Genomic DNA, 72,089 nt, shown 5'->3' with positions numbered 1-72,089 from the left:
GTCTACTGAGTTCTGTAGGTATAAAGCTTTCAAGAATCCTGTGGGCTCTGAACAGGAATTGCAGGGACTCATTCTATTCATCCAAGGGTTCTACAGATCTTCCCAAAGCAATCCCTTCTTAGCCAGGCATAATATTTCTAGCCTGGAAAGCTGAGATGGGAAGATTATGAGTTCAAGGACAGCCCAGCCTACCAGAGACTATATTTTGAGAGTCTCACTATGTAGCCCTGGCTATCCTGGAGCTTGCTCTGTAGACCACAGGCTATCCTAGAATTAAGAGATCCACTTGCCTTTGCATTCCAAGTGCTCGGATTAAAGGTATGCGCCACTACGCCCCCCAAAGATTCTGCCTCTAAAAAGAAAAAGGCAGTAGTGATACACACTTTTGTTTGTTTAGATAGTCTTATTATATAGCTCTGGCTGTCCTGGAATTTGATATATAGATAGACCAGACCGGTCTTGAGCTCAGGGATCTGCCTGCCTCCCTCTCTCCGAGTGACTGGATGTTCCACCATGCCCCCAAAGATTCTGTCTTTAAAAATAAACAAAAAAGGTGGTAGGTGCACACCTTTAGGTCCAGCACTTGGGAGGCAGAGGCAGGCAGATCTCTTGAGTTCCAGCACAGCCAGGGCTACACAGGAAACCTGTAGAGTTAAAGGCAGCCTGGGTTCCATGGGAAGGCTCTGTCTCAGAACAAAACCAACAAACCAATGAGTTCAACCTGGAAATGGGTAGGGCCTTGGACCATTATGACTAGGGCAGTTTGGGTACAGACATGTTCACAAAGGGAATGCCTCAAGAAGGTGAAGGTCAGTAGAGGCTTCTACAAGCCAAGCAGTATCAAAGGCTGCCAGCACAGTGCCAGGAAGGAGAGGAGCAGCAGGGAGCACGTCCTCACAAAGTACAGACTGGCGGCTCTAGCATGGTCATTACCAGAACTGAGGGGATTGGTCCAGGCTGGCCTTCAACTCCCTATGTATATGTCTCCAAGAATCACCTTGAAATCCTGAAATCTTAGCCCACTTGCCTTCACTTTTATTGTGTTTGTAGTTAAATTTTATTTTTTCTGGGTACATCAAGTCAGCATACCCTTAAGCTGTAGATCTGTCTTCAGCTTTAGACACAGGGTTTTCCAAGTTGCTCAGGCTGGCCTTCAATTTGCCATCCTCCTGCCAAGGCCTCCCAAGAGCTGTGACTACAGGCATAAGCTACCATGTTCAACAACATTCCAGAACTATATCTTTCTTTTCATTTTTATTTTTCTTTTCCCTTTTAAAAACATCTGTTGGGAGCTGGGTGTGGTGACACTCACCTTTAATCCCAGCATTTGGGAGGCAGAGGCAGGCAGATCTCTGTGAGTTTTGGGCCAGCCTGGTTTACAAAGTGAGTTCCAGGACAGCCAAGGCTACAGAGAGAAAGCCTGTCTCAAAAAACCAAAGAGGGAAAAAAAAATCTCAGTCCTTGGAGAGGGAGAGACAGGCATATTTCTGAGTTCAAGGCCAGTCTGGTCTATCTATTTATGAAATTCCAGGACAGATAGAGCTATATAGTGAGACTGTCTAAACAAACAAACAAACAAACAAATAAATAAAAGTGTTTCTAGGCTGATGAGGCTAGATTAAGTCCTGGCCTCTTTTGGGTTTTGCAACAGTCTTTTATTTATTTTGAGATGTATTCATTTGATGTGTGTGAAATGATTTGCCTGCATGTATGTATGTGTTCCTGGTGCCTCAGGAAGACAGAAGACAGTGGTGCCCTGGGGCTGGTTTTATAGATGGTTGTGAGTCACCACGTGGGTACTGGGAATTAAACTTGGGTCCTCTGTAAGAGCAAGTGCCTCCTGTCCATTTCTCAAGCTGTTTTATTTTATTTCATTTTGAGATAATCTCTCTCTGTCTCTGTCTCTCTCTCTCTCTTTCTCAGTGGGTTTCTCTGTAGTTTTGTAGCCTGTCCTGGAACTTCATCTGTAGACCAGGCTTGCCTCGAACTCACAGAGATCCATCCACCTGCCTCTGGGGTTAAAGTCATGTACCACCACTGCCTGGCAAGGTAAGCCTCCTTATGTAGCCCTGGCTGTCCAGGGTCTCCTAGGCTAGGCTGGTTTCAAATTCACAAAGATCAACCTGCCTCTGCTTCCAAAGTGGGATTAAAGGTGCAAGCCACCATGCCCAACCAGCTCTATTTTAATTACATTTTAGTATATGTGTCTGTTCCATACTCTAGTTTGCATGCATACACCTGACCACAGTGGTGCAAGCATGACAGTCAGATGACAAACTGTGGGAATCACTTGTCTCCTTCCCCCATGTAGTTCCCATGAATTGTACTCAGGTCATCAGGCTTGGTGGTTGGTGCTTTCCTCCATGAGCCATTTCACCCAACCACAACATGGTTTTCTGTAGTCCAGGTTTGCCCTGAAGACCCTAGTCCTTCTGCCTCCGCTTCCCAAGTGCTAGGATCACAAGCATAAATCACCACTCCCAGCTTGCTCAAAAAAAAAAAAAAAAAAAAAAAAAAAAATTATTAGAGTGTGTGTGCTCCAGCACGTGCACACAGGTCAAAGGACAACTTTGTGGAGTCAATTCTCCTACTTTTATGTGGGTTCTGGAGATTGGATTCAGGCCCTTGGACTTTTGAGGCAAGCACCTTACCTAGTGAGCCATTCTGCCTCTTCCCCTACCCGCTGCACAGCTTGCTTTCTATTTAACAATGCCTTCTGGGTGTAATTTTTCCTTCTTCCATGCCACAAAAAAAAAAAGCAGCCAGGCTTTACCCCTAGGTCGTCATTAGCATTTGCAAACTCTGTTTTGCATAGAAGGACATCACACATTTCCACTGAGCTGACTGCCATGCAAAATGCCTCTCTCCTCTGGCTTCCAAGCACATTCCTCTCTGGCAGTGTCCACTGAGGGTATCCAGCTGCTTCTACTGATGTCTCTCCCTGAAGATTCAAGCTCTCTGCTGGGTGTGGCCTGTCACTCAACACTTGGGAGGCAGAGTTAGGATTGCTGCAAGTGTAAGGCCAACCTGGTCTACACAGCCCATTCCCAGGCCAGCCAAGGTGGCACTGTGAAACTGTCTGTGAAACTACAGAAGCTGGAATCTTCACTTTGACTAGCAGCATCACTAGCATCTATGTAGTGTGTGTGTGTGTGTGTGTGTGTGTGTGTGTGTGTGTGTTTCTCACTAAGTGTCCCTGGCTGGCCTGGACTACCTTATCCAGACAAGGCTGGCTTTGAACATCCTTTGCCTCCTGAGAGCCACCATGCCTGGCCCAGCTTCCATATTTTTACCAAAGGTTGTCCAAGGTAATCTAGGTTTTGTTTCTTATCACACTTCTCAAAGTTCTTCCCAGCCCCCTCTCACCTGCCCCGTTTCAAAGCTGTGCTTGTAGGTGTATGTCAAGACAGGGTTTTGCTGCATGACCCTGGCTGTCCTGGAACTCATTTTGTAGACCAGGCTGATCTCGAACTCCAAACTCACAGATTCCCCCTGCCTCTGCCTCCCAAGTGCCAGGATCAAAGGAGTGCCCTACCACAACCCAGCAGCAGCTTTTTTTTTTGTTTTGTTTTGTTTTGAGAGACAAGTTCTCACTATGTAGCTCTGGCTGTCCTGGAACTCACTCTTTAGCTCAAGCTGGCCTCAGACAAACATTTGCCTGCCTCTGCCTTCCAAGCACCAGAATTAAAGGCATTTACCACTATGTCCAGCTCAAAGGTGGTGGCTTTAAGCAACTCAGCCCCATGACTTTACACTCATTCCTTGTTCCTCTGCCCACGTGCATGACGAAACACCCACAGCCAGTTCACCATCTGAGCTCAGCAGGAGCCCTTGGGTACACTTCCCTGACTGGCCCCCATGACCTGCACCCCTTTTAATACACCATGCTCAGTGCCCCTACCTACCAATGGAGTGGACTAGTTAGCTAGCAAGCCCCACGTTGAGACCTGTTGTCCCCAAGCCACTCAACCAGTCAGATGTTCTGGGCATTGACACCAGCACACAAAACCAAAAGCTGGTTAAGTGAGGGAAGTAGGCCAGGCCAGAGGTCATGTTGGACACTGGGCCTGGCTCCAGATGATGTCACAGGGTTCCGGAGGTGACTCTTTTAATTCCATCCCATCTAAAGCAACAGGTCTGATCTGTATATCAGTCATTGGATGTGGGCCTCCTCCTCAGTGCTGGGTTTATAGTTGTGTACCACTGTACCATGTATGTATATATATGATGTATATATATGTACCATGTATGTATATATATGATGTATTTTTTGAGACAGGGTCTCTCATGTAGCCCAGGTTGGCCCCAAACTTGCTATGTAGTCAAGGATGAGTCTGAACTTCTGATCCTCTTGCCTTCCTTTCCCAAGTTCTAGAATTATAGGCAGTCCTGTCACCATGTCTGATTTATGTGATTGCGGGGACTGACCCAAGGCTTTGTGCATGCATACACCCCTGTTCCTTGCTTCATAACAAATTACCCCCTCCCCAAGCAGGCCTGGTAGCATAGTCCTGTAATCAGCTTCTTGGGAGGCTGAGGCAGTATGACTTGAAGTTAAAGTCTTACATGGGCTACAGAGTGAATTCAAGGCCAACCTGGGCAACTTGTTGAGACTTGAACAGAAAGAGGGCTGGGGCTACGGTTCAGCATGCAAGAGGCTTTCAATTTCCAGTGACACCCAAACCCTAAACAAACAAACAAAAACTCCCCGAAATTGGCCCTAGATCTCAGTGGCTAAAAACACATTGCCACAGTGTCTGCTGTCAGGTGGCCAGTGACAGCTCAGAGTCTCAAGGCTCTGCCATGACGGAGAGTTCTCTTCCAACCTTGCTCATGTGACTACTGACAGGCCCTCGGGGATCTACTTCCAAGTTCACTCCCGTGGCTACTGGTCAGCTTTTGTTCCATGGCATCCTGCATAGGTTGCCTAAGTGTCCTCATGACATGGCAGCTGGCGACTGAGGATGGAGACCACACCCAGAAATGGTTTTGTTTTTGGAGATTGTGTCTTACTCGGCCAAGGCTGGCTCAGAACTTACTGCACAGCTGAGGATGCTGTTGCCTTTGGATTACTGATTTCCCTGACTACTTCCTGAGGACTGGGATCACAGGCCTCCACCACCAGGCTAAATTTCTAGGGTTCTTCATTGTTTTACTTTGCCAATGGCATCCTGTCACTTCTGCCATATGGAGGTCACTGAATACAAGCCAAGTAAAGGAGGGGGTCCTTTAAGGCTGTTATCTACACCAGGGAGGCGGCTCATCGGGGACATTTTTGAGTCACATGTTATTGGAAGTTAACTGTCCCAAAGCCTATGTGGTAAACATGCAGCTGAGCCTTTGACCTGCACGGCTTCACTCAATCCTCATGGTGACCTTATGGCAGTGGTTACTAATGCCACACTGCAGACATGGCAGCAAGCTCCAAGCGGCTACATGGCTTGCTCATGGCCATGACTCTGTGGTTCTCAATCTATGTTCCAAGACTCCCTACAGAGTCACATACCAGATATCCCATATGCCAGATATTTACATTTCGATTCATATCAGCAGCAAAATTATAGCTATGAAGTAGAGATGATCGAATTTTATGGTTGGAGGTAACCAAGACAAGAGGAACTGTATTAAAGTGTCATAGCATTGGGGAGGCTGGGGACCAGTGGACCATGGCAGAGGAGGAGAGATGTGAACAAGCCTGTGTGTTTCTGCATCCTCTTCTGTAAGGCATGTAGATCCCCTTCAGCATACCTCGGCAAGAATCAGGGTTGTGCAGATGAGGAGTTGAATTGGGGCCTGCTGGAGGGCTGGAAAACACAGCATTTCCTGGCTGGGAACACAGCATGGGGTGCATGCCCAAGGGGAAACTTAAAATGTTTGTAAGGGTAAAAAAATCTTTCCTAGAAGACAGAATAGAGGAAGCAGGCTCTAGAAACAAACCTAAGTGTTGACAAATGCGAGCAAGAGCATTTTGCTTCTTGTATAGGGGGCTGTGTGAAGGTACCAGGTCCTAGTACCAAAATCTGTGGGCTGTTTCAAGTTACCTACTGCTATATAACAAACTGTCTCACATCTTAGTGGCCTAAAACAGCATTTGGCACAGATTTCTGAAGGTAGGTTGGGTGGTTACTCTGCTGGTTCTAAGCATGCTGTTAGCTGTTGGTTCAACTGACCTGGAGCATCTGAGGTCTTCTCACTCTGTCTCTACAATTCTTCAGTGGTCTAGCCTGATGCTTTGTTTTGTTTTTAAGTCTAGGCTGTTCTCAAACTTATTGAGTTGTTGAGGATAACACTACTGTCCTTCTAATCCTCTGGCCTCTACTGTGGAAGTGCCAGGATTAGGGGCATGGGCTTCTACCACACCTGGTCATAGCCTGTGCTCCCCATTTCTTTTTCCGTGTGTGTGTGTGTGCGCGCGCGCGTGCGTGCGTGCATGCACACCATGCGTATGTACATGGAGGACATTGCTCCTTCACTCATTCATTGAGGCAAGTTCTCAAAACAAACCCAGAACTCACCAATATGGCTAGTCTTGCTCCCCAGCTTGCTCTGGGGATCCTGGCCCTGCCTGCTGAGACTGGAGCCACAGGCCACTCAGCAAGCCTGTGGGCTGGGGAGACTCTCAACTCTGGTCCTCAGGTGTCTGTGTAACAAGTGCTTTGCCATCTTCCAAGACTGTGTGTCTTTACTGGGAGTCATGTTCCAACAAAAGCAGAAGATGCAGATGGCACCCGAACACGGGGAATTTGACATATTATAAAAGGGTATGGACATAAGGAGGTTGTTGTTTTATTGAGACAGGGTCTCACTGTGTATCTGGCTCACTCGAAACTCACTCTGTAGACCAGGCTGACCTGGAAGTTACAGAGATCCACTCGCCTCTGCCTCCTGAGTGCTGGGATTAAAGGTGTGTGCCATGCCCTGCACAAGGACATTCTCTTTTTAAGTCACAGTAACTTACTTTGGAGACCTAAAAAAGATAAAGATGGGTTATGAAGGGCGTCAAAGGTAGCTAAGTGGTGGAGTGCTTGTCTAGGATGTGAAGTTAGCTGCCTGTTTGGTACTAGTAATGGGTATGGGCTCCAGTAAGAAGGGACTATAACACTCCACTGTAGGATACAGGGATAAATGATGGCCAGTCTGTGCAAAAAGGGTCACGAAATTTGATGCAGTCAGAAAGAGAAACTGCTAAGACTTAAGATATTGGAAAACCCAGTTAAAAGGACCAGATAGTTTATGCTGCAAAGGGACAGAAAGGAATTGTGCACATACGCTGCTGAAGGACAGGTTTCTGTACTCCAAACAGGACTCGTGAATGAGTCTTAAAATTTACTTAGGGGCTCATGCTCCACATTAAAAACAAAACAAAACAAAACAACAAAAATCCAATTATGCCAGGGGCTGAGGAAGACAGTTTAGTCTGTGAAGGGCTTGCCTTACAAGCAAGAGTCCCAGAGTTCATCTGAGAACCCACACTACAGGGCCAGGCATTGATGGCACTTCATTATAATCCCAGGGCTGGGGAGGAGGAGACAGAAGGAGCTTGCTGGACAGCCAGTGTAGCCTAACTGGTGAGCTCAAGGTTCAGTGAGAGACCCTTTCTCAAAGGAGGTAGATGACATTCGGGAGGGTGACACCTGTAGCTGTTCTCTACAGATAAACACACTCACATATACACACAAACACATGCTCATACTCACACACTCTCATCAACAGGCAGGCACACACATGCATCAATAAGCAGATAAAGAAGAAATAAAGCTGGGCCTGGTGCCACATACTTATACTAGTTACCCTAGAACTTGAGAGTCCGAGGTTGGAGAAGTGTAAGTTCAAGGCCAGCCTGAACTACATGGTAAGCTCGAGATCAGCCAGAGGTGCATAGTGAAACTGTCTCAAATGAGTGAATAAAAGCACAGTATATACAAGCTATCTTTCTTGACCTTTTTATATTCACTTATATAACATTTACATGTGTGTTAGATAGGAAAATATTAATATATATGTACACACACACACACTATTTTTTTTTGGAGATGGTTTCTCTGTGGCTTTGGAGCCTGTCCTAGAACTAGCTCTTGTAGACCAGGCTGGCCTCGAACTCACAGAAATCCACCTGTCTCTGCTTCTTAAGGGCTGGGACTAAAGGCATGCACCAACACTGCCTGGACACACACACACACACACACACACACACACACACACACACGCACGCACGCACGCACGCACGCACGCACGCACGCACGCACGCACGCACGCACTTTTCAAGACAGGGTTTCTCTGTGTATCCCTGGCTGCCCTGGAACTTGGTCTGTAGACCAGGCTGGCCTTGAATTCAGAGACTCACCTATCTCTGTCTCCCAAGTGCTGGGATTAAAGGTGTACACCATCACCACCTGGCTGTAAACAGGTCTCTTACTAAAGTTGTGGTCAAAGTCTAAAAGCCACTGATATAATGCGTACTGGGGTAGAGGTAGCTACTGTATGTACTAATAAAAATGTGTGGCTGGGCTTGGTGGCACACACATACAATCCTAGCACTTGGGAGCTGGAAGCAGGATGAACACGAGTTCAATGTTACCCTCAAACAACATAGGAAGTAGTACACAACCGGGACTACAGAAATCTATCTCAAAAACAAAACCAGCTGAGCATAGTGGTGTACCCTTTAATCCTAGCAATTAGGAGGCAGAGGCAGTCCAGCTTTCGGGAACTGACATCCTCTTTCTGGCCTCCTAGGGCACCTACACACACACACACACACACACACACACACACACACACACACACAAACAAATCTTAAAAAAAAAAAAAAAGAAGAGAATAAAAAAAAAAATTGGCAACTCTGTGATCTCTTCAGCTCTGATCCATTCTAAGAGGTTTCAAACAGAGGGAAATGTGAACAATAAGGTTTCCTTCCTAGACACTGAAGTCCCTAATTGGAACCCCGTAAAAAGGAACAAACAGGGTGGATGTGAGCTAGGAAGGCTTGTGACAGAGCTGGCTTATCTTCCAGTTGGCACTGCCCTATCTCAGAGGGCAAGCTTCAAGTTACAGAGACCCAGATCACCTGATACTGCATTACATAATTTCAAATATATATATTCACTCATTCATTCACTCCCCTCCCCCAGTGCTGAGCATAGAACCCAGGACCTTACTCGTGCTAGGTAAATACACTGATCACCCTCTTGTGTTTTAGTTTAACACAGGCTCTCACTAAGTTTCCCAGGCAGCCTCTGAATTTGTGATCCTCTTGCCTCAGCCTCCCGCCTTGGCTCCAGGTTCAGGTTTTCTCCGCTGGAAAGCATGCTGCATGAGAGTGAGGACTCCCTGCCTTGCCCACTGCCGACTCGCTGGGCCCTGAACTTGATCAGCATCAAGCACTCAACAGACATGTGTGGCGTTACTCACTGAGGGACTGAACCAGGTAGGGACCAGGGAAGGAGCCTCATCCAGTACTGAGTTTCCAATTGCTACTACCCATTGACTGACTATGCTTGATAAGCTGTTTGCACCCTTGTTTACTCTTCTAGCTGGGCTATACCCAGTCCTTATCCTTTCCCCAAATACCCCTCTCAGAAATTCTGCAGTGTTACCTACCGCAGCCGAGGAACACCAAGGAGGCAGTACTTCAGAGCTGATAGCCGCTTAACTGTGGTAGGCAGCCTTGGAAGCATGTCACTCAGCTGGCCCTGGTGGCCAGCTGTGATCCCAGATACTCAAGAGGCTGAGACAGGAGGACAGCAAGCTAAAGGCCTGCCTGAGTTCTGGAGTGAGTTCAGGGCTAGCCCAGGCAACTTAGTGAGACCCTGTGTCAAAGCACAAAGTGAGACTATAGGGCCGGGGAGGTAGCAGCCGTACAGCTGACCTAATGTGCACAAGATTCAGTCACCAGGACTGGGTAGGCAGGGGACAGGAAGTACGCCACTCACAAAAGATCAGGCAGGGTTTGGGGCTTGGGATAGACCAACCAATAAACCAGATGTGGCTTGCATGATTATTTTACAGAAAAGGAACAATCATTGACCAAGAGACTGGACCCTAAAATGTCATCTCAGCTTAAGGAAGAAATGAAGAAAGACACATAGGAATATGGCTACTTTTTCTTCTTTTTTTACTTTGAACATTAGCATGAAGTTGGTTACCGTATACATCCAAAGGCCCAGCATGTTGGGAAAAAAAAATTCATTAAATGGCACACCTTGTACCAGAGTCTTAATAAGAATAAAATATACAATGCTACATTGAGTGGTTAAAAATACACAAAAAAAGTAGTTTTAGCAATCTATAAATTTTTATACTTAAAATCATGATTGAGTTGAAATAAAAAAGTGCATTTCAATTGCTAAAAAAAAAAATAATATCGGTATACTTAACACAAGAAGAAAATGATCACACCAGGAGATCTGACAGGATGCTAGGGTAAAAGATGACTCAGGGGAGCTGGCAACTGTGGGCCAGTTCAGAGCCCACCACGCAGCTCCCTGGGCCAAGTAGCCCTCCTCTCCCACCCTTCCCGTCTCAAGAGATCCTGTCCTACCCACTGTCACCACTTGCCCCCTGAAGGCTTCTTTACAGCATGACAGACACCTTCCCTCACTGAGTCCCAACCTGTCTTGACTTTCAACAAGAGGGGGACACTTGGCTGCCTCATTCCAGACAGTCACCCTTTTGACCCTTTTGACCTTGCAGGCAGGACTGGACCCAAGCAGCTTCTCTCTTCTCACACTCCTTTGGAAAAACATTCAACAGCAAGCTTCGTAAACCTAGAATAAGGATTCCTGACAAGCAAACTGGACTTCTGTTAAGAATGAGAAAGTACAAGTGACCTCAGCACGATGGGGAAGGCCCTGCTACCCAACCTGGCCACAGCTTCTGCTCTGCTTCTGTGTAGTGCTGAGATGACAGGGAGCCCCAACTCTATGCATCTGGCACTGATCAGGTTCTTGGGTCTTGCTGGGGAAAAGGGACCAGGAAAAAATCAGTAAGGGATACCCTTTTGCAGTGCTTCCTGACCCTACAGGGTAAATGTCCACAGGCTGGTGTCTCCTCTAGGGAATACCCAACTACTCATCTGAAGACGCACAATGAGCACAGTCAAAATTCCCAGGGAGCTGATAAGGACCAGGGGCCCAAAGACAAGGAACTAGCGGACAGGGCTGGACCAAAATTTTGTCCTAACGGGGGTGGGAGGGTAGGGGGGGGTGCCTGCAGACACCGACTTGGAGCAGACAAAGGGAGAACACATGTGCTTACACACCCTCTAGAGGTCCCCACAGTCGTCACAGATAAGATGGCGCAGGGAGGAGACAGGGAAGAGGGTCACCTTTCAGCTCTGCATTTAGTAAACATAGTCTCCTTCCTGATGAGGACCTAGCTTTCAGTCTCATGTCACCAATATTAACAAAAGCTGGATGACTGCGCTGTCTGACCCACATGGGACCTCACACCCAGGAATGTCTGCTTCCATCACCAGGCCTGAGCAACTAATGGAGTTAGTAATCCTTGAAAATGCTTTAGTCAAATCCAATCAGTGAGCCAAGGAATACCCCAAGAGACAGAAAAGTTGAGAAGAAAGTACTTTACCACCCCCTTATGGTTAAAACAAGTACTGCAACAGATGGAATAGAATCGGCTTAAGAAATGAAAAAAATACTCATATTCAAATTTGTGGAAGATAATTCATTTGATTTTCTGAGGCCACATATATGACAATATAACTTGAGAAGTAAGCACACATCATACTACACTGTTTCTTTCTTTTCAACTTAACTCAAGTGAGTAATCTATAAAGATTGGAAAGACACCTTCCAATGCTGCCAAGCAGCCTCAGATCCTATGCAGGGTGTGAGCGAGATCCTGTTTCTGGCTCCATGGCCCCTTCACTTGTAAGGCAGACTGGAGAGGCTGTGTGCATTCAGGGGAGCCAGAGATGCAGAAACAAGCCGCTCCCTTTTCTTAACTCCATTAAAACCAGCCAACACAAGCATCTGACTTCCTTTTGACTTTGTGCAGAACCCAGCTTCCAGACCTTTTTGAACATCTCCATTTCCTATAAAATCATTTTCAAGTAATCTGGCACATTCCTGACCTCACCAGAGACGCTCAAATAGGACGAAGGTAATCTGAAGTTAAGCGACAGGACACCTGGAGGGGCAAGAGCATCCTTTGATACCTGACCAAAGATACCCTTAATAAACAAACACACAAAACAAGCAGCCATCCTTTTCAAAGAATGCAGTTCCTCCCAGTGATGCTAAGCATGGCTTTTCACTATCTCAATGTCAAACTGGGTACTTGTAGACATCCAGTTCTTAACGGGTGACTGTCTAGATCAGTGATAGGTCAATGATTTACATAGCACAGAGTCTACCTATCTCTTACAGCTTGCATTCATTCTAAACATCAGTGAAGCATTCAAATGTCTTCTGTATTATTAAACCCATTCTCACAATTTGGTACTGTCCCACCAATTAACATCCTGCTTCCAGACAAAAAGTATTAAAAATTTATCAACAGCTGCCTTTTGGGATCCCTACTCCATGCAGCTACTCCTGGATGCCTCAGCATTAATAATTTTCAGGAAAGAAGCAAGAGATTTTAAGTCAGAAAGCAACGATTTTGATTAAGATCAAAATATTCATTAGTGTTTATTTACCTACCCCCCCCCAAAAAAATCCAATTCTGTCACTGAGAGTTCATCTACTTCCACTTTAGGAGGGGACAATCAAACCATCACATCACCTAGCACAAGGTTTAATCTGGGATGTGAAAGACCAGCCAGTTACTAAAGTAATTTTTATCAATGAAGTGCACATTACCACACACAGAACACACTTCAGCTTCCTTTTTATTACATCTTTCATATATTATACACCAATTACACTTTTTAAATGACTTATAAGAGGACAACTAGAAAAGCAAATAAACTGGGGTTTGCGAGGGGACAGGTGGCTGGATGAGCAGCCGATCCAAACAAAACAAAACAAAATCAATAAAGGACTCTTGTTAAACCCCGGGCACTTTAAAATTCCTATGACTAAACTAAGATCACAGGAGGAACCCTGTAACATTTATGAGAGAGAGAATGTGTAGCAACAGCAGCATTCAGTATTCCTTTAATTCCAGAGGTTAGGCATCCAGGAAGACTGCAGATGAGAAAAAGATGGCCCAGGAACACACTGGCTGACGCCCAGCCTGCGTGTAGTGAGAGGATAGAAAGAGGGCAAAGGACAAGAACTAGAAGTGTCGTACTCGGGCAGTAAGATATAAAGAGGAGCTACAAGGGTAACTCAGCAGTGACATGGGGGAAGAGAGCACAACTGTGTTTACAATCCTCTGCCAGGTTTCAGCAAGTTTGTAGTTAAGCCCTTTGGAATAGGAGTGAATTCCAACACTCATGGAGAATGAAACAATCAGAGGTAGGATCTAGACCAGGGAAAGAAGGTTCCAGGACATGGGCTTTTTGAAGGCACTCGAGAGCAGAGTGATGGAGACTAAAGCTGCACACAACAGCAGAGGGATCGATCAATCAGACAAATAGGTACTACTCACGCCTGTGCTACAGGAATAGAAACAACTCTAGGAAAACTGTCACTATGCAAGAATCAACCAGGAACACTGAGTTAATGGGGTGGGAAGACCCACTTTATCACACAACACGGCCTTGACTTAGGGAACAAGAAAAAGGAATTTTTTTTTTTTTTTTCAGAATATGTAGGTATGTAGGTCTGCAAAGTAGTTTTGATTTAAACATATGTTTTGTTTTTGAATGACATGGCATCTAGTTCTTTAAACAAATTTACTGAAGCTAGAGCTTCAAAGTTGGGACATTTAGGGAATTTGATTTTCCTTGGAGTCCTGAAAAAGCTTTTGTCCAAGATGAAAAGGTCTGATTATAATTCTATAAAAAAAAAGTCTATCAAGTATAAAAGTATAGACTGCGAAGGTGGACATATTGACAGCATTTATGGCTTCCATAGAAAGTGTATGCGAGGATCTCTGGGTTGCTTTATCGAGGTAGTTCCAGGGTTGGAAGGTCAGCATCACTTCTCATGAATGCTACAGATGACAGAAGCAGACTAGCTAGTGAGTTGTTATTGCATAACAATGCCACTATTCCTAATGGCTAATGACCAGAGGAAAAAGGATGGAGAGACAGAACTTTGGAGAAATTTTCTAACTTAGTTTAAGAAAACAACTTAAAACCTGATAATTCCTTGCTCAGCTTAGAGGTTTAAGAATCACAGCTGATTTTTTTTTTTTTAAGTTGATAAAATGGTTAGATCTAACATACTCTCCTTCCATGAAGTGTTCCACGTACAGTTTGGAACAGCATCAAAATCCCTATCATGGGGACCATTCAAAGTAACAAAAGTGGCATTTCCATACAGTAGCTTAAACAGAGGGTTCCTTTAACTAAAACAGGTTCTTTTAATGCAAGTTTTAGTTTTTCTCTTTAACACAAAAACTCACCTACCACAGTGTGTTTTCCTAACCAAAATCTGCATGTACATATATGTACATATAAATGTTTGCACACATATATACCATATATATGTGTATGTATGTGGATTTATTACTCACTCACTCACTCACTCACTCACTCACTCACTCTCACCCTGCAATGGAGTTCTCTACTTTATAGTCTTACGATTTCCAGTCAGATAAAAATAAAACTAAACACATATCCATTCAACAATAATAAAAACTGAAAAAAACTCAAGAAGTTAAAAATTCAAAGCTTTAAAGAGAGTTTGCCTCTGGTTAGTAGTGGCAGGAGGGGGTCAAGCTCAGAAAGACAATTTCAGCAGACAAAGTTCTTAGACAAGGCAACTCCAGAAAGGGCCCATGCTGAAGGACTGGTCAGAAGGTTACTAAGACAGTACATGGAAATGATATTCAAAGGTTTCTTTGAACTTTATTAAAGTTTTATGTGGAGACTTCCCCATTTGCTAAAAATAAGAATCAAGTTAAAAAAAATAATACATAGAAAAATGAAGCCACATGCCTTTAAATGGTTCATCTTCTTTTCATTCAGTTTTAAAATCTAACCCAGTATGAGCCTACCTGATTCAATTTGAGAGCAGCAGCCTTTCATTAGGCTAAAAAAGTTTGTATCCAAATAATAAATCTATGAGAAAAGGACAAAAGATGCACAACCCAACCTCTAAAAATGTAATGCCAACTCAAAAGCATCCTTGTGGAAGCCAGGCAGGATGAAGTAGGCATCCGTAATCCCAGCATTTGGGAGGCTGAGGGGAGTCACTGGTCTGAGGCTGCCATGATCCACATAGGGAGCTCAAGGCCAGCTCAGGTATTTAGTGAGACCATTTCTCAAAAAGAAAGAAAGAAAAAAAAAAAAAAAAAAAAAGACAACTAAAAGATGTTGGGTATTTGCTGTTGTGGTTCACTCCACAGGCTGTGAGTTTGACGCTAGTCTGGTCTACATATAAGTAAATAATCTTGCAACAATAAAAACCATTTGAAAATAAAGGAATCCTTGTGATGATATAGGACTTTGAAGATAGTACAAAATGACAACAAGAAAGCCTCATTTTAATATCTGTTATTCTGAAATGTGGCCTATGTCTCTACAAGACCAAAGTATAGATCTGGACCTAGAACTTAAACTCCCCCGGCTTTTTTTTTTTTTTTTTTTTTTTTTTATAACAGATAACAAGAACTGGACAAGTTCTGCAGAACCTCGTGGGGTACTGAGTACACGTGAGAGAACACACCACACAACACAACTTTTATCTTAGTAGTGGACCTCAAGCACAGCACATTTCAACCCTGAGTTGAGTCTTGAGCACGTTAAGCCAATGCACCCGCACGTTTAAGGCTCAACCCTGTGGCCCTGCACTAAGAAGTGTCTCTGTGTGGGTTCGTTATGCATATGATCATTATTCACACGTGACACTGAGGAGAGTCACTTTTTTAGAGCAGGGTTCCTACAAATTCCAAGTAGGGAAGATATCCAGGAAAAAAATGGCATTTCTAGATTGTTCCACAATATATTTCAGTAAGAATTACACAGTGCAACAGTGCTAATTCATTTTTAAAAATTCCTTTTTTCCTGCTTCTGTTAAGGATAGTGGTGGTTATTGAGCTACTACTGGATTCTCTATGTAACAGACAGTTTCTTATGGCTATAGTTATTTGAATAAAAAAATCAGAACTGACTACCTGAATTTTTCAGGAGGTATTCGTAGTATAACCACAAAATGGTTGATTCAACATCCTTAAGTCTAGAATTCAGAATCTCTGCCCAATATTGTAAAATTATTAGTACAAAATAAGATATAACCAATTAACTAAGCTACAGTTTATACCTTTTTGACAAAAATATTTTAATATTATAGGTTCAACCATGAAATATTGGTATGTCTGCATAAAGTGTAGATTTGCAGACTGCCAGTGGGATGCAAAGGCAGGGGTGGAGGTGAATAGAGAGCCTCTAAAGCCACAGCAGTCAGAAACAAGGAACTGGGTTCCTTATTTGGCTTGGGCATATGGGGGCTGCAAGAATGTATGCAAATATTACAACTACCATTAATTCAAATTTATACCTTGAACTGGAGGAAGTATGTGTCCTGAGATACTTTTCTGTCTCAGCACACAATTTTTCCTACGAATGACAGAAGACAATGGTAAAACTGGAGTAAATCTAGAAATACTAAACCAAAAAACTAATGTAGAGTGTGATACTTAAAAAGCAGGAACCTAACCTCAATCCAGAGTCCATGTGTCCCTACTGCAGAGTTAAGTGGCTAGAAAAAAGTACATGACACATATCTGCACATTTAATACCAAAGGTAAATAAATAACAGCTAAGATTCTGATTTAAGAGCCTGGGGAAAAAGAGATGAGGGAATTCTGAGATTTTGTAAAAAGGAGAGAAGAGGAACTCAGCCTAAGGTAAAGAAGTATAAAATGTGTAGATCTGCTGCCCATACTTGCCAGCTAACTGAAACCACTATGTCAGCCCCTTCTCTTTAACCTTCCGTATAACACATTCCGGGGAGGCAATACTCCAGAAGTTCCCCAAATCTTGACCGAGTGAGTTGCCCAGAGGCAGAGGCAGGGGTGTGGCTCCTTCCTCATCTAGGATGCTGCTACCACACCTATCTGCAAAAGATGGCCAGCAGTACTTGGGGGTTCCCTCTCACTACAGTTTAAATGGCAGATGCAGTCAGTTCTGGACACCTACACTTTAGAGAATGCACACATTTTAAAACGTAAAAAGCCAATTTGTCTTCTCACCCACATTTCTCAGCCACTATCAGCAACTACGTTTGTGATTTCAGTTCGCCATTTTAGCTTCTCCTAACAACTCTTGGAAAACACAGCAACCTCAAAATAAGAGATTCCAATTTATCTCTGAGTCAGCTGAGCATGACACAGTTCCTAAGAGAAGTGAGAGACAGGTGTGATCAAAGGGAACCTCTGTCACTTCCTTCTGAAGCTATTCACAATGTTACTCACATTTTCAAACCAGGCAAGCTTTGGGGGACCCTCTTCCAGCGCACCACCTCACCGACTCCACAGAGGAGCATGTCAGTGAGCCTGATGGACCGAATGCCCAGCAAAGGTTTTCAAGTTACTAAGTACTTATGGATCTTGCTTTTGTAGTAACCTGGTCTGGTGACCCTCACCCAGTCTCAGAAGCACCTTTGAGTTGTAGGGATGTAAGAATAAATTTGAAATAGAAGTTATATGCATCTTTAAGAATCACATTTTGATGATTATAAAAAATTTATCTATTTTACAACATGGGTTTAGCTACACTGAAAAAATTACACAGCTTATTGAAATACATTTCATTTTAGAAACAGACTACTAAAGTCTATACAAAAACTCTAAAATAATTTCTGTAGTAAAATAAAGAGTGTGTTAAAAGAGCTACACAAAGAAGAAAATTCCCATCTTCTCTATAATGCTTGATATTGTGTGAAACGTGGCCAGCTCGACCGCAGCCAGCACCAAAAGCTGAAAAGAATTCATTACAATACACAGTGATAACAGTTAATGCTCCGGATTAATCTCACAGCCTTCCCGATTAGTATAAAGGAAACCGGGCCTGTCCCCTCTTTGAGGAGAAGACCAGGATATGAAAGCAAGCATACCTCATCCGCTGATATGAAATTATAAAATCCCACAGTCTGAGTATCTGAAATTTATAAAAGTCATCAGAAAATGCAAGCAAATTGGGCTTTAGTTTGGTGCTTCCCCTGGTTTCGAGGGCAGTCTTCTTGCCCACTCACTGTCTCCGGTCAGTCTGATGGTCGGCCAGGCCAGAACAACGGCAAAGGGCCTGAAGGAGGCGGTGGTGACAAGGAGACTGCAGAGAGGCACGGATGCACCCCCTCTGCCAACTCACCGTGGGGATGTCACTCCGGCTGGCACTAATGATGCTGAGCCTGGGCAGCGCTGTTCTTCTCTGCCAGGTGCCTCAGGAAGTTGTCATCACTCTGGCCTCTGTGGTTTAGGGGCTCACTCTTGAAGAGGGCTGGAGGTGGGGGCAGGTGAGGCACGGGTGGGATGGGAAGGTGGTGCGCATGGTGAGGATGTGTGTGGATGTGCAGGTGCGAGAAAGGGTGCGGGACGGGCCTTGTGGGAAGCGCGCCACCCACGGGGTTCATACTGACTGCAGGGGCTGGGCTCGTGGGAGTGTTGGCCACAGCTGGAGCAGGAGCGGGGGCGGCAGGTGCTGAGGCCAGAGGGATCTGGACAGCTGGTGGCACGTTCACTGGGCTGGTCACTCGGAAGCACTTCTCCTTGTGAGCCTTCAGCATGTTGGAGAAGCGGAACCGCTGGCCGCACACATCACAGGGGTAAGGCTTCTCGCCTGTGTGAGTTCGGCGGTGCCTCTTCATGTTGGGTCGACTGGTGAAGCTTTTGCCGCAGATTTCACAGATAAAAGGTTTCTCTCCTGAGATGAGCACAGACAAACAGGGTTGATGTTCCGAGTATAAAGATGTGTCCCTGTCACTCAGGCTTTCCCCTCAGCATTTTGTTTCCCAAACTGAGACTTAATAGGCACAGATACAATTTATATCTATCATGCTAGAGGAGGAAAATCAGATGCAGTGGGGGATATTGCAGGTGTGGCTACTGCAGGTGTGGATTCTGCAGGTGTGGATACTGGAGGTGTGGCTTCTGCAGGTGTGGATTCTGCAGGTGTGGATACTGCAGGTGTGGATTCTGCAGATGTGGATACTGCAGGTGTGGCCTATAGACACCTTGTCCCTGTGACTCACTGTGTGAGTGTGAGTCACTAACTGCTGTGACAGGCCACTGCCACTTCAGCCACCACCCGCCTTCCATGCAACATGTGCTCACTCTACTGTGTGCTGAGTCCTATTCCAGGGACCAGTCGCTACTCCGATCGGTACAGCTCACAGCAACTGTATGAGGTAGTACTATCCCTACTGTCTGCAAGATATCTTGCCCAAGGGGATCTGTTAGGCACCAAGTTAGGAACACTTAAGTCTAGCTCCCAGAATCTGTGCTGCTGACACAGAAGCCACAACACTTCATACCCCATGGGTGTATCTCTACATGCATGGAAGAATGCATTCTCTTACTGTTTTTTTTTTTTTTTTCTGTAACTCCTTCCCATAATCAGGAGCAAATACCTCTTCACCTGCACTAGTAAAAAGCTGGATCTCTTATTGCCTCCTTCCACTGAAGCCAGAACTCCACCCTACCCATTAAAGACCCTACCCACTAAAGAATCAGGTGCTTCCCTTTGTTAAAGAGCCTTCCCTGTGACTCACACTCATCTTTCTGCTTGAGTGACTGGCCTAGATTGGCTTCTTTTAAATCTCTTTACATCTATCCTTCCTTCCTCTCTTTTTTTTTTTTTCTCCCTGAGACAGGGTTTCATTATGTATCTCAGGCTGGCTCGGAACTCTCTTGCTTCAGCTTCCAGAGTTCTGGGATAGAGGTATGAAGCACAAGTACCTGGCTCCTCCAATCATTTTCCCCATTCCTGTAGAACAGGGTCTCCTATGTCCTAAAAGGGGACCTTATATTTCCTATGTAGTCAAGGATGACCTTGAACTTCCAATTCTCACACCTCATCTCCCAAGTGCTGGTATCACAGGCTTGTGTCACCATGCTTAATTTCCCCTTAATCATCTTAAAATCTTCAAATATGGTCAGAGAGATGGTTCAGTGGGTAAAGGACTTGCTGCCATGCCTGAGAACTGAAGTTTGATCCCCATGGTAGGAGAGAATTGACCTCAAAAGCTGTTCCATGCCACAAGTTCATCCCCACCCCCAAATACATGTAAGTGATCAATTAGTCAGTCAAACAAACAAATTCTTCAAACTATATGCTAAGTGGTTTTGGTCATAACAACCTGAGAGAAAAGCCATTGGAAATAATGTATATAGTACAGAAATATAATTATTAACATGAAATACATGTAAAGGTATCTATAGTCAATAAAGTAAAACAAGCAACTTACAAAGATATTGCACAGCATTAATCTCTTTCATGTAAAATAAGTACAGGAAAGATAGCAAAAGGAATATATTGTGTTGCCAAGATTACTTCTAGGACTTCTAGGTAACAAAATTACAGATGGCTCATTCTTGTGTGTGTGGTTTTTTTTTTTTTTTTAATTGTTATTGTTGTTTTGTTTTCATGTAGTTCTGGCTGGCCCACAACTCCATATGTAGATAAGGCTGACCTCAAACTCACAGTGATTCAGCTGCCTCTGATTTCTAAGTGCTGAGATTATCAAGGCATGTACCACCAAACCCAGCCTTATTAAAAAAAAAAAAATACATAGACACACACCACACACACATATATTATGTATCTAAGTGGGTTTTTTGTTTGTTTGTTTGTTTTTGTTTTTCAAGACAGGGTTTCTCTGTGTAGCTTTGGAGCCTGTCCTGGAACTTGCTCTGTAGATCAGGCTGACCTTGAATTCACAGAGATCTGCCTGCCTCTGCCTCTCGAATGCTGGGACTAAAGGCATGCGCCACCAATGCCAGGTGTATCTAAGTGTTTTGCCTGCATGTATGTTCCGCATTTGTGGAAGAGGGTTTGAGATCTTCTACACTGGAGTTACAGATGGCTGTGGGAAACTGAACCCATGATGTCTACAAGAGCATCAAGTGCTCTTCAACACTGGGCCATCCATCTCTCCAGCTCCCATTCTTATTTAAATACTTGTCTGTATTTGTTTTGCTGAAATAAACATGACTTATTCAATAAAATGTTTATTTATTATCTTTAAAGACAAGATTTTGCTATGTAGCCCTGGCTAGCCTAGTAATTACTCTGTAGTCTGGGCTGGCCTTAAACTCATGGCAATCCTCTGGGAAACAAGACTGTTCCCTAGTAAAACTTTAAAACACAGCTTTTGCTACCCTCTTCAGCCCTGACCTCCCCTCCTTGATCTCAAAGTCCTTGCTCCTCATGTACGGCAGCCACATTGGATCAGCTAGTCCAGTGAAAACATACCCTCTCCAACTGACTCAGCACACGCACATGTGCACACACACACACACACCAACACACACACACCACTCACAAGTAGAACAGACGGAAGGTTCTCAATAAACATGTTTAACTTTCTAGATCTCTTTAATAATTTCCAGTCACAATAATCCCCTGGGTATTGTGACTTGCCATAGAAAGCTCCAAAGGAATTAGGGCTCATTAAAAATTCATGATTCAAATGAAAATCTTACTGCATTAAAATTTTTTTCTTTTTTTTTTCTTCTGAGACAGGGCTTCTCTGTGTAGCCTTGGCTGTCATGGAACTCATTTTGTAGACCAGGTTGGCCTTGAACTCACAGAGAATCACCTGCCTCTGCCTCCCAAGTGCTAGGATTAAAGGTATGTTGATATCAGCACCTGGCCAATCTTTTACTTCTTAATATACTAGCAAAAATTTGCACATTTTTGTTCCATGCCTTCACTTGACATAAACCCATTACCCCTCCCACTTCTGACTCATTATTTATTTGCTTAATTGTGCTTAATTGTTGGTGTTAAGGTTACTCTTAATTTTAAAAAAAAGGTAAAATTTGAAGTCAACCACTGCACCATGTTCTACTTTAAAGAAGACTGGGAGATGTAGCTGAGGGGAAGAGCTAAATTCACCAACCTAACTGGGAAAGCATATACATAACTTATCTAGAGATCTGCCGAGTGGACAAGGCTGACCCAGCTGAAGGAAGTGCTGCTGTACGTAGCCTAAAGAGGGGCATTATTTATGAAAAACAATCTTCAGGGAAGACAGAAAAGAACTTGTACTGTGCAAAGCGGAGAGTGATCTGGTAAAGAGAGCAAATGAGGGTGTTGAGTCCCCTGGGACGAGAGTTACAGACGGCTGTGAGCCACCCACCATGTGGGTGCTGGGAATTGAACTTAGGACCTCTGAAAGAACAGTGTTCTTAACCTCTGAGCCATCTCTCCAGCCCCATTTTCCCACATTTTAATGCCTCTGAAACTATCATTTATCTTATATCCAACGGCATACCACTGTATAATCTATAACATTTCCTCTGCAGCATATAAATTAATTTTACAACTGACGGCAACCTGGATTCAATGAAGTATGTGGATCACCGTTTAGATCATTACATTACCTTCTTTTGCTAATTCTCTATCCCTGGCAATCTTCTCATAATTCAGCTTCTAAGATAGAGTTTATTTTAGGCAAACAATGTTGACCAAAAGGCATTAACAGTTCTGGCCTGGGTTGGAGATGTAGCTCTGCAGAAGAGAACTTGACTAGCACATGTTGAGACCCTAAAGTTCAATCCCTAGGACAGAAACAAACAAACAAAAAAGACCCGGGCTGAGAGATAACACAATGGTTAAGACCACTGACTATGGGTCCAGAGGACCTGGGTTCAATTCTCAGCACCAGCATGGTGGCTCACAGCCATCTGTAACTCTAGTCCCAGGGGATTCAACATTCTCATTTAGTCTCTTTACCAGGCAAGCATGATACACAGATATACATTCAGGCAAAACATCTATATGTATGTGATGATGACGATGATGATGATAATAATAAGCCTTCCAAACTACTTGCCAATCATAAATAATAAACAAGCAATTTGACATCATCAGGACCAGGTAGCATATCTGAGAACCTCTGATCTTGAGATGCTGATTACAGTGAACAAATCCTAGAGTCCAAGAACTGGACCCCATGATGACACTTTTTTTTTTTTTTTTTTTTGAGGCAGGGTTCTTCTGTATAGCTTTGTAGACCAGGCTGGCCTTGAACTCACAGAGATCCGCCTGGCTCTCTGCCTCCCGAGTGTTGGGATTAAAGACATGGCCACCACACCACCACCTGGCTGCTTCCCACGTTTTTTTAATGTCCAATACACCCAGTTTTATTACTTGCTACATTAAAATAATAACAGAATCATCGAGTGTCCAGTTGAGAGCAAAGGTTGTCTTGAACAAATTATTTTACTCTTTAACCTCACTTTCTTCATTTGGAAAATAAAAATTAACAGCCCCAAAGTCGTCACTATGGAACAGACACAAGCTGGTGCTCAGAGTAGCATCCAGCACAGATGGATGCTACAGCCTTCGTTCCTGTCATCATCACTGTTGTTATTCCACGGACCATTCCTGGAGGGTAGGGACCAGGTCTTCATTCATCCTTGTGTCCTTATGCATGTGGTATGAAAACAATCACCAAACATTCTGCTTTGATCTTACCCTGAGCCTAGATTGTACTAGGAACCTTGCCCTATAGTGGCCAGCTTCCCTAGCTAAGATCTGCCTTATTTTAACTGCAAAGAAATAAATTAATGCCAGTTCCTACCATGGGTGTGATTCCCACCTAAACAGACATGTCATTTCCCCCAGCCTTTCTCTCTTTTCCTATCCTGCACTCTCTCAGGCCCTACAGTCATTATTATTTAATGTCATCGAACAATTCTACTAGTGAGGTTTGTTCAGACCCACAATCCAGTTGTTTTCCCAGCTTTAGTATTACAAACAATACTGAAAGGCAGATAAAGACAGGATGGGAGGTATTTCAATATTGATGTTTAAACAAAGTCTAGTATATGTAACATGTCAAGACCTACTGTCAACATCAATAGTAAGAAAGAGGAACACAAAAGGCACAATTCAGAAGAGATACTACTATTTGATAAACAAATGAAAAGAATTCAATCTTATTTAGTAGTTAAAAGTATAAATTACTACAAGAAACCATTTCTCACTTATCAGGGCAGAAAGGGCTTCTGAGCTCTTCAGCTGGAGAAGTGGGTTTTCATGCACACATGGTAAGAACAGATGAGGGAGGTATCTTTGTAATACATACCATCAGGTGAGAAATGTTTACGTCTCTTTGCCCTGTTAACCCATCCCCAGAGCTTTACCCTAAGTAAATAATTGTGGCTATACTAACAATGTCATTCATTAAAAAGTTATTTATAATAGAAATACCGGAAACAGAAACAACCTAAATATCCAGCTGAATAAAGAGAAAACATCCTTTACTTTAGAGGACCCCTAGAAAGGCTGTACTAATGAAGTAGTAAGTATAAAAAAACTTCAGATAATGCCTGGCATATCTGTACATAAAAGATGGCTACTTTCATAGCAAACTTTCAAGAAGAACTATTATATTGCCACTAAAATTATATTATTGATAATGAAATGGTAATGATAAAGTAGGTTAAAAATCATGTTTCAGGGTGCTGCAGCAATGGCTCTTCCAGACAGCTGGGTTTGATTCCTAGTGCCACATGGTGGCTCACAACCATTTGGAACTCAAGTTCCAGGGGATTCAATACCGGCTCCTGACCTCTAAAGGCATCAGACATGCACTTGGTGTGATGAGAGATGCTATTCTGTAAATATGTTTCTCTTACTGGTTAATGAATAAAGCACTGTTGGCCAACAGGAAAGCAAGATAGGTGGAACTAGGAGACAAGGAGGATTCTGGGAGATGTACTAGAGAGGAATCAAGATGTAGGCCGTGAGAGGATAAGAGGTCCGGACTCTGTCTCTGGTAAGACCACGTGGAAACACTTAGATTGATAGAAATGGGTTAATATTTAAGACAGAGCTAGACAATAAATAAGACACTCGAGTAACAGGCCAACAGCTATATATATAATACAGAGTCTCTGTGTGTTATTTGGGGCTGACGTAGCAGTAGGACCAGGCTGGCGGGAAACTGCTCATAACACTTAGTGCACATATAAACATGCAAGCAAAATAGTCACACATATAAAATTAATTAATCTAAAAGTAAATAAATAAAAGCAGGTCATGATAGAGTATAAGGATCTAGTTGTATTATCATTTGCATGGACACTGTAGGCACAGTACTGGCCTAGACCATGCTAAGAGCTGAAAGCTGTTTGTGGTGCTGGTTATTAAGTCTGCACCTGCTAAGCACATGCTATATCACTGGCTATACTCTTAGCCCTTAGAAAAATTATTTTTAAATATATTAAATCCTGGGCTTCAGAGATGACTGAGTGGTTAAGAGCACTTGCTTTTTGCTGAGAACCCTGGTTCAGTTCCCAGGACCCAAATGACAGTTTACAATCATCCTTAATTTCAGCTCCAGATGATCTAGTACCCTCTTCTGGCCTCCAAGGGCACCAGGCACACATTCAGTGCATATACATATATGTAGGCAAAACACTCATACACATAAAATAAAAATAATAAATAAATCTTTAAAATAATAAAATAAAATAGGAGCAAGGTGGTGATGACACATGCCTTTAATACCAGCACTTGGAAGGCAGAGGCAGGCAGATTTCTGAGTTTGAGGCTAGACTGGTCTACAGATAAGTTCCAGGACAGCCAGGGCTATACAGAGAAACCCTGTCTTGAAACACTCCCCCCACAATAATAATAATAATAACAACAACAACAACAACAGTAGTAGTAGTAGTAGTAGTAATAAAGGTTAAAAGAGCCAAAATGTTATTTAGTTAAATCTTGGTACTCTCTCTATGGTGAGATTTTATTTAGTTACTAATTTTCAGAGCACGCTATGTAGAGTGAGCTGGTCTTGAACTCACAGAGATCCACTGCCTCTGCCTCTCAAGTGCTGGGATTAAAGTTAGGAGCCATCATTCTGGACAAACCTTAAATATGTGTTATTCTGATAATGAGAAAGAGAAAAACCTAAGTGAATTGTATTATTTTGGAAGAAACATTTCTTGCTTATTGACCAAGCAATACTAATCATAAAATTTTATGCAATAACTATAACCACAAAATAAAATTTTAGGAGCTGCAGATAAAGTTCAGTTGGTAGACTATCAAAGTCGGCTATGCACAGTGCTAGTGTAAAAGAAGCTATTATTTTAACCAGGTCTCCGGAATCTGAATAATTAAATATTTATAAGATTCTTATCACCATGCAGTGGTGGTACAAGCCTTTAGTCACAGATTACAGCACTCAGGAAGCAGAGGCAGGTGGATTTCTTAGTCTGAGGTCAGCCTGGTCTAGACAGGACAACCAGAGCTACAAAGAGAAGCCCTGTCTCAAAAAAAAAAAAAAAAAAAAAAAAGGAGCAATATCCTTCCAAAGACGGAGAGAATTAAAATGCATTTAATGCCATTTCTTGAACAGTACTGAATTCTGGTAAATCAAATCCAATCAACTCTAAGAATATTGAGAGGGATGGGTGTGGAACCCCTTGCCTTTAATCCCAGTACTCCAGAGGCAGAGACAAGGCCAGCCTGGTCTACAGAGATACCCTGTCCCAAAAAATAAGACAAAATAAACAAGTCATTTATAATTGGGAATGGTGGCACGTACCTGCAATCCTAGTATGACAGTCTGTCTTAAAAAACAAAATACAAAACAAAAAACAAAAACCCTCAAAAGGTAGTCACATTAGTAATTCTTTTAAAAATAGTTATGAAAGAAAATTTCAGTATTATAAATTAACTCTTATATCTCAGGCTTATTTATGGTAAGATTTTCACTTACAAAGCATATCTGCACCAGGCATGGTGGTGCACACCTCTGACCTCAGAGCCTGGTAGATCAAGGCAGGAGGATTGTTGTGAGTCTGAGACCAGCCTGAGCTGCACAGCAAGACTTCACTTCAAGACACAGAAAAACAGGAAAACAACACAAATTTATGACTTGGGTTTAAAGACAGAGAGCCACAGATGACTACCAACAAGAGCTCTGTACCTTTGCCGAGAAACCCTTACCAGTGTGTGTCTTCATGTGTTCATCGAAGTACTGCTTCATGTTGAAGTCCTTGCCACACCACTGGCACATGAACTGCTTGTGTCCAATGTGGATGCTCATGTGGGAGCGGAGCTGGTACTTGTACTGGAACCTCTCATCACAGTTCTGCAATGGACACAGAGGATCGTACTGGATGCCAAGCACAGAGCATCACTCCAGCCCACCCTCACTGGCTTATAGGTTTATTTTCATACTCAAAACACAAACTGCTTATGGCAGCTATTTGGACTTTCTGTTCCTGCAGCTGTTATGAATACAAGGGAAACTTTCTCATGTAATTATCACTGACTGATATTCAACTTCCCTGAATCACTGAAAAAGAAAAGTCAGTTACTGCACATTATTCCCAGGTTAACCTAAAAGACTCAAATGTGTGCTAACAGGACATTTCTCTTCCTAGCAGTGAGAACTCCAAACCTGGTGCACACCTGAAGCTTCAGCGGTACATAGCCTTTGCTTGTGCTCTGCACTTTGTACTCCGTTCTCCCTGCTGCACTAGCCTTGGATCTAGCCTGTGTGTGGCTTGTTCTTTACCTCACATCTGAAAGGTTTCTCTCCGGAATGCTGCAAGGAGTGCACCTTGAGTGACATGCTCCGCTTGAAAGACTTTCCACAGGTTTCACATGTAAACGGCATGTCTTTTGTATGTGCTGTAACACAGAATGCATTTAAACTCAAAATGATTCCACCAAAAAACCCATACTGGAAGAGACAGATGGCATAAGGTGTGACACTTTAACAGTAATGCCAAAGAGAGTCTGGGGAGGGGGTGAGGACTGGACCCAACTTGGTGATGGTTAAGACAGACTGCACTAATTCTCAATGAGTGAAAACTGACCACAGACCGAAGTACAGTGGCTCTACATAGCCTGCCCAATAGACTACCACAGGCAGAGAGTAGAGAGGCAGACAAGACTTACCGACCATGTGTTTCCGAACATGAGCCATGGTATAGAACTTCTTCTCACAAATCTCACAGGCAAATTTTTTTTCTGCATATCCGTGAACAATCTTGATATGTTCATGAAGGGACCAGAGTTTCTTGAAGGATTTGTTACAGGAAACGCACTGAGCAGGACAAACAGAAAGAGTCTTTATTTATCAAGGCTTCAGGAGGCTACCCTGCCTCCTGGCAGATGAAATGGATCTACTTTAGCTTCCTGGTACATGGTCAGAAAGGTGACAAAAACTATTCCTCCATGGAGTCCATATTCTAACACCAACATCTGTATGTTCTATTTTCCCAGATCCATCTTTTAGATACATGAGAATGTGCAAACGATAGCAGAATCTAAGGAAAGTGGTGGAAAGTTCCACAAAGAACTACTTGCTATTACCATTTCAGTGTTGTACTTATGAGCAGAATATCCATTTTGGTGTTTATATATAGTTGTTGGTGTTTATTTTGAGACAGGGTGTCTCACTATATAGCACAAATATACTATTTAGCCAAAGCTAGCCTCAGGTCATGATCCTGCCTCTATTTCCTTGACAAGTGCCAGGCTCTGAGGAATGAACTTAGAGAACTCAGTCACTAAAGCCTCGAGTGCCACTGTACTGCCCATGAGAAGGGCCCAAGAGCATAGAGACTAGGTGCCCAGTGGACACTGCCCTGGAAAGGACAGACCACCCTGTGAGCCACCTTTTCTGCAAGGGTTAATTTCCCCTTATTATGAGGTTGCCAGGATTATCAGGAGCTGTACAAAGAAACAGCTTAAGATTCTTTAGGAATATAGAGGGTTTCCTTTCTAAAAAAATATTTATTTTTATTTATGTATGTGAGTGTTTTTCCTGCAGTATGTATGTATGTATGTATGTGTGTCTGGTGCCCAAGGAGGTCAGAAGAGGGGGCTGGATCCCCCGGAACTGGAATTACAGATGGTCAGGAGCTGCCATATGGGTACTGGGCACAAACTCAGGTCTTCTGAAAGAGCAGCCAGTGTCCCTAACTATTGAGCCATCTTATCAGCCTAGGAATGAGAAAGGTTTTCATTCAACAGAACCCATACAACAGTAAGCACAAAAGAGAACATACTATAATGAGGAAAAGCATGGACGCTCATTAAACAAAAAACAAACAAAAAAACTTGTTTTCTGTAACTTAAGCAAATTCATGTTACAGGAAGGAAGGGAGGGAGGGGAAGGGAAAAGAAAGAAAAAGAAAAGAAAAAAGAAAACACCCAAAATATGCAGCTCCTAGAGACAGAATGAACAACATCTTTTCAGTAAGGAGCCATTATGAAATCCACATTTGACCTCTAGGGGACAGCACTGTACAATGCTCGGTTGAACTCACACTTGAACCAATTCCTGTCCAGGCTGGAGAACACCGAGGAGTCTTCTTTTAATTGATTACCCAGCATGTCTTGATCAAGTCATGATATACAAGTCAAATCAGTGGATTCTTTTTTTAAAAAAAAAACCTCTTTTTAAAGGAAGCCACTGACCTTGTCATTGACTTAAAAACAATTGTCAAAAAGAGAAAATTACAGGTAGTCACTATTAGCAGTTCCCAAACCAAAAGTAAAACAATGGTAGATTACTATACATATGGAAACATAACAGACTTACCTCATATGAATATACATTTATATATAAACGTGTGCACAAACCAGTATAGCTGCAATGCATTCAATACCTTTTAACCTGTCATAATACAGTCTTTCCAAGATACCAGCCTGGTTTGAATACCTTGTTTTGTCACATTAATACTGTACAGCAACATTACGTAACCTACTGTCAGATAAAAGCAACATTTTCAAACAGCTCGCCTCTGTTTAAAGTTTGCATATTCCCATGGGCTCGCCTCTTGACACATTTAGTGTTGCCATCTCTCCACGGGTGAAAGGAAACTCACTGCTGGAGATCTTCCATTTCCACAGGTCTGAGTCATTATGGTTTCTGTCCCCAGCAGCTGCACTAGACTCTGGCATCCTTTAAATAGAAAGGAACCTTCCTCTACTCCTGACCTTCACTCAACATCTGCCACCTTGACAGAAGATGCCAGAACGAATTATCTCACAGGTCCTACAACAGTGACTCTCAGTGCAAAGTCGGCGCTGACTTTACATCTCAGTCAATCATCTATAACAGATCCCCCTTCCAGTGTACCTGGGTTCCCTCTAGTCCAGCGTCAGTTAAGTGTAATGCTTTTGAAATACAGGATTAAGCTTTGGTTTTGAAAAGACCCAAGCAGCAGCGTCTAAAAACGATAAATTGGTGAAATCTGTCCCTTCAGCCTCTATTGTGTTTATTGTCTTGGGCAGACACCAGATGACTCTGAACAGCCAGGTTCTATCCTGGAAAGTTTGCCCTCTTGGTGGTGAAACCTACCTGAATGTTTTTTTCACAATCTGTTTGCTGGTGAAGGGACAGCTCACTTTCCAGGACAAACTTCTTGCCACATTTATCACAGATCTGCATGCGCCTGTGAGTTACGTTCATGTGCTTCTCCAGGTACCAGCGAGTATTGAAGACCCTGGGACATTTCTCACAGGTCAGGGTCTCTTTGTCTTCACACTTAGCTTTCTGGACTGGAGCTTTGGGCTCCTTGGTGGCCCGCTTCTTCCGCTTAGGTAGCTCTGCACTCTTCCTACGGCCCCGGGTTGTGCGAGGTATAGGGGAAGTGGCAGCTGCGGCAGCAGAGGCAGCTCTTCGAGTTCGCCTTTGTGTAACCCTGGCTTTCTCCACTCGCTTCTCCTTTTTCTTCTGCGGTTCGTTCTCTCCGTAGTCATTGCTGTCGTCTGTGGCCTCCTCCTCCTCACTCTCTTCCTCCCCTTCCTCGCTGCTTGTCTTAAGAACAGGAGTCTCTTTGGACTGAGAAGAGACACCCTTTTCCCCTTTAGATACATTTAATGTTTGATTATTAAGGTTTACCTCCACTATGATCTGCTCCCTTTTGTAAGAGACTTCCTCCTCTTCTTCCGTGTCATCAGAATTCCCCCGGTCTTCCTTGACAGTGTGCACATCAGACACCGCCCTTGTCTCCCTGAAATATGGCTGTTCCTCGGTCTCGTGGAGATGTGGTTTGCTCATCTTGGTGTCCACTAGCACAGAATAAGGGCTTCCAGACTCCCTTTTGTACACTTTGGTGGACAGGTCGAGCTCCTGGCTGGCACCATGGTAGAAGGCCGGTGGCGCCTGACTCCGATGGCTCTCTTCCTGTGCCATTCCTGGGGCATGTACTGCACAGTTCTCAGCCAGCTCCTGACAAGGACTGGCTGGGTAGCTCATTGGGAAGTAGTTCCAACTATAGAGTTTCGGCTATAGAGAAAACTGTGAAAACAGGGCAATTAAGACTCAAATCTTTCTCCATTCACAGAGAACAAACCACTCCAGTGGAAACGAGAAACTCCCAGAGCTGGTGTGCGAGTCTTCCAGTACTGCAGCACCAACGTGAAAGTCAGACAGGGCTGTTCTCATGGCAAGAGCTCGAAGCACTCCTGATTTTCTTCCGAAGGGAGCTACAAGGAACTTGGAACATCTTATCTACAAGAGAAAGAAAATGGGAAAAGTTATACCACCATTTCCTTCTTAGGCCATGTGTTTCTCACAACATATGAAATTTAAAATCAAACTCCATACACCATGCTGTGTTATAGTCCTCAAACGGTTTGGGATTAGTATTATTTTATAAGCTGTGTGAGTTCCCATTTTCAGTCAGAATGTAAATTTTATCAGCCAAGAGCCCCATCTGTTAAATTTACCAAGATATCATCAGAGCTTACTATAGCATATTTAATGAATAAATACCTAGTACTGCATGATGTCTGCCATGCTGGATGCTGCAGGACTACTGACATCAGTCTAATGATACAAGAGGCCATGGAACCCTCAAGGGACTCATGCAGGCAGTTTTCTCCAGGATCAGCTGCTACATGTGACAGAGAACCCACAAAGGTGGCAAAACAAGCACTGTAGAGCATGGAAATAAAGCAGCCAACTGGCATAATCACAGAAGAAAACTGTCCTGGGCTTCAGCAGTTATAAATGAACTGTAAATACAGTGCCTTCAGGTCTACAGGATAAAGCTGAAGCATCCTGACATTTGTTGCACAGCTCACTAGACCCACTCTACAACTGAGTGATTTTTCATGTGTCAGTTGCTGAGAAGCCAAAATTCTGAGAATTAGTAACCACTAGGTCGATGTGGTTCTAAGAAAACTAAAACCATCCATTACAAAAAAATCAGAAGGGTGAAAAACCCTAAGTTAACAAAGCATTTTAAATGCCATATTCCACAGGTCTTTGAAGTGTTTAAAAATCATTCTATCTGAAATATACCTATTTAACCTTGGAAACATACCTAATGTGAACTCAAGTTTATTTATTTATACATTGCATTTTTAAATGAGCTGTATAAGCACAATACCCCAAACAAAAGTAGAAACATATATAGTGTAACAAAGTTAACTTTAAACTTGTATCAATATGCCAAAGCAAAATATCTGAGATTAATAGTTGTCTTCTTATCTATATTTCTATGTTACCCTAAATTATAACAAACATTCATGACCCACCAAATAATCAAAAGCCCCCCAAACCCACACCTCCTCTTGAGAATGTAGGTGTCATGTTCTACAAACGGCTTCCTGCTGTCTGTGAACCAAGTATCTTTAGGGTCCCTGTGAAAATCTGAGCTAATGACTGATGGGAGATGCCATTCTGTATATATGTTTCTCATACTGGTTAATGAATAAAGCACTGTTGGTCAATAGGAAAGGAAGATAGGAGGGACTAGGAGACAAGGAGGAAAGAAGGAAGCAGAAAGGAGGAGTCAAGATGGAGAGACTGGGGAGACGAGATGCCTGCCCCACTCCCCAGTAGGTGAAACCACGTGGAAATACATAGAAATGGGTTAATACTTAAGACAGAGCTAGCTGATAAGAAACAAGTAAATGCCAACAGCATTATATCAAATACAGAGTCTCGGTGTGTTATGTGGGGCTGGCGGCATGGCAGCAGGACCAGACCAGGGGCGGGCGGAAAAACCTTACTCCTTACTCCTTACAAATGACCAAGTCCTGAGAAGACCTCTGTTGATAGATAACACCTGTAGGTCTCCCTTGCTCAAATCCATCCATATTAACCTGAAACAAATCTATAGCCTCTTGTTTCCCGTGGAAACAAAAGCAAAACCTCTTCTCCAAAGCATTTTTAACTTAACTTTCATTTGACAAATACATTTTTTAAACTATTTTAAAAGTTAAGGCATTCCTAAATGTGTGTGTGTGTGTGTGTGTGTGTGTGTGTGTGTGTGTGTGCGCACACACACACACACACACACACACGCACTGGTTTATTTCAACAGTCCCTCTTTCATTCTCATGTCTCTAAGCAGCTGCTGTTTGTCAGCATTCAAAACATTCAAAATCAACACAATACTATTTATTTCTATAACTGCTTATGCCCATTTTCTTTCATTCTTAGGCAAGCCTATGCACGTTGTAAAACACACTAGGACACCTGTTTAAAGCTTTTTTTCCATCTGGATTTTTTTTTTTTTTTTTTAAAGATTTATTTATTATGTGTACAGGGTTCAGCCTGCATGTCTGCCTGCAGGCCAGAGGAGCGTGCCAGATCTCATTACAGATGGTTGTGAGCCACCATGTAGTTGCTGGGAATTGAACTCAAGACCTTGGAAGAGCAGGCCATCTCTCCAGTCCCCCATTTAGACTCTTTCACTAAGTGTATCTTTCAGCCTTGTTTTGACTGTATGAGCAAACTTTAGCCTGTTAAGTCACATCTGGATCCTCTGTGGCTCACTCAGCTGCCTCTACCCACTTCTAGATTCATGAGAGCCAAGCCTAAAGCTTGCAGCCTGGTCAAAGGCGCATGACCAGGAACTGCATTTAACCTCCCCAGCTATGGAATGCCAGTGCTCTGCACTGTGGCAGGCACTGTACTGGCTGCTCAGGGGCTCACTGTCCAGCAGAAAATCTTAAAGGAGCCATATATTTTTTTTTTTTTAAGATTTTTCAGGCCCTACATGGAAGCATAGCCCCCCCCGCCACATTGGTACACTAAAATGTTGGGTTTTTATTCTTTGCTTTTAACTCTTTGCTCTTTGGGGGGGGACCACCCCCAAATCATGACATGGAGGCTTATTCTTTCTTATAAATTCCCAGCCTTAGCTTGGCTTGTTTCTAGTCATCTTTTAACTTAAATTAGCCCATCTACCTTTGGCCTCTGGGCTTTTACCTTTCTCTGCTATGTATACCTTACTTTCACTGTTACTCCGTAGCTGTCTGGGTGGCTGAACCCTGATGTCTTCCTCCCCTTCTCTTTGTTCCTCCTCCTTCTTTCCAGATTTCTCCTATTTATTCTCTTTGCCCATCAGCCCCACCCATCCTTTCTCCTGCCTCGCTATTGGCCATTCTGCTCTTTATTAGACCATCAGGTGTTTTAGGCAAAGAATCACAGCTTCACAGAGTTAAAGGAATGCAACAAAAAGAACATAACACATCTTTGCATCATTAAAACAATTGTTCCACCGCATAAACAAATGTACCACACCTTAAAATAATATTCCACAACAGAAGGACATACAATTTGTTTGCAACATGCCTCATGTTGCTGTTTGGCCAGCCACCCAACAGCCGAGTCAAAAGAATAACACTTAAGGAGCTGTCCTGTCTAGCTAACAGAAGGAAGGGAGCCAGGTTTACTGAATGCCTGTTTTGTGATGGATACTGAAGAAAATTTTATTACTATCTACTTTGAACCTACTGCAAAACCTTGGGGTTAATTTTTAATTAATTAAAAATAACTAAATCTTATTTTTTCCCCCACTTCTTTTAATTTAGACAAGGGTCTTACTACATAGCCCTGGCTCTCCTGGAGCTCAAAATGCAGACTAGGCCACCTTGGTCCCAAGGTAGGATTAAAGGTGTGGCTACTACTCATGGCGTCTTAACAAAATCTGTTCTACTTGCCTTAAATAAATGAAATCTTGCTATGTTGTCTTTTCTTAAAAATGACCTTAATAATTGTTCAATACATTTGATGCTGAACTGCTATGTAACTTTAACAAGTGTAATGGGAGTCACTTTGGCCTCTCTGACCTGTTCTACATAAAAAAAATCATCATATTAGGGAAGAAAAGCTGTGACCAACTAGGTTCATAAAGGGACCTAAAAGTAGAGTTAATTTCTAACCTGATTTTGTTACTGTCAATCCTAAAATGTACCAACAATCTATACCTTATAGTCTACCAATGCAAAAAATGGGAGCCAAGGCAGCAAACTACAAAATCGTAAAGCTTGGCCAATTCTCTGGTTTATAAAATAATCACAAGGATTTGCATTTATGCAAAGCACTTTGTCACACCCTGGTTGAACACTGAGGTGCTTTCCATCTGTTAGGTACTGCTATAGGAGTTATGGCAAGCTGGCTAGAAGAGGACAAAGCAGAGCTGCTTTGGTACTACCAATGACTTGCAAGCACCAACAGTCTCCACATTTCCACACAACAACAAAACCAAGTATGTATTACTCATCACACAGCCAGCTTAAGCAACTGTAACTTACACCAAATAACCAGCTTGGGCCAAAGATGCAATCAAATACTAAGTAAGCTACACTTTGAGACCTACGGGATCCCAAGGAACGTTCAAAGCAATTTCCATTATTCAGTTCTATCCACAATCATCTACAGGCAGAAGTATGTTTTAAACAAAGGAACTATTTATTTTTAAGGTAAGGAATTTTGTGTGTATTACTGATATAGCTTCTATTAAAATATGACAAGGTTCAGGCTCTTTTACAATTCAACACCTCTCAAGGACCAGAAGGAAACATAATGTGGCTCTGCCCACCTGTGTGCCCAGAAGGAAGGGGCCGAAGGACAATCCCAAAGTCAAAATCATTTTTACCTATATATCTAGTTTGATGCTGGGGTATTGGCAGAGCTAAGTCTGGCCATGACCAACAGTAGTTTTGTAGGATGCAATTTTTAAAGCAGTAGTCCGTCTTTAAGATTGTTAACCAATGGGCTGGAGAAATGCCTCAGCAGTTCAGAGCACTGGCTGCTGTACCCCCAAAAATGAGCACAGAAATTTTCATATGCAGTGTCCAGGTTGCTTCCCACTTCTAAAAACTCACCAATCAGGGCCCCAAGCTCCAAGATAATAAAAAATCATACTGTATCTTTTCTTATCTGTAGTGTGGACAAAGCACACAAACCAAGTTGTTCTCCGTCTTTTTCCCCCTTAGATCCCTACCCACTTTTCTTATTTCTGCAGCACATATGTGGGTCAGAAATGAATTAACAACAATATAAATGGAGATCAAGTTTGAAATCATATACAGAAAGGTTAGAACATGGCTGACAGCCATGCTATAATGTCAGCAGGAAGCAAGGTACAGCTTCAAGAGCTTATTGTGTACCCCAATATGCTACCTACCTAGGTCTATGACCCCAGACAAGGCAATTAATTCTCACCCATTCTCAGGGTGCTCCCCAAAGGCTATTACGAAGGCTGAATCCAACCTCACAGGCCAAGTTTTTGTGCTATACAGCAGACTGGGTTTTGGCTCCCTTTCCCACTGTTTGAGGAGGTCTTTCCTAGTGATGTTAGAAGTGTTAAGGGCATGCAGATCTGAGGTTTATGTATAGTATGCTGCACACTCCGCTGCATAGTAATGAGGAGATAAAGTAAGAAAAAGAAAAGTGAAAAAGGCAGGGGCTAAGGAGACCGCTTGAAATCCTTGTCAAAAACCAGTCACTGCACCCTTGTTTTAAAAGCCAGGCACAGTGGTGGGGTCTATAATCCTAATACTGGGGATGTAGAAACAGGACCCTGAAGCTTGCTGGATAGCCAGTGTAGCCAAGTCAGTTATTTCCAGGTTCAGTGTCTCAAAAATACAGCGGAGAGCAGTTAATGGAGACACCTGTCACCAACATCTGAGTGTCTACATGCATGGGCATGTACACACAAAGTGAGTTCCACCAGTAGAGGCCAGAGTATGGAAAGTAGGAATGAGCATGAGCAGGTCAAGGTTATTCTTGGCTAAAAGCAAGTTCACACATAGCCTACATTCCAGGAGGTCCTGTCTTACCCCACCTTACACACACACACACACACACACACACACACACACACACACACACACACCACTCACCTCCCTGTTTGAGGTCCTGTCCTACCCCACCTTACACACACACACACACACACACACACACACACACACACACACACACCACTCACCTCCCTGTTTGTATCTGCTTCCTAGCTAGCTGCTGACACATGATTAGCCACCCATCATCCAACTAGCAAATCTTCCATGCCATGAACTGTTTCCCCTCGAACTTAAGCCAGAAGAAACCTCCCTTCCTTAAGATGTTTCAGCCAATGCTTTGTCTCTGCAATGAGAGCAGTCTATGGAGAAGTGGGGCTTTTGCTGGGATAAAACCTGTTACTCTCTGGTCCTGGGAACTGGCTTGGGAGAGGAATGTGGCAGTTTGGCCCTGTAGGCCGAGAAATCCTAGAATGCTGTAAACAGCCTAATGGGAGTTTGGAAGACCAGAGCTTGATACCAATGCAACCAATGAAGGCGGGGTCTGGAGGAACTGGGCTAGTGACCTTTTGTGTTACATTCTGGCAAATAATTGGCTGCATTCTTCCCATGTCCTGAAAATCAGAGTGAGATTGAATTCAAATGAACGAACTAAATAGTTTTGAGAAAGAAATGCTAACTTAGCAAATACCCAGGTTGTGGCACAGTTCCGGCTTACTTCTCTTAGTCACAGCTACAGTGAGAGAAAGCAGAAAAAACATGATTAGCATATTGCTTGAAAAGAGCTGTGACACAGACAAGGCAGGTGCAGAGAAAACTGTTAAAGAGATTAACACCACTGAAGAGAAACCTCACGCTGTTAGAGTGGCACAATAGCAAAGAAGTTCCAGGACAGGTCGGTCACCTGAAAGGTGGGGCTGCTGCAGAGCCATCTCCACCTTTGGAAACACCCTAGAAAATGCTTTCCTAGGTTCAGACATTAAAGTGCACAGAAAGTGAAGCCTAATTTTCAATGAAGGCAACGGGATAATGAAGATGCTAGGGTTGTAAGATAGCTACCAAAGAAAGCCACAGACAGGATGGGACCAACCCAGGAAATAGACTATGTGTGCTACCTGCAACAGAGCTCAAAACCAGGGCTACCCAATATCACTGGAGCCCACAGGATCCCATCCCTATCCAGAAAGTGTGTTTGTCTTGTTGGGTTTCTGCTTTGTTTTGGTCTGATACTTTCCTTAGAGAGGTTTACTCTGTGCCTTTGTATATTGGAAGTACATAATTTGGTTTTTACTTTACAGGTTCACAATTAAGGCATTTCTTTGAATCTCAAAAGAGTCTATACTTGGGTTTTTGGACAATATTACAGTTTTTAATAGTTTGGGAACTTTTATAGGTGAGTGAAATGCACTTTGCATTATGAGATACTCATAAACCTTTAAGGAGAACTGGTGAATTATGGCATAACAGTGATGTGTTCAAATGTCAAACTAACAAGGAGTGACAATCTTCACTGTCAACTTGACTGAATTTGGAGTCACCTATGTCTTTGAGGACATTTCTAAGGAAATCCATCTGGAAGGGGGTGACACCATCCTATGGAATGTGGTCCCAACTGAATAAAAAGGAGGACGTCAGATGAGCAAAGACATTCATCTTTCTGATTCCTGGCTGCAGTGTGGCAGCCACCTCTTGCTTCTGTTCAAACACCTTCCCTGCTATGATGAGCCAACTATGATGGCTCACACTGTGAGCCTAACTAAAAGGGGAATAGAGGGAAAGAAAGAGGAGGAAGAGGTGGAGGACAAAAGGAAAGGAAAAACTACAAACTCCCAAAGGAAAACTGCAAATTGAACTTTATTAAAATTAATAATGTTAATTGGGTTGTGGGTGGTACATACCTTTAGTCCCAGCACTGGGGAGGCAGAGGCAGGTGGATCTTTGTGAGTTTGTTAGTTCCAGGACAGAGAAACTCTGTCTCTAAAAACCAAAATTAATATATATAATATTTATATATATATATAATTATCAAGAGAATAGAGAATAGAAGCAACACATAGAATCAAAAGGATTTATTAATAAGTCATAGGTTTGATAAAAGTCTGGTATCCAGAACACACAAGGAACTCTCACAACTCAACAATAAAAAGACAGACCAAAAAAAAAAAAGGAGCAAGGCATAATAGTGCACACTTGTAATTTCAACATTCAGGAAGTAAAGGCAGGAGGATCAGCAATTCAAGGTCAGCCTAGGCTACAGAACATTCAAAGCCATCCTGGATCAAATAAGACTCTGCCTCCAAAAAATATCAATATGGCCTAGAGAAATAGCTCAGTGGTTACACTGGCTCCTCTTGCAGAAGACCTGAGTTTGGTTCCCAGCACCTGACAACCATCTGTAACATAAGCTCCCAAGATCCAAAGCCTTCTGAATTTCAGCAGGTACTCACATGATACACAGACATATATGTAGGCAAATCACACACATAATACAGTAATAATTGAAAACTTTTAAAATATTTTTTCTCAAGGCAGGATTTCTCTGTGTAGCCCTAGCTGTCCTGGAACTTGCTCTGTAGATCAGGTTAGCTTGGAATTCAGAGATCTGCCTGCCTCTTGTCTCTCCAGCTCTCCAGTGATGGGACAAAATTGCCTGCCACCACACCTGGCTAAAATAAAATTTAAAATTATCTAATTAAAATAAAAAAGATTGAATAGGGAAAATATTTGAATAGTTATTTCTCCCAAGTTAACATGTAGAAGGGAAAAAACAAAAAAGCAAAAAAAAAAAAAAAAAATGTAAATAATCTCAATGAGATTCTACTTCATATTTACTAAGAGGACTATAATTTTGTTTTTGTTTTCCATGACAGGTTTCGAGACAGGGTTTCTCTGTGTAGCCTTGGCCTGAAACTTGCTCGGTAGACCAGACTAGCTTCCAACTCACAGAGGTCCACCTGCTTCTGCCTCCCACATGCTGGGATTAAAGGTGTGTGCCACCACAGCCTGGTCTTTTTTTTTTTTTTTTTTTTTTTTTTTTTTTTTTAACGGTAAAACAAGAGTTGAAGAAAGCATAAGTTCCATACATTATTGGTAAATATAAAATGATACACTTTAGAAAACAGTGTGGTAAGTCCTAACAAGGTTAAGCAAAGAGTTACTGGATGATTTCTACTTCTAAGTACATTATCTAGGACTGGAAAACACACACTCAAAAACCCAAACACAGACACTCATAGGAATATCACACACCCATTAGCTGGGTAAGCAGGTGCATAATCATATAGTTCAATAGTGTCAGACATCCAACAAGAAGAGCTCTGATGCTCAGTCTAGCATGAATGAACCCTGAAAGCATCATACCACATACAAGCATCCACATGATTGGAAGACTCTTTTTATGTGAAATGGCCAGAATAAACCAATCCACAGACACATAAAGTCAATCAGCGACCGGTGGGAGCTATGGTTACAGAGGTATGGCAATCACCGCTAATGGACTCCAGGGTCAGTGAAAATGTTAGGAATTAGGTATTGGTGATGGTTAGATAGTCTTGTGAATACACTAAAACAACAACAAAACCAACACTGAACTATACATTTAAAATGATCCTCTGGTATATGAATTACATCTTGAGACTATACATTTAAAATGGTACTATGGTATATGAATTACCTCTTGAGAAAGGGCTTGAGATGTAGTTCAGTGGTAATAAGCTACCTTGTCTAGCATATACAAGGTGGGTTCAATCTCTAGTACTGAAAAACAAATAAATAAAAATAATTAAAAATATACTGTCTGAACATGAACAATCCAAAGATTATATGAAAGTAACACAATATTTCACATAAAAATAGTATTTTTGATCCCCTGGATTGTTCATCAAGTATAAACTAGATGACAAACAATAGCTGAGCCTGAGACCATGGAAAATAACAGCTTGAGCAAACCCACCAAAGTAGGTCTTGCCTGGTGGATGCTGGGAAACCATTCCAATGCCACCTCTCTCCTTTGGGAGAGGACGGGTGAATGTAGAGGAGGGGCTGACACTGAAGTCTGGGGTGTTACACTAACTATGATTAGTGAATCTTACTTGAAAATTTTTATTATTACTTATGTGTTGAGGGGTATTTGTACACTGTGTGAAGATGTATTGCTGTAATTAGTACAATAAAAAGCTGAACAGCCAGGCGGTGGTGGCATTCACACATGTGTTTTGTGTGTAAGTGAACGTTACATATACACAGTTTGTGGAAGCCAGAAGAAGGTTTTGAATCCCTTGAGGCTGAACTTACAAGAGACTGTGAGCCATCCCATGTGTGCCCTAAAAACCAAACGTGGGTCACTGGAAGAGTAGCAGGTGTCCTTAACCACTGGGCCATCTTCGCAGGCCCCAGACATTAATGAATCATTCGCAATACTGGATATCACTGTGTTAAAAATGGACTATTACTGAAATTGATGCCACTCGGCCTAAGGCATGTATGTGAGACTATCACACCTTCTCTTTCTTCCAAACAGTTGCTTTTTAATTCTCTTCCTTTATAAAGGTAAAGCTATAGATAAGATTGTAGTGATTTATTATTTATGATTTATTAAAGCTTGCCCGAGGAGTCAGAAAGCAAAGTCAGACACAAACCATAGAAGCCAGGCACAAACTTTTAATCCCAGCAGCCAGAAGCTAGGAGGTGGTGGTACACACCTTTAATCCTAGGACTCAGGATTAAGAGGTAGATGGATTTCTGTACATCCAAGGCCACCACATATACACAAGATTGATCCAGTCCTAAAGATAAACAGGTCACACAAAGATGATTTCAGCACCTGGGATCACATGCCTTTAATCCCAGCATTAGGGAGGTATATGAGACAGGAGCAAGGTCAGTACCAGGCATTCATTCTTCAGCCACATTGAGGACAGGTGTCAAGATTCTACAGGCACTCTGAGGAGAGGTTACAGTCTGAGGTTTGGTGGAGCCAGGATTACCTTCCACTCCAAGGTAGAGTAAGAGCTAGTAACCAGCTACTTTGCTTTTCTGATCTTCAGCTTAAATCTTGAACCCCAATTATCAGTCTCTGAGTCCCTTTATTTTTTCATGTTACATAAGATGGGTTTATACAGCAAGTATTTCCTGCTCAATTCCTGCACTTGTGAATGTACAACCTTTGACTACTCTTTACACAAAGTCTAAGATGAAGATTTTACTTATTACTGCTAATAAGTACAGTATGTATTTATTCATTCATTTATTTTTTAAGACAGAAACTCCCTATACACAATAGGTAGGTTCAAACTCAGAGACACCTACCCACCTCTGTCTCCAATGTGCATCACCACACCCAACCACTGTCTTGATCTTCATTTTTACAAGCTTAAAATTTGCCAGGAAGCAAACCCTACATACACAAAATAAGTCATGATTGTCAATGACATTATTTGAAGGGGGTGAAATAATGAACTGGACATGATGGAAGTCTGTGTGAAGAGCTTGGGACTTGGCTGGGTTCTGAAGAATGGAGAGATCTGAAGCAGAGGGAATTAAAAGATGTTCCAGGCTCAGAGGAGGTTCACAGAAAGCTGACATGCTCTTGATAAAGCATAGTCTACTTAGGAACAGACCAAGACACAGTCCATCTAAATAAACCGAGGGGCTAGTAAAGGATATGGTTACAAAAGTAGAGCAGGGACAGAAAAATGGAGGGTTTGATTGTTACAGGGTTTCTCTGTGTAGCCCTGACTGTCCTGGAACTTGCTTTATAGACCAGGCCACCCTAGAACTCAGAGAGATGCCTGCTTCTGCCTTCTGAGTGCTGGCACTAAAGGCATGAGCCACCATGGGTCTTGAATTGTATCACTAAACCACAGTAGAACATATCCTAATTTAAAAATGCATTTAGTCCAACTTCAGAAGTCCTTATAGTTTATAAAGAATGGTTTTAAATTTTAGAATGTTTCAATTTTTTTAAATTTTTTATTTTATTTATTTATTTATTTTTTGAGACAAGGTCTCTCTATGTAGTTCTGGCTGAAGTGAAACTCACTATGTAGACCAGGCTGGCCACAAACTCATACACATTTGACTGCCTCTGCCATCTCAGTGCCAGGGTACTGTATGTGGTTACTGAAAACAAGTTTTGTGCTGTCATAATAAAGTTGAAAATTTTTGAGTTATTGTAAGTCAGAGACAATCAGTATGCACACATGGCTTTACTTCTCCCTGACTTGGAGACCTGTCTGCTCATCTGACTACTTGACAGTTCAGAAGTGCCATTTCTTTTCTGCTGGGTGCTGGCTGCTTGCTGTCGACATGGGAGAGTGGAGCTGCTCCTGGCTGGATCTACTCCAGATGCAAAGTTGTCATCATGAAGAAAACTGAAGAACACCTCAGACCACACTTACCATCACGTCCTTTGTTAAAGTTTGTAACTACAGTCATCTCATGAGCACAAGGTACTGTGTGGATAACCCCTTGGACAAAACTGTTGTCAACAAGGATGCCTTTAGAGACCCAGCCCTGAACTGTAAGGCCAGGCAGCAGTCCAAGGTCAAGTTTGAAGGATGATAAAAGACAGGGAAGGGCAAGTAGCTTTTCCAGAAGCTTCCCTTTTAGGTCTATTTCTGTTTTTATCATTAAAACAAAACAGTAAACAAAAACAGTAACAAAAAGAAGTGTCTAATTTACCTTCACAGACATGATTAGATGAACTTGGATGTTTTGAGTTTCAGATAATAGTAAATCTACTTTAAAGCAATTTGAAAATAAGGGAAATTTACCCTCATCATCAACTGGAAGTCTTTAGGATTAGTTCGACTCTGATTTAGTGATAAAATTCAAGTCCCATTTTTGTCCCCAATTTTCTGCCATACCAACTTAAAACATGCTTTGTCCTTTGCCCAGTTCCCAGCATGAGTGCAAGATGGTGCCCCAGTTCCTGGCATCACTTCTACAAGCCTAAAGAGCCAGGGAAAGAATGTGGTGGTTTGAATGAGAATGACCCTCCTAGGCCCATATAGTTAAGTGATTAGTCACCAGGCAGTGGGGCTCTTTGAAAGGATTAGAAGGATTAGGAGTTTGGGCCTTGTTGGGAGTAGGTGCGGCCTTACTGAGTCACTGGGAGTGGGCTTTGAGGTTTCAAAAGCCCAAGCTAGCCCAAGTGTGACTCACTCTCTATCTGCATATGGATCAGGATGTAGCTCTCAGCTACTGCTACAGTAGCTGCCTGAATGACACCAGGCTTCCCCCCAAAATGACAAAGGACTAAACCTCTGAAACTGTAAGCAAGCCCCCAATTAAATGCTTTCTTTTATAAGAGTTGCTATGGTCATGATGTCTCTTCACAGCAATGGAACAGTGACTAAGACAAACTTTAAAATTAAAATTTGACCACTTCAAAGAGAAAGGATAATCTCAAAGTTAAGACCAAGACAGCTTTTGATGCAAACCACCGCATGTTGCAGAAGCAGTAACCTAGTTTCGTTCTGAGTGGAGCATCTGCTGTCCTCAAGGGAGCTGTGACTTTCGAGCAAGATTTCCTTCATTACATGCCAAATAACAGGTAACGCAGAGAGCCCAGGGAGGGCCAGCAACACATTCCCGTGCCACAACTTTGCTCAAGATTTCTCTCTGGGGAAAAAAAGCACACGTGTGCAAGTGCATATGCAGACATGCACTGACAAACCTGTTCACTATTCTTGACCTAACAATGAAATTTAACTGGAGGCTAAAGGCAGAACCTGTGATGATGTAATGATCTGCTTGGCTGTGCATATGCTGGGGGTAGGGTGAAGAATGGGAGAGGGGTAACTTCCTCTCTATACACAGACTTATCCTTGGCTATTTTGTTCACAACTGCTCATGAATAACTTCAGCTAGGAAACCTGATGTTCGAACATACAAATTTGTTTTATATTGCCTGTGTGTGTTACAGACCGGCAGGGAAAAACCTACTCCTTACAGAGTGTTTTCCTTTATATATATGGGCCTTTTATCTCCATATATGTCTGTTTACCAAGAGTGTGTATCTGATGTTAGTGGAGCCCGGAAGAGGGCATCAAGCTGGACATGATGCACATCTGTAAGCCTCTCAGGAGGCAGAGACAGGCAGATGTCTAAAAATCGAGGCCAACTTGATCTGCATCGTGAGTTACAGGTTAGACAAGGTTCTCTCAAAAGAAGGGGATGGTCCTTAGAAGAGGGCATCAAATTCCCTAGAACTGGAGGTATAGTTGATTGTGAGCTGCCGTGTGGGTGCTGAAAACCAAATGTGGGTCTTCTGTAAGAGCAGCCAGTACTCTTAACTGATGAGCCATCTCTTTAGACCCTGTTTTTGGTTTGTTTGTTTTGTTCTTCAAGATAGGGTTTCTTTGCTATCCCTGGCTGTATTGAAACTCACTCTGTAGACCAGGCTGGCCTTGAACTCACAGAGATCCGCCTGCCTCTGCTTTCCAAGTACTGGGATTAAAGGTGTGTACCACCACTGGCCGGACTGTTTGGGGGTTTTAATTGCAGTACTAGAAATAGTTCTAAATTTTGAGCATGCAAGACTATTGTTCTACCACTGAGCTACATTTCCAGTCCTCCACACAGAATTCTTATTCATCTTTCCCCAAAACATTTCATTAAGAAATAAATTCATACATACCTGTATTTCTGTATTGAACAATCTATTCATTCTATGACCTCTTCATATATCCCAAAGAAATTACTTTCAGAATATAAGATAAACTTTTAATAAGTGTCCATTTATGCTTTAGACATTTATATTTTAGCTGCACAGAAATATCTAAAAGTATCTCGGTGAACAGCAAAGGCATTGAGCCAGAGTAAGTGAACAGACACTTCTGGCTTGCAAAAGAGCAGGTGGAGGAAACACTTACTGAAATGATTTTTAATTTACATTTATCATTGTGATAAATACACAGTACCTGTATTAATCTAAAGAACACTCTAACCCCTCACAATGTTTGTTATGAACAGATACAATTAGTAAAAATGTCAATGCTTTGCTAATTTTTTTTTGTTTTGGTTTGTGTTTTTTGAGTGGGGTTTTCTCTGTGTAGCCCTGGTTGTCCTGGAACTCACTCTGTAGACCAGGCTGGACTCAAACTCACAGAGATCCTATCCGCCTGCCTCTGCCTCCCGAGTGCTGGGATTAAAGTGTGCACTATCACTGCCTGGCTGAATACTTTGCTTTTTAAAAAAACTGTTTTTACATATTTTTTTAAAATTTCATTTAGTGTATGTTGTATGTGTGCTAGCATGTATGTCATGGCTCGAGTGTGACAGTCAGAGGACAAGTTGCCAGAGGGACAAGTAATTTGGTTTGGTAGCAGGCACCTTTACTAGCTGAGCCATCTCACAGGATCACTTTTCTTTGTTTTAAAGTTGCTTTGTCATAACAACCTAGTTTATAGCCAAACATAAAAGCAATGATGTGAACACACAGGAATGTGTCACCACACCTTGCTGGCCTCCATTAATGAAGGAAAACTTGAATAAGGAGGATTTTTGCTATAATATCTTTAAATATAGTTATCTTCTGAAACCAAAGAATTCTTACACTAGCACAAACCATGGGAATTCCTTCTTTAAAAAACATGGTTCTGAGATATATGAAGACAAAACACCCAAACATGTTAAAAAATAAAATGATTCTTAAATGTGCTTGAGAGAGATAGGGATGGATGGATGGGTGGGTGGGGTGGGTGGATGGGTAGGTAGGTAGATGGATGGGTGGATGATAGAATGACAATATGAATTAGAATGCCTTTATGTGTGCAAGTGCCCTTGAACCTCCTGGAGCTAGAGTTACAAATGCTGGTGGCATTTGTGAGACACCTGATGTGAATGCTGGGATCTGATATGCAGGCATCTGGCAGAGCCACAGCATGCTGTTTTTCATCTTTCCAGTCTTTAGGAATTTTCTATCTCTGCCTCTTTTAACATCTTCAAGGTCTGTAAAACATGTTCCTTTCATTTACTTTTTTTAAAGACACATTCTCACTTTGCAGTTCTTGGTGGCCTGAAACTTATGATGTAGACTAGGCTGACCTCAAACTCACAAAGAACACACACACACACACACACACACACACACACACACACACACACACACACACACACACACACCTACCTCCCTACCTCTGCTTCCTGCATGGTGGTATTAAAAGTATACAAACCATGTCCAGTTTTCTTTCATTTTTTAATTTTTTATTTAAATTTTAAAGGACTGTTTATTTTGTTGTATGAGTGTTTAGCCTCCATGTATGTGCACCACATGCATGTCTGATGCCTAAAGAATTCAGAAAAGGGCACCAGATCTCCTGGCACTGGAGTTACAGACAGATAGGCTGTGAGCTATCATGCGAGTACTAAGACCTGAACCTGGGTCCTGTGTAAGAACAAAAACCATTTCTCCAGACATTTGAAAAAAAATTTAGCCAGGTGAAGGTAGCGAAGGCCTCTAATACCAGCACTTGGGAGACAGAGACAGGCGGATCTCTGTGAGTTCAAGGCTACCCTGGTCTACAAAGCCAGCTCCAGGAATGCTTCCAAGCTACACAGAGAAACCCTGTCTCGAAAAACCAAATAATAATAATAATAATAATAATTTTAAGACAAATTTTTTTTTTCATAGCTCAAGCTGGCCTCATTTAGTATGAGGCCAAGGTTATCCTCAAAATCATAAGCTTCCTACCTCAGTTTCCATGTTCTGGGACTGCAGGCATGCATGATCATGCTTATGATTAACCTACCTACCTACCTATAGATTCCTTATTTAGACAAGGTCTCTTTGTAGGTGAGGGTGACCTTGAACTCACTATGTAGTTGAAGCCTGGCTCTACCTTCTAAGTGCTGGGATAACATCTACCACCAATGCTTGGTTATCATTCTTATCTTTCACTTCAGTTTTTATTTTACCTGAGACTTTCACTTCTTCCTTTTTCTTTTCTTTCTATTTGTATGTGGTACTGGGGTTCAAAACCAGGGTCTGAACCATATTAGGCAAATATTAAAATACAGAACAACTAACTACATATAAGATTTCTAAAATTATATAAAACATTATTTTAGATTACTCACTTTGATATACAGATACACGCATACTTATATAGACATGCATACAACATACATACACACACACACACACACACACCTATTACATAACGAAATCAAACCCTTTCTAGAATCAAGAATAAAGTCTGTGGGGACTGAGGTGACAGTTCAGTTGGTAAAGTGCTACCTCAGCAATGGAGACCTGAGTACAGTCCCCCGTGTAAAAGCCTGCTGGTAGTGTTCACCTTTAGTTCAGTACTTGAGAGCAGAGGCAGGCAGATCTCTGTGAGTTCAAGACCAGCCTGGTCTACAAAGCAAGTTCCAGAACAGCCAGAGCTGTTAGACAGAGAAACCCTGTCTGGAAAAAAAACAAAAATAAACAAACAAAAAAGGCTAGTGCATGTTTATAATTTCAGTACTAAAAAGGCAGAGACAGGACAGGATGATCCCTGGAGCTCACTTGCCAGCCAGCCTAACCTAATGATCATCAAGTGCTGGGTCCCAGTGAGACACTGTCTCAAAATACTAGGTAGATGGCTCAGGAGGAAGGACAGCTGAGTTTGACATCTGTCCTCCACATGTAGTATACACACACAAGCAAGCACAATTCAAACCCTACCTACCCCTGTGAGTAAATAAAATCTGATTTTGATTATATCAAAAATGTACCTTTTCTTTTCCCTTTTCTCTTTTTCTTTTTTGAGACAGAAACGGTTTCTCTGTGTAGCCCCAGCTGTCTTAGAACTTGCATTGTAAACAAGCTGGCCTCAAACTCATGGAAATCCACCTGCTTCTGCCTCCCAAGTGCTAGGATTAAAAACATGTGTTGCCACCACCACCACTGTGCTTGGTTTAATAACTTTTAAAGCTCAAAACTTTACAGGTAAATCCTAGAGGCACATAGCTTTTTTTTGGAGACAGGCATTTCTTTTAGGAAATGGAATTTCCCAGTGCTACCCAGAATGGATGCTATGTGCAGTTTGAAAATAAATTAATATCCTCAATTAATTTAGAGATAGGGTCTTGCTATGCAGTCCAGGCTGAACCTGCATTCTCCTGTTTCAGCCTTACTTCTGGGCTTACAGAATGAGCTAATATACCTGACTACATTTTTTTTTTAATCCGAAAGGTGTTAATTGGGATAGTGCTGCTTCCTCCTGAAGGAGCATCCTTTCTCCAGCCTTGATTTCCTGCCTGTGGGCTGACAGAGGACAGTGGAGCAGCCAACACTCGAGACTTATCATTTGTGCATGGCTGAAGACAGGTGATTTTAGAGCACCCTAGCATTTCTCATCCATAAGGCAAGAACTGGGGGGTCTGCACCTGGCGCTTTTCCTGTTTCCTCTCCTCTTCTGGAGAAGGATATTCTTGTAGGGAGGAAATCACCACCAGAAAGGGAGAAATTTCTTTTTGTTAGTACTCCAGCAAATAAATGAAGGAGGAACTATACAACTGCACATAGCTCTGAAACTCCTGATGGATAGCTAGGCAATGCTAATCAAGGGCTGGGTAACAATACCAAGAAAGAAAGAATGTTTCCTGCTAGAACTGCATGCTATTGCCTATTAAATAATCTTTCCCCACGGCAGGCAAGAACTGAACCGTAATCTGATCAAGCATGGCGAGCTGAAACCAAATTGTGGGCCATAAAAAGAATTGCGGAGTATGTCACATGACATCAAATGAATACAATCAGCAAAATTCAGAATAGGAAACTATACAACAAATGACCGAATTCTTCAACAACAGAACTGTAAAGGTGGGGGCAAGGGGAAGCACCACAGTCAACCAGCCTAGAGAACTAAAGGGATTTAACTAATGGGTTAACTGACCTGCAGCGGCCCCTCCTCCTAGGCCTGCTTTTTTATTTTGAGACAGTATCACCATGTTACTATGCTGGTCTGGAACTCTCTATATAGATCTGGCTGGTCTCAAAATAAAGTGATCTGACTGCCTTTGCCTCCCAAATGCCAAGATTAAAGGTAATCAGAAAGTTTGTTTTTGAGTACAACAATAATGGTAGTTGTCTTTTCTTTTTCTTTTTTTTTCTTTTTTCTTTTTTTTTTTTTTTTTTTGAGTTAGTCTCATGTTGCCCAGGATGGCCTAGAGCTCACTATATAGTCAAAGATAACCTTGAACTTCTGACCCTCCTGCCTCTACTTCCTGAATACCAAGATTGCAAGTGTGTACTACTAGCCCAGTTTTATGTGGTGCTGAAGATCAAACTCAGAGCTTCAAGCATGTCAGGCAAACAAACATGCTATCAATTGAGCTCCACCCCCAGATTGGCAGGTGTCTTTTTAAAAAAGAATTCCTATATTGTTAAACAAATAATATCTGAAATTGCTTCAAATTAGTGATAGGGGCCATAGGTTGAGAAGTATAAGGAACATAAATATTCATAAGCAAAACTATCCCATATATGGGTAAGTGAAACTGTAACTGGCTAGATAGATATATTAAGTTTTCCCTTTTCTCCCTTCCTTCCTCCTCTCCATCCCTTTGAGAGGGAGGACCTCACTCCAGTCTGGCCTTGAACTGGTGATCATTTTTGGGATGTTGCTACCTCCACTCCCGAGTGCTGGGATTACAGATATGAGCCACCAATGTCTAAATTTACATTTCCCTCTCCCTCTTTATTTTTTTTATACTTGAGAATTTTTTGTAATATAAGAGTTTTATATCTTTGCTTGCTTGTTTTTATTTATTTTGGTTTTGTTTGTTTGTTTTTTAAGCAAACTCACAACCCTCCTGCCTCAGGCTCTTGAGTGCTAAGATTGTATTATTTTCCTCCCAAAGCACTATCCTCCCTCTCTTTGTGGTGAGACAGGGTGGAACTCTGTAGACCAGGCTGGCCTCTAACTGATGGATCTACCTGCCTCTGCCCCTCCAAGTGTTGGGATTAATGGTGTGTGCTGCTACCTCCCCCCACACCAATATTATGTCTTTTGAGAGCCTCCAAAGTCATAATTTAGAAACATATGGGGATAAAACTTTATAATAGAGAAAAATATTTATTACAATGAAACCCAAAGTAATTTTTGTGAGCATGTCTTCTTCCCTTCTACAGAGAGTCTTTCCCCATCTGCCTCTGCCATAAAGGCCTAGCTACTCTTCCAATTGCAGCTTCATGGTGCCTTGTCCTCGAAGCTTTCATGATCAGGTCTGGAGGAGCTTCCTGCCTTCTGGGAAAAGGAGGGAGAGCAGACCTCCTCCTTCCCAGAGTTCTAACAGAGAGCTTACCCCAGCCAGCGTCCACCATACAGCCTCAGCCTTCACCTCAGCACTCGGATGACAACTGGCTTTCTCTACTTTCGTCTCTCCCACTGTGAGCTCTTTAAGAGAAAGAAGCGTGTGCCCCAAACACCCAATGCTATGCTCTGCCCAAGGCACTTACAACACGCAGTCAGGACAACTTCACGCTCATTAGTCTCACTGACATATGCGACAACTGCCAAACTTCTTTTCTGCTTTTTGACTCCGAAAATGGAAGATGTACTTTCAGATTTACTGTTGGGCCCCGCCCCTGCCGCTTTTTTAATGAAACTGTAAATTCGTCCCTATGTCATTGTTTCCTAGAATGCTTAAAAAGCTTTTTACAAAAAAAAAAAAAAAAAAAAGGGGGGTGCTGGTGCTGGAGCTGGAGCTCAGTTGGCAGAGCGCTTGCCTAGCAAGCAGAAGGCCCTGAGCATAGCTGCAGCCTATAATCTCAGCACTCAGGTAAGAAGTTCATGGTCAGCTTTGTCTACATAAGGCATTAAAACCAACCTGGACTAAATGAAAGCCTGTTTTTAAAAATAATAAAGGGAGCTGGAGTGAGTCCTCAGCAGTTAAGAGCATTGGCTCTCTTTCTTTAGAACATGGGTTCAATTCCCAGATCCCACATGGCAGCTCACAACCACCTGTAATGCCACACACATATAGTAGACAGATATACATGCAGGCAACACAAGCAAAACATCCATACAGTCCCTTTTTCCACTCTGTGTGTTTGGTTCTTTTGAGACAAGGTTTCTCTGTGTAGCCCTGGCTTTCCTAAAACTCACTCTGTAGACCAAGCTGGCCTTGAACTCAGAAATCCCCCTGCCTCTGCCTCCTGAATGAGCTGCCACCACCACCCAGCTCATACACACTATCTTTAACGTCCCAGAATTTGGGAGGTAGAGGCAGATATTCTCTGTGAGTTTGAAGCAGGCTTGGTCTACAGAGTGAGTTCCAGACCAGCTAGAACTATATAGTGAGACCCTGTCCCAAATAAATAAATAATCAATCTACACATAAAATAAAAAATAATTTTAAAGTTTTCATATTTTAAAGAACAATTTATTTAATTTTATGTGCATTGGTCTGAAGGCTGTCAGATCCCTTGGAACTGGAATTACAGACACTGTGAGCTGCCATGGGCACTAGGGATCGAAACCAGATCCTCCAAAAGAGCAGCCAGTGCTCCCAACTTCTGAGCCATCTCTCCAGTCCCAAATTAATTATTTTTATAAATCCATAATGAAAACTGGAGATCTGGCTCAGTAGTTAAGAACACTTGTTACTCTTGCAAAGGACCCAAATTTGGTTCTTAGCACACATGGTAGGTAGCTCGTGACCATCTGCAATTCCAGTTCCACGTACTCCGATGCCCTCTTCTGGCCTCCACTGGGCACTGGATGCTTGCGGTACACTTACAGACATGTAGGCAAAATACCTATGCACATAAAATAAGTAAGTCTGGGAGGAGCACATCTTTGACCAGTGAGATGGCTCAAAAGTAAAAGTACTTTGCCACCAAGCTAACCTGTTTCTGATCTTCAGAACCGCATGGTGGAAAGAGAACTGACTGCCCAAAACTGTCCTCTGGCCTCCAAACACACTCACAGAAAATAAAAATATAATCTTACAATGCCAAGTCTATTTGATGTTACCAATTCCTTCCCTCTCTTCCATAAAATCATCTGCTTAATGGAATGACTCAAATTAATGTAGTGAGTCTGGGTGGGAAGCAGCATTCAGCCTCAGCAGGGATTCTATGCATTAAAAGATGGAGTGAATGATAACCAATGGGATTCTGCCTCAAGGAAGGCCAGCACCATCACACAGGGCTGGGAATGAGGGAGGCACCTGCCTATAATGCATAAGGCCCTGGGTTCAGTCCCTAGTTCTAGAAACAAAACAACCCACAAGATAGATATTTAAATGTTTAACTAACAATGAAAGCACCTGCATAGAGACTCTTGACTATCATTCTCATTAGGTCAACCTCCTAGTAAATGAAAGTGGCCATTTCCCTGTGCTCCTGTGAAGACAGATAGTTATGGTTATAGTTTTCCTTAGTTAGGATTAAAGATAAGTTACATATAGGACTTTGGACTCACAAAGATAGGATAGATGATGGAATATTTTCTTTAAATCTTGCTAAATGTTAATGGACTAAATATTGTTAACTGTGGTTCTTATTTGATAACTGTTTTGTTATATATTTTGCTATGTTAAGATTAAAACCCTTTTTTTATTTTAGACAGAAAAGAAGAGATGATACCATTCTGTAAATGTTTCTCTCATTGGTTAATGAATAAAACCCTGTTGGCCAATAGGAAAGCAAGATAAGCGGGACTGGCAGAGAAGGAGAATTCTGGAGGAGGTAGGAGGAGAGTCAACATGTAAGACCAAGAGAACAGAAGTTTGGGCTCTCTCTCCCTGGTAAGATAAGACCACGTGGAAATACTTAGACTGATAGAAATGGGTTAATATTTAAGACAGAGCTAGCCAATAAGAAACACTAGTAACTGGCCAATAGCTTTATATCTAATACAGCATCTCTGTGTGTTATCTGGGGCTGGCTGGAGATGGGAGCCCTAACTGCACTGGAAAAGACAGCACCATGCATGAAGCACACTTACTTACAGGTGATTATAAATCATGTTTCTGCAGGAACAAAAGAAGGATGGAAAAAGTTCTTTAGCCCTACCTTAAAATTGCCCTGGGAAGAATTATTTATGAATATTAAAAGATAATTTTTGAGATTTTAATGTGGAAGATAAAATTTGTTTAAACAAATAGAGATCCGTATAATTATATATAACACACATATGTATACACTAACTGGTATAAATAAAATTAAATTATGACAGGGTTCAAGAATTTAATGTCTAAAAGCTTATTTGTTTTCAAGTAGAAAAGGTATGTATGCTGAAAAACTAGTGAAACCCAAACTCATTATCTTGTTAAAAGGAATAAAGTCAGTTTGTTAATTCTGAGAAACACTGTTACATAAGACTTTATCAACAGAGAAACTGAGTAAAGTACAGATGGCTTTTTCCAACTTTTTTCTTCCCTCACTCATTCCCCTAACTCCCACCTCTCTCTTTGAGACAGGGTCACTATGTAACCCAGTTAGCTAACTCATCAGCCTCCTGAATGCTGGGATTACACGTGTGTATCTCTCTGCAACTTTTCTATAAACATAAAATCATTCAAATACATAAAAACATAAAAAAATGACTTACTGCAATTGCATGTATTGAATCACATTAGAAGATTTTCTCTGCACCTCCCCCACAAAAGGCCTCTACTTTGCCTGCTTCTCTCAAGAGACATTTTGGTCTTTTGGTTGTCCTACTGCCCCTCCCAGCCTCCACCCTGCACTGGAAATGCATATTCTCAGTTTATTTGGTAAAGACTATCAATGAGCAAATGGGCTTGGTTTTCCACCAGAACCCATGTACAAACACATGTAAATACATTTTATGGCTAAAGTCCCAAAATGACTAATGCCAAGATAACCTGACTGACTTTTGGCATTTATTGGCACTGATGCCTACAGCTCATGACCCTGAATCTGGAACAACTTGCCTGAGTGCAGTTCAGCACTTTTCCTAAGTCTGAGGTGTGCCTGCTTTTGGTGCCAGGCAGGAAGAATACACTACAAGTGTATAACCACATGTGAGTGGGCCATCCATCCCTCTAACATTACCTACTCTATTAAAAACTTTAAACAACAAAATAAACATACCGATACAGAAATATTACAAATCATCTGCATTTATGATATAGTTATATACTGACTGTAACCAATTAGGTCCATGTGGGAAAAGGAGATTTCAAAATATGTGAGAAGGAAACCATGCTCCTGGGGATACAAACTAGGGTCCCTGTGAGATGGATCAGGATTATTTTGATCGGTTTCATGCAGTTCCACTATGCAACACCATGAACATACTTTCACTGAGTCTGGAGCCTGCTACTAGCCAGGGAGTTCCTTCCTGTCTGTATTTCCGTAGCACCACATTCTCTCTTACACACAGATATTGCAAGCATGCAATAATGATTAAACTTAAATTTAAATAAAATTTAAGAAGTCAAGGCATGTTAGTTCATATCTATAATGCGAGCACTAACACCAGGGAAACAAAAGCAACTTGAGTTCAAAGCCAGAATAGAGTACACAAGAGCTGTTCCAAAAGACACAAACAAATACAGCTCTAGCAACAGGTTAGTGGCGTTTTATAGTGGTAACATATTCATCATGTGACCCAGTGGTTTCCCTCCAAACCTGCCTGTGAATGTTTATAGTGTCTCTGTTCATAATCACCCAAAACTGGAACTAATCCAAATGTCTTTGAATGATGAGTGATAAACAATTAGTGGTACACTCAACAATGGGATATTACCTGGCAATAAAACCCAACAAACTGCTGATGTGCACAGAAATGTGGATACACCTCAAAGACATTGCATACAAGAAGTCAGTCATCTTTATAGGTTACATACTGCATGATCCTATCTCTATGATCTTTTCCAGAAGACAAAGCTACAGCCAAGGTGGGGGGGGGTGTTTGGGAGGGGAGGGGATGATGCAGAGGGACAGGAGGGAAATTTGGGTGGGAATTACACTGTACCTTGTCTGTGGTGGTACAGATACACAAGTGCATACTCATACTGACATTCACAGGTTTCTAAAAGCCAGAAATATTTATGGGCTTTAAACCTTCAAATTACTTTTTCAGTCGGTGAAGTTAAAATAGTTTCAAAATTCTTTTATCAATGCAAAAAAAAAAAAAAAAAAAAAAAAAAGAAGCCAATTTGGAGCTGGGCAGTGGTAGTACACACCTTTAATCCCAGGAATCTGGAGGCAGAGGCAGGTAGATCCATGAATCCAAGGCCAGCCTGGTCTACAAAGCTGGTTCCAGGACAGGCAGGACCACACAAGGAAATTCTGTCTCAGAAAAACCAAAAACAAACAAAAATCAGTCAATTTGGAACATTAGCCAGAACTGTTGGAAAATGGGGATAACAACTGATATAATAATAATATGATGATGATGCAATAATACCTGAAAAGGTTCCAAGAAGTTTAACTAGTAATGCTATGTAAGTTTGTGAAATAAACATTTATAAATACACAGTATATACAATTTTGGGTATAAAAATGAAAGTCAATTCCAACCAAGTAACCTGAAATTTTGTCCTCTGGAAGCCCAGGCTCCTCCTCTTCTCCTCCTTTTCTGCCATAAGGTCTCCATGTAATGTAGGTTCACTGTGAGCTTGAGTTTCTTGCCTCTGCTCCCAGAGTGTGGGCTAAAAGGTGTGCACCACACTGCCCAGCCTGGCAGAGCTAGAGCTGTCTCTGAAATATTATCTAAGTTCATTAATTGATTTCTACAGAAACAAATGTTCACAACTGGGTCCTTGTTGTGTTTTCATTCTATAACCATTCTACATGTAAAATGCTGTCCAAACAGGACCAGTGTTAAAGGAGACTTACAACAGAATTTTAATAAGTCTTCTGGTGGCTGGCTTAACAGGTAAAAGTGCTTTCGATAAGCTTGATGACCTGAGTTGGGTCCCCAGAGCCCAGATCGTAGAAGGAGAGAACTGACTCAGACTCCTACGAGTTGTCCTCTGATCACCATGTTCTCCAAAGCAATGCAGTATGCCCACTTCACATACGTACACAAACACGATTTTAAAAATCTTTCCATCAGTCCTATCAGTTTTAGCAGCACAATAACAGGATCCAGCATGTAAATGTATCTGAGTATGTCTGTCTGGATATATTAAGCAATGTTAAGCACATCATCTTATAGATCATCAATTTAAATGTGATACAAAATGGCACCGAACCTTAACCCCTTTTGGAATTTCAGGTATTCAAAGAACTACCACTCTGTGTAGGATAAGATCATACCCCTAATGACTTCTTAAAATTATTTATTTTTAATTGTGTGTATATGTGTCCATGTGGTACTATGAGCACACATGTACACAAGAGCCTGAGGAGGCCAGAAGAGAGCACTGGGTACCCTGGAGCTGGAGTTACAGGCAGCTGTGGACCTACTGATGATCTGGACACTGAGAACCACACTCGGGTCTTCTGTTAGAGCAGTAAATGTTCTCAGCCACTGAGCCATCTTCCAAATATATGTCTATATGTATATGTATATATAATGATTTTTATCACTTTGTTCTCTACTCCCTTTAATCTTTTGAGCAGTTGAGCCTCTATTTCAAGAGGTTGCTCTTTGTGAGACATATGGGGCAGTGGTTTTCCTTTTTTTCTTTTTTAACCTTTATTTTTATTTTATTGTGTGTGGTGTTTTGCCTGCATGTACCATGTACATGCATTGCTTTGTAGGTGCCAGAAGAGGGCATCAGATCCCCTGGGACTGGAGTTATAGGCAGTTATGATCTACCGTGTGGGTTCTGGGAATTGAACCCAGGTTCTGTAGAAGAGCTGCCAGTGCTCTTAACAGCTGAGCCATTTTCCAGCCTCAGCAGTAGTTTTTCCAATTCAATTTTTCTAAATGAAGTAAGTCTGAACAGAAACAGAATGCCCCACTGACAGCAAGGGCAAGCATTGGGGCATGAAACTTTGGTTCAGCTGAGGGTGTGGGTGTGAGTATGAGTGAATGGCTGTGAGCACACATGCCCTGCTTATTTCTGTGAATCATGGTCCAGAAGTTTACACTACTAGATGGAGATAATAAATATCAGTTCTAGATCTGAACAGTCTAACCTTGTAACAGGAGGCGTCTATGGACATCTCCCAGAGCTCAGCATACTGCTATCCCCCGATAGTTCATCTTCAAAGACAGTTTAAAGAATATAGCTTTCTCTGTGAGGTGCTGTGGTGGTCTGCATGAAATGGCCCCACAGACTCATAGGGTGACATTATAGGAGGTGTGGTCTTGTTGGAAATGTGTCACTGGGAGGGAGGCTTTGAGGTTTCAGCTCAAGCCAGGCCTAGTGGCTCACTGTCTTCCTGCTGTCTGCAGATCCAGATGTCGAACTCTCAGCTACCTCTTCAGTGTCATGTCTGCCTGCATGCCCCCATACTTCCCACCATGACGGGCTAAACTTCTAAACTGTAAGAAAGTCCCAATTAAACGGTTTCCTTTCAAGTGTTGCTGTGGTCATGGTGTCTCTTCACAACAATAAAATCCTAAAACAGATGGAAAAAAGGCAGGGAGATAGGATCGCAGGTTGAAGATCTGACAAGCTGTAATAAATAAATGCACAGTGCTTATTTCTTTACCAAAGACTGACAGGGAAAAAAAAAATCCCACCTATAAAATCAGATTATTTTACTTCAGGTGGTGGCTGATACCTATAATTCCAGTATTCAAGGGACCAAGGCAGAAGATGATGATTTTTGAGGCCAGCCTGGTCTAAATTTAAGTTTAAGCTAGCTAGCACTACATAGTGAGACTAACTGATTAAATATATAAACAGGGCTGGAAAAATGACTGTCATTAAGAGCACTTGTTACTCTTGCAAAAGACCCAGGTTTGGTTCCCAGCACCAACATGATGGCTCACAACCATCCTTAACTCTAGTTCCAGAGGATCCAGTGTCTTTTTTTTTTTTTTTTTTTTTTTTTTTTTGCCTCCATTGGCGCTGAACACACATGGTATATGGACATAAACTCAGGCAAAACACTCATACACATAAAATAAAGATGAAAATGTTAAAAATATATAAACAAAATCAGTTCATTTCTACTGTGTATATATTTACAAATGTTTAATTTTTATATTTTCCCACTAGACAAGATTTTAAAATTTTCAAGATTTTAAAATTTCTAAATTTAAAAATAAAATTTAGGGACTAGAGAGATGGCTCAGGTTGTGAAGAGTAATGGTTGCTCTTCAGAGGACCCAGGTTCAATTTCCAGCACTCACATGGCAGCTCACAGCCATCTGTAATTCCAGTTCCAGTGGATCCGATAATGTCACACAGACATACATGCAGGCAAAACACCAATGCCCATAAAATAAAAATAAATTTTTAAAAATAACATTTAAAAACACAAAATAAAACTTTAATGTAGAAAGATATTAATATTAGGTCAAGAATTGAAATTTTAAAGCAAGAGCCACATCAGAATCATAGAATATTTATCTGCTTTTTAAAAAGTGGACTGGGGGTGGACTGGGGGGGAGGTAAGAGAGGGTGGGAGGAGGCTAGGGGGTGGGAGGGAGAACTGTGGTTGGAATGTAAAATGAAATTAAAAACTGGAAAAAAAAGGAGGGAGAGGGAATGGGCTCAATATGTAAAATAAAAATAGAAAAATAAAAAATATATACTGTTAGGAATCAGCAGCCAAGCATGCGCAAACTCCCCTTTTAAAGCAAGTGCACTAAGCGTGTCTCTCTCTCTCTGGTCCCCCTCTCTTGCTCTTTCTCTCTTTCTCTCTCTCTCTCTCTCCCCTGCTTTCGGTTGGCCACCAGCTACCCCCTTTCTCTCCCCTCTCTCAATAAACTCCACGTGGGTGGTGAGTCTCGTGTTTGAGTTTCTTAGGCAATAATTATAGCAACAGAACAACATATACAGAAATGAAAAAAGTGGAAAAAAAGAAAAAACAAGTCATTACTGTTATATATACATATATGAAGATTTTTCTTTGTGAAATTCCTTAGTTAAAAGCTTTATTCCCAGACAATCTGGCTTTGTCCACTGGAAAACTGCATGGAGCCTATTTAGAGGGGGGAGGGGGATGGCAGATGGCTCACTGGGTAAAGTGCCATGCCATTGTGGGGACTGGAGTTCAGCTCCCCAGAACATACATTGAAAACTGAGACTTAGTCATATTCTTCTGTAATGCCAATACTCCTATGGTGAGATGGGTGAGATGGGAGGTAGAGACAGAAAGATCCCAGAGCCTAAAGGCCAGCTAGCCTAGTGAACAAGAGACCTGTCTCAAGATGAGACCAACATCTGCACAACACCAGTATCCATGAATAGACTTTCCAGGCATGGTGGCACATAGCTTTCAACCCAGCATCTGGAAGGCAGAGGCAGAAGGATTTCTGAGACAACCAGCCTGGTCTACATACCAAGTTACAGGCTGCAGTAGAGACACCCGCCTCAAAAACAAACTTGTCCACTAAACCTTATACTAAAGTCTTCATATTTTTTTATTTAGAAAACAACCTACCTTATTTCTTCTCTAAACTAGATTAAATGAATTTTAATCATGCACTAGTTTAATAAAATTGAAGTTAAAATTGTCACTTGCCTCCTATCATCAGCTTAGTCACTGGTTTCTCAGCATGAGATTGTAAACATTTTAGTTCACAGCTGTGGTAAAGTGTACTGTGTACTGGAGGGTTAACAGCATCCAGTAGTAGCACATTCCTACCTCCAGTCTCAAAATTAAAACAAACAAAAAGATTTTCCCAGACATTGCCAAATGTCCTCTACAGGCAAAATAAATCACCTGTTTAGACTGTGCTTTACAGATTTATAGACTTTCATCATTTCTGTATTTGAGCAAAGGGGCAGGGGTGGGCAACGTTACCACAATAAAGGAAAAACAGCTATCAAGTGTGGCTTTAATGGGAACAATAATGCCTCACGTTTTATTCAAGTGTGTATCTACAACAACTGCATTCCACCAGCCAACTGATTGACAAATCTAACAAATCCTAAAATATTCAAAGCAAGGTTTTGTTATACTGCTGGTTATTTAGAACTTGTTGTACTACAAAATTTACATGGGTTATTTATAAAAAATTATATTAAGTAAATATTTTAATGACTAGTAATGGAGGAGTGTAATAGAGGCTGCTTTTTTTTTTTTTTTTTTTTTTTTTTTGAGACAGAGTGTCATGTAGCCCAAGATGGCTTCAAACTAGGTATAGAAGGATGACTTTGAACTTCTGATCTTCCTGTCTCTATTTCCCAAGAGCTGGGAATAAAGGTATGCACTACCATGTCCAGCTATGATACTGACACATAAATTGAGATAGTAAAAGAAATACTTAGCAATTACAGAAAGACGCCTTTCACACATTGCAATTTTTTATGTTTAATTTTTGAAACAGTGTTTATGTTGCCCAGGGTAGGCTTGACCAATCCCTGCCTCAGCTGTATAGTCCCCAATAGTTGGGACTATATAGATATCTACCTCCACAGTTGGCTCGGCTATAATATTTGAATGACATTTCCCAACAGATAGATAGGTAGACAGACAGACAGATAGATTTAGATAGATGATGTAGTTTGCTTTGTTTTGTTTTTTGAGACAGGGTTTCTTTGTATAGCTCTGGCTGTCCTAGAACACACTCTGTAGACCAGGCTGGCCTTGAACTCAGAGATCTGCCTGCCTCTGCCTCCCAAGTTCCCATCATATTTAATCCCTCTTTATTTGGTAATAAAAGTACTTTCATGGGAACAGCAAGTGGGAAAGAGCAGGAGAGGCTTCTGAGACATCAACCATCTATCTGCTTCTCAGCTGGTCACAACTGGCAGCCCCTGTAGTACCAGGTATTCAGGAGGCTGAGGCAGGGAGATTTGAGCTGAAGAGTTCAAAACCAACCTGGACAGTACAGTAAGAGCTTTAAAAAAAAAAAAAAATCAATTTCCAGGGCTGGAGAGCTCAGGCTCAGCGATCAAGAGCATTTGTTGCTCTTGCAGAGGATCTGGTTTGGTTCTAGCACCCACAGTGGCTCACAGCCATCCATTACTCCAGTTCCCGGGAAGCTGATGCCCTCTTCTGACTGTCATGACACAAGGAATGAATGTGGTACACTCACATACATGCAGGCAAAACATTCACACATGTACAATAAACAAATATAAAATAACATATTTCTGTTCCTGGTGTGGTGTACACATGGAGCCAGAGGCAGGAGGAGCTCTGTGAGTATGAGGCCAGGCTGATCTACATAAGGACTTTCAGGCTGGACAGAGCTACATGGTGAAACCCTGCCTCAAACAAACAAAGAAAAAAAAAAAAAAAATCTACTTCCTCTTCTAGGTACTGATTACACAGGAAAAATTCAAACTGTACACCTATAATTTTTCTATTTCTCTGTGTACTTTACTAAAAGTTTACTTTAAAAAAAGTATATACTGAAGTACTTACTTAACTTCAACTTAGGTTCCCCATCACTCACTTTAACCCCAACAACCATTATTATTAGCTATTTTTGAAAAATCACTGAGTTTATTAAAAGTTACTTTTACACAGGAAAATCCCCATAATATAAACAGTGGCACACCCAGAACATTAATCTATGCCTTTTGATTTTGTTTCTGTTTTTTGAGACAGGTTCTCTGGTAGTCCAGGATGGCTGAAGCTGGCCTTGAACTCTTAATCCTCCTGCCTCAGCCTCCCAAGTGCTTTGATTACAGACATGAGCCACCACACTCATTTTCCTCTGGCCTTTCAAAATTAATACTACTGTATAGTGAATGTTCCACAGCACTATATAGTGTCATCATTCTTTGTTGCACATATATACATGTATGCTAATTTATTTTATTAATTCTATAGTGGTGGACATTGAGATGGTTTCTGAATTTATTTATTTATTTATTTATTTATTTATTTATTTATTTTTAAGGCAGGGTCTCTATGCAGCCCTGGCTGGTGGCCCAGAGCTTGCTTAGGTAGATCAGACCAGCCTTGAACTCACAGACACAGAGGTCCATCTGCTTTTGCCTTCTGGAAGTGCTGGGAACCTGCATCACTATGCCCAGTTGGTTTCTGAACTTTTGATTAATTAATTTTAATTTAAATGACTATGCTAAAAAGAAAAATATAAGGCTTTCTATAATAAGTAACTTTCAAGCAAGATAATTTCAAACTCCAATCATTCCTAATAACAGGAAAAGTCCTTGGCCAATCCAGTTGCCCAATCACACAGATTTATCTGCAGTCTTGAGATCCTACTCTCTCCTCCAGCACAAGATACTACTTCAAATGTGTTAGAATGATACACTCCAAAGAGAAAAGCCATTCAAGTCTTCTTGTTTTGTAGGTCACAGAGCATAAGTAAAAAGTTCTGTTCCAATGTCCACCTGGAGGAATCTAAATTCCAAAGCTGAGAGGCAGAGGTACATTTAAAAATATATACTGCATGGTTGACACTATGTCTTAGCTTAACTTTCTGATGTCACATGCACAGTAAAGACCAAAATCTCACTATCCATTTATGGGTTTGTGAAAGGGGTGGAGGTGGCATTGAAGACTAGCTTTCAGCTAAGCCATTTGATTTTAGTGACTTAGGAAAAGTAATGTTTGTTAAAAGAAAACATCCCTTCCAGAAAAAGTTTACTCAGCAAAATTTATTACAATTGACTAGAATGTGTAGGCCCATCCTGTTTAGTTTGCTACACCATTCCCAGCACACACAGTTTCAGTGCTATTACCATTACAAACTCTGGCCAAGGGTACCTTTTTCTCAGTGTGCTGCAAAATCTATGGCAAGTCAACTACCATTGTTTGTCAATCCCTCTTTATCAGAATTCAAAGTTGACAGATTCCACCACTAGTAGGCAAGCTACTAGGCAGCTCAATAATAAAAGAAAATAAGGATTAGCAGATTCCCTTGTGGTAAATAAATCCTAATGCATTGCTGATATGTGTCTTCCTTATCTGAAGTCTCTAGGTAACTCTTGTGGGCCCACAGACTTGTCACAGTGCTATACTGCAAACAAAAACAAAAACAAAACAGATACTTTACAGTAGCCAAAGAGATACTATTTTAAAAAGTTTTATGCACCAAATAATACTGCATACATGACCTTAACCTAGTTTTCTTTTTTGTTTGTTTTGATTTTTTTGTTTGTTTTGTTTTTGTTTTTGTTTTTTGAGACAGGGTTTCTCTGTAACCCTGGCTGTCCTGGAACTTGACCTGTAGACCAGGCTGGCCTCAAACTCAGAGATCTACCTGCCTCTGCCTCCCCAACACTGGGATTAAAGGAGTGCACCACCACTGCCTGGCTGAACCTATTTATCAAAGAAGTCCATCTCTAGTATTAAAAGAAAGTGAGATGTCATATTTTATCATAAACTGCCTTTTTGACTAATAAGGAAGACTCCACACACAATCTATAGATCAAAAGCAGACCATTAATTAAATATAAGAGGGACAAGTCCTTACCTTTCTTTCTTCCCCCACCTATACAAAAAATGTATAGAACACACACAAACCTACAACCCTATTGACAGTTCATGATCAGAAATTCAGATGAGCACTGGGAATTCTCACAAAATATTCACAAGTGTTTTTTAAAGCCAAACAAAACCACCATATAAATAAATAGATTAAAATCAGCATCTCATGTCTTCACCATGAGAATTTACACAAGGTTTTGCGTGTGATTCAACTCTGGACACAAAACTCATTGAGATTCGTTAATGTCCTAAAACACCCCTTTTAACCATATAAGCTCTGAACAGACTTTAAAAAAAAAAATCACAGCCTGTGGGGTAATGTTGCAGAATTTAATAATCACGTTGGACCTGCAAGTCGAAGTCCAGCTCCAAGTCAAATATTTGCAATTTTTCATCCTAAATCTGCACAAAGAAATATATCAGGCCCATAAATTACAATGATCTTCACCCCAGTTTCACTCTGACAAGCTCCGAATCCCACCACCTACTGAGTTCCTAATCTGCACATATACCAGGAACTGTGCTGGGAATCTGCAGGCTTTATCTCTAATCCTCACATGAAATCTCCCTGTATTGATGAGGAAACTGAGGCAAAAAGAATCAAGGTGATTTGTCCAATGGCATAAAGCCAGTCAACAGTGGGACTGGGATGTCAGCCTAGTTTGCCTGGTTCCAAGGAACTCTTCCTTTAGCTAAAAAACCACCAAATACAATACCAGTTCATCCCCATCAAAGTCAACACACACACACACACACACACTACTTATCTCAAAGACAAGACCTAAGGAAAACATCATACCTAAAACAGTGACGCATAACCCAGGAGTTACCAACTCCAGAAGAATTAGTTTCAAAGACTATTTGCTCAAACTCTGAGACAATCCACTCTTTCCTCTACCCCTTTCTGGCTATTTCAACTGACTTTTTAGAAAAAAAGGAAAAGAAACTCAAGCATATATTCTCAATTTTGGTAAAACCATCAAAAAACTATATGAAAAGAGAGAAAGGTAGATATAGTTCACATTATAGTTTACTTCATCAATAGGCTTCAGACATGTAAAACCAAAAAGTCACATCAGTAACCCTATTAATTTATATCTCTACACACACACACCCTACAGACTTGAAAAGTATTTTCTTACCACACTACAGGTTTACTCCCAAACTCAGAGCACGAATGGAAACCACTCTGGGTGTCTGGAAGCAGATCTTGCGGCAACAATTGCAGAGAGGAGCTGCTGGTCTGAAACCTCCTAAGGGAAGGCTGTCTGAAGGGATGTATTGAAGAAACTGAAGCTGTTGGTCCTAATGAGGGTGAGCTGGGGCATCACTACTCCTCCAATGTCTCACTGTTATGCTGTGCAATTGTTTCCCAGCTTCCATGTTCTGATTCTGGCAAGCGCAGAGAGAATGCTGTCCTCACAGCCCTGAGTGCTACTTGATGAGCTGCTCCATGGTGTCACTTAACTAGGTAAGTGACTGGTTAGAATGGGTGCAGCAAAATTAAGCCCAGTAAGCTCATTGTCCCGACACTACAGTGGCCCTCCCCTAAGGTTACATTCACTGACAAAAGTAACATATTTGAAACTTTGAAGTCCTTTGATTTTAGGATAGGCAAATAATTTAGGTGATAAAACTATAGGCGTGCCACCAACAAAAAAAAATTATATAACCTGTAATATAAGTCACTTCAGTCATGCATATTAGGTAATAAAAATGCAACATATGCAACCTCAGCATACTTTCAAACATCATAGAGTACACAACATAATTATTAGAATAAATGCTATTCTTCAGGTGTGTGGAACAGGTTCTGTGCAAGATTCCAAGCCTCTCTTGCCTTTCAAAAGGCTAGTTAATAGCAGGAATTCCTTAAGCTCTCAGAAGTCCATTTTTTTTAAAGTGGAAACTGTATGCTCCTTGAAACCTGGGACTGTGATTACTATCACTGCCTATCACAGCACTATCTATATAAGCTGGGACATATGTCTCTTGGTTGAAATATGATCAAAAGACAAACGAGCGAAGAGTAATTTAAACACACACACAAAAAAAACTGACATTTATCATCTGCTTATTGGCAGAATAGTGCAAAGTTTATCCTCGGCTCTTGATTCTAAATGTGAAGAGCAAAATTTTCAATATAACCAAGATCTTCCCATTAAATTGGATGGTTTTAATGGCACCATAAAATCAAATTTAGAAAAGCCTGGGGGGGGGGGGACTCTCAGCCCTCAACAGGTGTGCTCTACTATTGAGTGACAAAGAGGTCAGTCAGCCTCAATCTTTAAGGCCTGCATAGTCCGTATAGGCGCATTTCACTGTTGAAATCGCTACATTTAGAATATGTAGGAAGATGATCAATTGGTCAAATCTAGATTATTTTGTCTCTAGTTTTAACTTCTTCTGAACCATTCTGACCCATCTCCCTTTTCACAGGAAGACAGGGAAAAATATCTCAAAATTCCTAACTGCTCTTACCCAAAGAACAAAACACAATGATAAGCCATCTGGAGAGATGGTTCAGCGGTTAGGAGCACTTGTTGCTCTTACGGAGGGCCGAGGTTCTATTCCTGGCACCTACATGGTGACTCACAACTGTCCTTAACTCTACTTCCAGGGTTTCCACCACCCTCTTCTGACCTCTGTGGGCACCAGGCACATATATGATACACATACATGCAGGAAAAATATGCATACAAATAAAATAAATCTAAAAAGTATTCAATTAAAAAAGAACCCTACAGCGATACATAGGAAAGCGCCTTTGCTCTCTAGTCCAGAGACAAATTAAGTCTAATGCTCAAGAGAAACAAAACACAAACTGCAACTGCTTTCACTTTTGCATAACACAGATCTTAACTTGAGGTTCCAGGACCAGCTTGAAGATGACTATTCAGTTGCATATAAACCGTGTATGTATTTCACTGCAAAGAGAGACCTAAAGACTTCTACAGCCCCATCAAAGAGTTAAGGATCACAAAAAACCTTAGCGGTGAATCTTTTAGTCTAAAAGCAGTACCTATGTGAACACATGTGCACAGTGGTGATACAAACAGGCAAGCCGTTGGCACAAAGCAACGTAGCCATCGAAGACCGGCCCCATTGGAGAACATCAACTGCCTTCAGCCCACAGCACACATTCGAGCAACAGCAGCTTTTTCCTTTCCTAAGCAAACATACATGCTGTCAACAATGCATGTGATCTTTGCCTTTCTCAGAACAATACGGACCCGACCATCCTTCGGAAAAAAAGTATATAGACCTTCATCCCAAAAGATTACAATATTTACACAGGCTATGCCTTGTTATGTCAAACGTTGCAACAACAACAACAACAACAACAAACCCTACGAAATTACTGTGTACAGTAAGTATCTAATTAACTGGTGGGGGTAGGGGGTGAGTGGGGAAATATCACTCAGACTATACTGAGAGTGCACTGGAGAAGCATGCAAGGGAAACACCTCGACGATGCTTAAACATGGGTGAGATCCAGGGGCAACCAAAGACTGTTTGACAGAGGAACATCCTGTAGCTTGGTTGTGGAAAACATCTTCCTCCAAACGCACATTCCTTTGATTGGCATAAGCCATTCCTGACAATGGATCCACGATGACAGGGGCCGTTCCGTAATCAGGAAGTGCTCGAGTGTGTGTGTGCATATGTATGTGCTCGAGCGTGTTCGTGATGTTGTTGTTGGGGAGGGAATGAGCTAGATGTAATCAAAGACTGGCCCGCTTCAAATATGAGCATATGGGATGTTAAATCCTGAAGAGTGACTTCGGGGCGAGGCAGGGACATCTATCATTTCTACCGGAGAAGTCCCTCAACAATGATCATGTTTCGTAGACATGTAACAGGGGTGTCACTCTCTTTGGTGTCTCCGATCTGATACTCTTCAGTAGAGCCTGATTGGAGGGGAGGACGAAGTGGGGGTGGAGAAAGGTCTACATCGCCCACTGGGCTGAGTGTGGTGCTGCCGGTGGCGAGTGTACATCACATGCGTGTTATCTCCCGGTGCCACAATACTCCAAAGGGCTGGAGGTTTGGGCGCAACCGCAGGGCGGGGGGGGGAGGCAGTGGGTGCAAGCCACCAGCTGCAGGGCAGGAGAACGCTCCCCTCCGCCCGCTAACCCGTGCACCCCGGCCACCCCGTCAGGCCTCGAGGCGAGCCCGCTCGCTGCAAAACTGCAGCCAGGCTGGGGTCCCGGAGGGAGGGGGCGGGGGTAAGGAGCCGGCACCCCGGGCCAAGCTGGGAGTCGCAGACGCGCAGCGCCCGGGGCCTGCCCGCCGGATGGGGGCTGCTCCGGCCTAGCGCACGCAGCTGCCTCGGCGCAGGCTCCTCCAGCCCCGCCAGCCCCGTCAGGCGCAGAGGAAACGCGGCTGCCACGGCGCCGCCGCGGCGGGGGGCGAGAGCGCGGGGAAGGGGCCCCTACTCACCCGGGCCGCCGCCGCCGCCGCCGCCGCCGCCGCTTCGGCGGCCCATCCCTGCGGCGGGGGCCTGTCGCCGAGCCGCGTCGCTCCAGTCCCCACCGCCCGCCGGGCCGGCCCCTCCCCCTGCCCAACGTCTGCGCTCTGGGCCGCTCCTCAGACCCGGCCTCGGCCGCCGCCGCCGCAGCGCTACGTGGCCGCCGCTCCGACGTCTCGCGACTCCCTTCCGAGCGCGCGAGGCCGAGCGGGGCCGCGGGGCGGGCGGCGCGCGGGGCGGGCGGCGGGGGAGGGGGTGTGCTGTAGGGATGTGTGCGCGAGGGGGCAGGGAGGCTGGCGGGGACGCGCGCGCGCGCCCGCGCCCCTGCGCTCGCGCCCCCCCCCCACGCCGCCGCGCGGTCCGGATCCCGACACCTCCCCCCCATCCCCGGCTGTGGGGTCGGCGCGCATGCGCGGCCCTTGGCCCGGCCTGGGCGCACCTTTTCTCCCTCCTGCCACAATGTGAGCGCTCAGCCGCGCAGATAACCGCCGCCTGCCTGCTCCACCCCCGGCCCTCGCCCACTCCGCCCACTCCCGAGCGCCCAGGTAAAGGCGTAGGCAGCGCATGCGCGTCGCTTCCGGGCGGTGGGGGGGTCGGGGGCGTGGTTGCCAAAAGGAAGCCTAAAGCCAGAAGGTGAGGGAATCTGTGGGCAGGGGTTTTTGGAATCCCACAAAATAGGGAAAGATAAAAGTGAAAAGGAGGAGAAAGTGGAAAAGCGGGTCAGAGTGAGATTTGGAAGTAAATGTCTTTGACTTATGGTGTACGTTCAAAAAATAAAAACTTAAGTGCTGGCCACCTTGTTTGTAGAGAGTGACATGACAGAAATAAAAGCAACGACAGACTTATATGCAGTAGTCATTTTCCAGATAAATAGGATAGCTGACAACAATTAGAGGAATTTAGAAATTGCCATGGTGGTCAGCAAAACGGACGAATTGCTGTGCTTGTCCTGTGGTCAGGAATAGGGAAGCGTGTGTGTGTGTGTGTGTGTGTGTGTGTGTGTGTGTGTGTGTGTCGGTGTGTGTGTGTCGGTGTGTGTGTTGGAGTCCCAGAGCTGCTGCAAGAAAGGAAGGTTCCACTGTAAGAAGTATGACCACATTATGACTAATTAGCTATTAATCATTAATATAATTAATTGTACTATTAGTTAACAAGGTAGCATTTATCCAAGCTCAGAGCCAAAAGAGTGTCTGCAATTAAAAGTGCTTAGGGTACAAGGAGAGGAAATGGCTTGGCAAGGTGAAGGCTCCATAGGAAAGACCCAAGGTGACATCCCTAGGTCAGGATAACCCTTTCCCACCAGGAACAAACTTCCTGAAGTTCTCCAAGCCTTAATTAGAACTCCTTCCATTGTTTTTATATCTACTTCTTTTACTTTGCCTGCATGCATGTATGTGCACCTGTGGCTGTTTGTCGGATCTCTTGGAATTGGGGTTATGGATGGCTGTAGGCCACCATTTGGGTGCTAGGAATTGAACCCAGGCCCTCTTCAAGAGTAAAAAGTGCTCTGAACGTCTGAGCCTTATCTCAAGCCTCCTTCCTTTTATCATTAAGCACATACATTAATGTCCTTCCACCAAAGCTGACCCTCCACCCTCACATCATGGAAACAATATCTGTATAGATGCGGCCAGTACATCGGCCATAAACCCTACTTGCCCAAATCCTAGACCTGAGCCTAGGACAAAGTTAAGAAAGCAATTGAAACTTTATAAATACAGAGTCCAAGAGCTGACTCTGTCTTTGGCCCCTTCCAGAAACAGATGTTTAGATTTTATTATACTTGGACTCCAGGCTCCAGGGATCAGAGTTTTGGGACTTTGGGCCATGCTCTTCACTAGTGAGTGCTTTTCAGTGGATAAACACTAAAATCTGTATCATGTTTCCACAGGTGGAGAGAATATCTATTTTCAAGCAGAACAGGAGAAAGTAAGCATACATAATAAAATTAAAGTCAGTGTAAGAATGAGCTCGTGGTCTGGTGAACTCAGAATGTCTTCCTGGACACTTGATCCATTCCTCCACCCTCTCTGCTGGTCAGGCTGTTCTGCTTGGATGAGGATAGAGTGATGGCCAAAAACTGAGGTGACCTTCCAAGTGTATGACTCTCCATCCATAGGCCAACTCTTTGAATGGACCCTGTTAACTACAATATTATAGTAATTCAACTTTCCATTTCAACAGTGCTTTGAGGTTCTTTTTTATTATTATTACATTTTTCTTATTTGCATTTATATATACTCAAAGGACAACTTGTAGGAGTCAGTTCTCTCTACCATGTGGTCCTGTGCATTGAAATCAGGTCCTAAGGCTCAGGGACACACAGTGTTATCCAGTGAACCATGTCACCTGTCTCGATCTGTGGCTCCTATGGGGAGTTTATGTCCATTATCTCATCAGATCTCCCAACAACTGCAAGGGCAGACAGAACAGGCATCATTTCCAATGAAAGAAAGTCAAGCCAGGGAATGTTTTGGTGGCTTAGCCAAAGCCACTCAATCCAGTAGACAGAACCAAACCAAGACTCAGGTTTCCTAGTTCCCACTGTGCTAGTCTCTTGGAGGATTTGATAGCTCTACTCTAAAAAACTGTCAGAAAGGCTGGGTGGTACACACCTTTAATCCTAGTAATTGGGAGGCAGAGGCAGGCGGATCTCTGTGAGTTTGAGGCCAGCCTGGTCTACAGAGTGAGTTTTAAGAGTGCCAAAACTACACAGAGAACCCCTTTCTCAAAAAAAACAAAACAAAAGCCAGGTGGTGGTGATGCACACCTTTGATCCCAGCACTTGGGAGGTAGAAGCAGGCCGATCTCTGTGATTTCCAGGCCTGCTTGGTCTACAAAGCTACACAGAGAAACCCTGTCTCCAAAGGGGGAAAAAAAAGACAGTGGGTAGAAGCCAACAGAAACCCACC

At 42.4% G+C, this 72,089-nt stretch overlaps 1 protein-coding gene across 1 annotated transcript; it reads right to left on the bottom strand.

Moving 5' to 3' along the window:
- Positions 1-12,832: 12,832 nt before the first annotated feature.
- Positions 12,833-69,309, bottom strand: Znf652 (zinc finger protein 652). The gene is made up of 6 exons (XM_051205390.1): positions 69,150-69,309; positions 30,573-31,727; positions 28,160-28,307; positions 27,774-27,889; positions 27,200-27,344; positions 12,833-18,934 (listed from the first exon to the last, which is right to left on the bottom strand). The coding sequence occupies exons 2-6, from the start codon at positions 31,470-31,472 to the stop codon at positions 18,408-18,410; spliced, it is 1,836 nt and encodes a 611-aa protein (XP_051061347.1). The 5' UTR covers positions 31,473-31,727; positions 69,150-69,309; the 3' UTR covers positions 12,833-18,407.
- Between the last annotated feature and the right edge of the window lie 2,780 nt (positions 69,310-72,089).

The sequence above is a fragment of the Phodopus roborovskii genome, unplaced genomic scaffold (genome assembly GCF_943737965.1).
Source record: "Phodopus roborovskii unplaced genomic scaffold, PHOROB, whole genome shotgun sequence".
NCBI classification, from domain to species: domain Eukaryota; kingdom Metazoa; phylum Chordata; class Mammalia; order Rodentia; family Cricetidae; genus Phodopus; species Phodopus roborovskii.
This window is presented reverse-complemented; position numbering and strand designations above follow the sequence as displayed.

Coding starts and splice junctions, on each gene's coding strand:
- Znf652 (XM_051205390.1), bottom strand. CDS start 31,472: ATGAGCTACCCAGCCAGTCCTTGTCAGGAGCTGGCTGAGAACTGTGCA. Junction 28,308..30,572: donor ATTGTGAAAAAAACATTCAG/GTAGGTTTCACC, acceptor TGTCCTGCTCAG/TGCGTTTCCTGTAACAAATC. Junction 18,935..27,199: donor ACACATGAAGACACACACTG/GTAAGGGTTTCT, acceptor TGCTCATCTCAG/GAGAGAAACCTTTTATCTGT.